The sequence below is a fragment of the Lycium barbarum genome, chromosome 6, assembly GCF_019175385.1.
Source record: "Lycium barbarum isolate Lr01 chromosome 6, ASM1917538v2, whole genome shotgun sequence".
Classification (NCBI taxonomy): Eukaryota; Viridiplantae; Streptophyta; class Magnoliopsida; order Solanales; family Solanaceae; genus Lycium; species Lycium barbarum.
The window spans coordinates 115,956,536-116,026,895 of NC_083342.1; the positions used below are offsets into that span (position 1 = coordinate 115,956,536).

Below are 70,360 nucleotides of genomic sequence, written 5' to 3' on the forward strand. Positions count from 1 at the left end.
AAACTAATTATAAATAAAACACTTAAACCTAAAGATAACAAGTTTCCAAACAAACAAAACTTACTTTGAGGCACTTTACAACTCCTAAAACGACGATCCAAACGTTTACGTATATTTAATGTATTGAGCTTATATTATTGTTCGCAGAAAAAGATATCAGGTTCTGTATAAAATATTGATATTCCAGCATTTTGAAACATGACTAATCGTTGGTCAAAGTATAAAAAATAAAAAAAAACGTAAAATTTCAAAACTTTAAAATTGAAAAAAAATATACATATACAACTCCTATTGCGCACTAAATTAGTGCACAATAGGACTTAACTCTAAATTTGCATTTTGGTCCTATTGCGTACTAATTTAGTGCGCAAAGGTTAGTTTAGTAACTTTTGTTTTATTGGGTTATTTTGATCCCTACAACCACTTTTTGGGTCATTTAAGTTGCGGACTCATGTTAAGAGGTGCAAGACTCAAAGCAAAGCATTTAGAAACAGATGAGCGACATTCTGGAGCTTTTAAAAAGGTAGACCATCGCTGATTTTTACCAAAAATACTATAATTTCATATGCAACCTCGCTAATTAAGGACAAGATGTTTTTAAAAGATACTCCCTCCATTCACTTTTACTTGTCCACTATTCTTTTTATAGATTTTTATTTTTACTTGTCAATTTTCACATATCAAGGTAAGACAATTTTTTTTTTCTTATTTTACCCTTAGCATTTATTACTCATTTCAAATTATTTTCCCAACTCTAATACGATTATACACCATTTAATAAGGGTATCGTGATAAAATATCTATCTTAATCATTATTTCTTAAACAGTGTGAAAAGTCAAAACGTGACAAGTAAAAGTGAACAGAGGGAGTTTGAATGACTTGTTTTAAGTATATCTTCTTTCGAAAAGGGTCAAACCTGAGAGCATAATAAATGTTTGGTAATTGACAGAGTAAAAAGTTACTAAGGACACGTGGCTACAAAAAGTCCTCAAATTTTAGCTGTGTGTGGCTGACAGACCAACAGACAGTTTATAATTCTTCTAATTTGTACCATTCGATCTCAGATGCTAGAATGGCAAAAAAAAAAAAAAAAAAAAACTAGTCTTTAATTGATCTCTGAGGACATGTGGGGTTTCAAAGATGGTCCTTAAAATTCTTGCAAGGTCCAAACTACCCCTTCGTGAGGACAACAAAAACGCTTCTTTTTGGCTGAAAAGTAAAAAATAAACATTTAGAGCTAACTTTTCCAATTAGTATGAACCATATACTTCAACCTCAGTGGCCCAAACCTGACCGAGTCAAAGTAAATTGTATAGTTCATCAATCACTGTGACCAGAATTTCGAAGAAATTCCACATTCTCTTTACTACAACTATATATATCATGGTGTATGAAGAAATTACTCAAAATTCTTTAATACTTTAGAGATAAAATTAGTCTTCAAGCATGGCAGATTTCTTAGTGATTTTGAGGTTATATGTTGTGCTTCATGTGCTTCTTCATGCACATGCCTGTTGGGAAGAAGAAAAAATTGCTCTTTTGAAACTCAAAGATGCATTCAACTACCCAAATGGGACTGATCTTTCTTCTTGGGGTGGCGAAGAAAGAGATTGTTGTAAGTGGGAAAGGGTTGGTTGCAGTGAATTGACGAAGCATGTGATAAAACTTTCACTCAATAATACAAGACAATCTGAGTTGCAGCTCAACAACAATAGTTTCTTCCCGGAATCCTCTTTATTTCATCCCTTTGAGGAGCTGCATGAGTTAAGATTGGATGATAACTACATTGAAGGTGAAATTCCTCTTCCTTCTTCTGATTATTTTGCAAGCGGATTAATAGTAGCTTATATAGATATGAGTATATTCTTATGGTGCAATTAATTAATGTCAAACTAGTGAAGTTTTTCTGTAAATTGAAGACATGGATTCTTCAAGTTTGCTGAAATAAATTGGGATAAAACGCTATTACTCCCGAACTATACCCGAAGTTGCTACGACACACTTATTTTTTCCTGAGTGTTATTACTCACCTAAACTTATTTAAAACGGAATAATTACCCCCCTTAAATGTTGGTGCCTACTCTCATATGGGAGAGTGACATACACTCTCCTTGCCACATGTGTATTTATTTGTTTTAATTTTTTTTTTCAGCTTACGTCTCAAATTTTTTTTTTTAAAAAAAATTGAAACGATTTTCTTTAAACACCCCTCCCCCCTCTTTTTTTTTTTTTTTTAAAAAAACAAAACTAAAAACATGAATTTTTTTAAAATATGGAAAACTCGATTATTTTTTTAAAATGTCTTAAAAAATATTGATTTTCATGATTTCATTTTCTTAGGACATTTTTATTTTTCAATCCGGAAAAATTGTTTTTCTTGTCAAAATGTGAAAAAACTAGATTTTTATAAAATTTTGGAAAAAATGTGGAAAACCCTTTTTTTAAAACTAAATTTGGAAAACTAAATTTATTTTTATATTTTAAGAAAATACATATTTTTTAAGAAAACAATTAAGTAAATCACATCATTCCGGAAAGAAAAAAACGAGAGAAGTAATGAAACCCAATTCTCTGGTTAAGCAACTTAACAAAATAACGTCTTCTTGTCATTCTGTATTTAGGAATATCTTGAAGAAGCTAACAACTAATCTTATTATGCCCTTCTTGGGATCTTATCCATACAAGTCCCACTGACCAAGTGATGTTGCCCAAATCCTCTAAATCAAAGTATACACTCTTGTCACTGGACTACAAGTTCCAAAAAGAAAAGCACACTGATAATTTAAAGCCTCTATACTAAAAGACCAAGATTTATGACTTATCTGACAAAAATAAATTAACATGCAGTAATAATAATAAAAAATGAGTATTGAAATTCTTTATATAAATAAAAAAGTGTGAATCACATTATCATTACAATTGTACTCGATGAATAGCCATCTTTTGAAAACGATCAATGATTGCTTCATTAGGTACACTTTCAAAAACTTCATTCTCTATATAACAATCTAAAAGTAATAATTTATTGGTTGATTTATTTTTATTTGACTTTGTAATTTTGTTTTCTGAAAAAGAAAAAAGAAGAAACCAAACGTGGGTTACTCAGCTATCTTAGAGCCTGTTTGGATGGGCTTATGCTTATAAGCTGCGCTAAAAAAAAATAAGTTGGGGGTAGTCTGACTTTTTTTTTTGGCTTATAAGTTGTTTTCAGCTTATAAGCTGTTTTAGATAAGCTAAGTCAAATGGGCCCAATTATTTTTTTGAGCTTATTTTAAGCACAAAATGACTTTAAGCTGGCCAGCCAAACACTCAAAAAAGCTGAACATTTTTTTGCGCGGATTGCCCTTCTTTTGGGGTGGTCTTTAAATTTTGCCCTTCAAATTTGTGGTCTTTAAATTTTTCCCCTCATATTTGTGGTCTTTAAGTTTTACCCTTTGCTTGAAAAGGTGGGCGAATACATGAAGTTCTGGGTTTGAACCCCCGCTCAGGCATAAAATAAAAAAATAATTTCGCCAGGCAGGACTGGGGGAGCGTATGCCGGATCCAGCATACAATCTTTAAGGAAAAGCTAAAGTTATGCCGGATCCGGCATAACTAAAAGTCTGCCCCATAAGGCAGAATTTTTCCTAAGACATAGTTTAGTTATGCCTTATGGGGCAGAATTTTAGTTAAGGCATAACAAAATTATGCCACATAAGGCAAGAACTTTTCTTAAGGCATAGACTTTGCCTTATAAGGCAAAGTTTAAGTTATGCCTTAAGGAAAAGTTCCGCCTTATGGGCATACTTTTAATTATGTCTTTGGGGCACACTTTTTAGTTAAGGCATAACTAAAAGTTTACCTTGAAAAGTAAATATATATATATATATATATGCTTCAAGGCAAAGTCTGCCAGAGGGGGCAGACTTTTAGTTAAACACAACTAAAAGTCTGCCCCCTCCAGCAGACTTCTAGTTAAACACAACTAAAACTAAAAGTCTGCCCCCTCCGGCAGACTTTTAGTTAAACACAACTAAAAGTCTGCCCCCTCCGGCAGACTTTTAGTTAAACACAACTAAAAGTCTGCCGAAGGGGGCATAGCAAAATTTAAACTTTGTCTTATAAGGCAAACTTACGCCTTATGGGGCATACTTTTAGTTAAGGCATTACTAAAAGTTTACCTTGAAAAGTTAAAAAAAAAATACGTATATATGCTTCAAGGCAAAGTCTGCCCCCTCCGGCAGACTTTTAGTTAAACATGACTAAAAGTCTGTCGGAGGGGGCATAGCGAAATTTAAACTCTGCTTTGGATTTTTTTTTTTAAATTTTTGACTGAGCGGGGGTTCGAACCCGGAACCTATGGGTTTTAGCCGAAGGGCAAAATTTAAAGACCACAAATATGAGGGGCAAAATTTAAATACCACCCCAAAAAAAGGGCAATTCGCAGAATTGCCCAAAGCTGAAAACAGCTTATAAGCAAATCCAAACGGGCTCTTAGTCCGTTTCTGCAGTTTGCTGGAAAAACTAAAGAAGCAAAATTGAATGTTAAAACATTGTCCAGCAGGATCGATCCCGCACACACCTGGACAAAACACTCTTCAGGTGTCCCCTCTTAGCCATTAAACCATGCGGACTTGTACTTGTGTGTTCCAAACACAAATTAATTATCCTCTACTAAAAGATCTAATCAAACATTTTCTTCCTTTTTTAGCTGTAACTTAAGGATAGATCTGCATTCATGAAAGAGCATCCTGCAACTGTTCTAATATCTTGATGCTTTATTAACTTTTTACCTGGAAAAAACAAAACTCAAAATTTTACAGATGATTATGCAATTTCCTTGATTGATTTTATACAGGCTTTAATGGAGTGTTGAGGTTAAAAAAATTACAAATGTTGGATCTGAGTTCCAACTGGCTCACAGAAATTCCATCCCTCCGTGGCATGATGTCTTTGAAGTTTTTGAACTTTAGATCCAATGATCTGGAAAATTGGTCCTCATTCCAAGGTAACGAATCCTTCTCCCTGGGGAAAATTGATAGAGTTGTATCATTACACTTAATGACTTGTTTGTTCACAGAGTTGACAACTTTGAGGGGCCTGGAGATGCTTGACTTGGGTTTTAATTTGATTGCTGGTGAGATGCCTCCATCTCTTGGGGCCATGACATCTTTAAAGAGCTTATCATTTAGTGGCAATCAATTAAATGGCTCTTTCCCGGAGGAAGGTGTGCTCTCATTGCTCTGGATCAGTGTTTTAAAAGGCGAGGGCGTAAGGCGGGGCATTTTACGTTTGCCTCAGTGAGGCGTAAGCCCCGAGGCACGGGGCGTAAGCCCCATGAGGTTTTAATTTTTAGTATTTTATAAAATGATATAATTATAATAAATACTTTTAAATAGGTGAAATAGCGTAAAAAATTGAAGAAAACTATAAATAAGTGATATATATATATATATATATATATATATATATATATATATATATATATATATATATGCTCCACTCCCACAAAAAAACTAATTAGAACAATCTATTATATGCTACTTACAAGTACAAGTGACTGCTCGTTACTTTTTTGAGATAGTAGAAGACAAGATAAATAATTGGAAAAGAATATATATTAGGCATTCTAGCAATAAAAAAAGGTTTGACTTTTAAATTTAATGTTTCAGTTCCTTTTTAAAACATTTGAGTAATTACATGTTGACTTTTGAGAATTTGGACATTATATTAAGGACTTATTTAACAAATTTTGTTTTAGTTTGAAGAAGTTTTCTGGGCTTACGCCCCAACATGCCCCAACAAAAAAAACTCGCCCCAAACGCCCGGGCGTACGCCTCGAATTGCTGGGCGTACGCCTTTGGAGACTTTCGCCCCGACCCATTTTTGGTACTCCCCGCCCCAGGGCTCGCCCCGAAAACGCCTTTTAAAACACTGCTCTGGATACTTAATTTAATTTACATTATCCGTAAATATGAGCTCTTAGATGATTTCCAATGGTTGAATATTTAACCAATGACGGATGTTTCTTTTAAGATTGATATATATACTAGTATCTGGTGTATCCATGCTAATCAATACAAACACATTAAAATTGTATAAATAATATTAGAATATATAGTGTGACTTATATTGAATTTAAAGGAGGAAAATACAAGATCAAAATGGTGAATGGTGAGTCTATTAAACTACTAATATTTATTATTATTGGAGAAAATAATAGTATTGAAAATATGATATCCTTGAAAGATAATATTTCTTACTTATTAAGATTATTAATTGTATTTTTTAAAGTACTTGGACAAAGATTGCAATATATAAACAATTTATAGGGTTTATATACTAAAAGTATCAATTTAAACGCATATTTCTATTTTATTTTTACTTTGCAAAGAAAAAAATAAGGGTTAAAATTAAAGAGATTTTTGATATATTTAGACAAGTACATGACCATAGTATGATATAAGTTTTTGACTAAATTGCCTGACTGAATTATACATCATTTTTCTTTAGTCTTCTTTCTTCTCAACGCATTATAATGCTTGTATTGATTGAGAAGAGTATAGAAAAAAAAATATAAAAACTAAATGTTAAACATGAAGTTTTTGAATTAACGATTTATAGGTTTAACCAAAAAAAGAGTAAAAGTCAAGCCCAGTAAAAAGAAAATTTTAAAACATCAAGTAAATACACAAATAAGGATCTGGAGAAGTAAAACTCTTTTACACCATTAGATAAAACTGACGAACTTTTCATTCTTTCAAAATTTAATCTCAGAGGTGATGATGTTATGAACTTGAAAAGGATAATAAGCAATATAGTTAACTCTTCACACTTTGCAGTGATCTACAAAAAATAATATTTTTTATTAGTAAAAATTATGAATAGTTGGGGTACGATAATTGAGACCTTTAGATGAGCCATGAATATACACAGAAACTTGATAAAATTATGAATTGAAGTCAAGCTCCTAAAGAAAATTACCAATCAATCTTACGACACACGAGCAAAGGAATAAAAAAATTCTAACCACAAATGGGAAAGAAGCAAAGAAAGTACAATCATACATGTGTATCTTGCTTTCTCACAGTGGTATACGAAAGCTATAAAACTTTCTTAAATTTATTTGGTCATAAATGAGAGTATTCAGGGACCATTAGTGAGGAATATGAAAAGAATTATAAATAGGTGCTTTTGTTAACACATGAAACGGTGGGGTAATGAATAAGAAGAGGGACAATTCATATTCAGTGGCTATTAGTTATAGTTTTGCTGCTTGTAAATATTGAATCAATGCTATTATTATATGAAACGTTTTGGAGCAATAGTTATTAGACTTTAATGAAATATAAAATATTGAAAGATTAATCAATAGAAGATTTTTTTTTAGTTAAGGGTAAAAATGTCACTGATCAACTTGTGATGGGCTTTTTTTGTAATTCAACTTTTTGCTTAGTGTCTCCCCACTTTTAGTAGAGTATTATTATGATGATATGATATGCACACACATCATAAGTTGCATTAGTTATTCATTAAAAAAAAATGCATGTGTGGTTAGAGGTGAAAATGGAGAGGTACGAAGAGGGGAAGTAAAACTAAGGGAAACCCATTGCCTTGTTTGTCAATTTCTCCTGGGGCAGGGCGTGTTAAAGTGAATTTGTCAATTGCTTAATAGTCATGCAGTTAGGACTTCTTAAATTTATTTGTCTTCACTCTTAAAATGGAGTGAGATTGGTAAATAAAAAGAGTTATCCTTGCTATCCAAATAGGCTAAGCTATTACTTGTCATGTCTAGAAATTTAATTCCCCCCTCCCTCCCTAACCTAGGTATTTTATGAAAAAAGATTTCGTTGCTCTCATTTTTGTGGTCAATGACCATGCAATTTTTTGCCTTTCAGGTTTATGTAATTTGAAAAACCTCCAAGAGTTGGATATTAGCCGAAACAGCTTCAAAGGATCTATTCCTCCATGTATCAGCAATTTAACATCCCTCCGTCTCCTCAAACTTTCTGAAAATAACCTTTTGGGAACCATTCCTTCTGATCTCCTTAGACTCAATTCCCTCGAATACCTTTCCCTTTCTTTGAACCTTTTTGAAGGGTCCATCTCATTGAGTTTATTTGCTAACAACTCCAATCTTGAGGTTCTTGAACTTGATAGCAACAACGAGTTGCATGTAGACACAGAAAATACATCCTGGAAACCTCTATTTCAGCTGAAAGTCCTACGACTATCAAACTGCAATCTCAATGAGCAAAGTAGATCTATTCCGAGCTTTCTTTTGACCCAGCATGATTTAAGAGTTGTTGACCTCAGTTACAATTCCATGGTTGGAAAGCTTCCCACTTGGTTACTGAAAAACAACACAAGATTGGAGTTCCTTAGTCTTGCACAGAACTCATTCACGAGTCAATTTGTGTTACCTGCTGATTCTAAAGATCTTGATTTGCTTTGGCTTGATGTGTCTAAGAATGATATTCAGGGCCCCTTTCCTGCGTCTATTGGCCAAATATTCCCAAATTTACTGTATTTGAACATGTCTGCAAACTCATTTCAAGGTAATATTCCTAATTCAATTGGAAACATGAGTGAGTTAAGGTCACTGGATCTGTCGAGCAACAATTTCACTGGAGAATTACCTGAACGCTTGGTTATGGGCTGTAACCAATTGTTTACACTGAAGCTTTCACATAATAATCTGCAGGGCCAGTTATTTCCCAAAAAATGGAACCTCACATCGCTCGGGTTGTTGTATTTAGATAATAATCTCTTTTCCGGACAGTTGTTACCTGGATTTGTTACAAGCTCCTACTTGAAAGTGTTGAATCTAAGCGATAACTCGATCTCAGGAAAACTACCTGATTGGATAGGGGACTTTTCTTCCCTTTCGTTCCTTGCTGTGTCCAAGAACTTGTTCAAAGGTCCTATACCCGTGGGCTTTTGCAGACTTGTTAAACTGATAGTATTAGACCTTTCATGGAATAGTCTTTCTGATAAAATACCTCCTTGTTTCAATTTATCATCACTAAGTTATTTAAGCCTTCACAAAAATGAACTGTCAGGACCTTTGCCAGGAGCTCTTTATAGATCATCTTCCCTTGTGACACTGGATATTGGGGATAATAAACTATCAGGGGAAATTCCAAAGTGGATCAACCTACTCCCAAATTTGAGGTTTCTTTTATTAAATAGAAACAATTTTGTAGGTTCCATTCCTTTTCAGCTATGTCAGCTCCATAACATCAGCATACTGGATCTTTCTTTCAATAGCATTTCTGGTTTAATACCTTCATGTTTGAATGATATACCATTTGGTTATAGAAAAGCACATGATCAAACATTTAAAAATATGGTATTTGATTGGGACATTGTTAGATGGGACATTGCTAGATACTTGAAGTACGAATATCAAAGCATACTTGTTATAGCCCAATATGTTACAGATCCAGTTCTCTCATCATATGTGGTAGAAATAGAATTCATCTCAAAGAGTAGGCCTAATTCATACAAAGGAAGCATCTTGGATTTCATGTCGGGGATCGATTTTTCTAGGAATAGATTGACAGGTCCAATTCCTTCTGAACGTGGGTTCCTAAGTGATATTCATACTTTAAATTTATCACATAATCAACTGAATGGATCCATTCCAAGGACATTTTCCAACATGAAGCAGATAGAAAGCTTGGACTTATCCAACAACAAGTTGAGTGGTGGAATTCCCCCGGATTTGGTTCAGTTAAACTTTCTATCAACGTTCTCAGTGGCAAACAACAATTTATCAGGACGTGCACCAGATAGGAAGGCTCAGTTTGCAACATTTGATGCTAGCAGCTATGAAGGCAATCCTTTTCTTTGTGGATTACCTCTCCAGGAAAATTGCGGAAGGAGCACAGGCGCAGTATTAGTTCCGAATCCAGGAGATCCGGGAGAAACTGATGATCTATTCAAAGATTCATTTTTGGATACTTTTGTTCCATCATGCGTTGTGGCATTCCTGGGAGTTTCTGCTTTTATCTACTTCAACTCCACTTGCAGAATGGTTTTTCAGTTTATTGAAGCAAAACTCTTATCTTCCAGATAGATTTGCCTAGTTATTCATCGTACCTGATGAAATAAGTGACCTGAGTGTGTGCAAGATTATAGTAAGAAAAACATACTACCTTTTATGAGATACTTTTGAAATTTCAACAGTATCTTCAGGGGCCTATTTGTTTACTTCTATGGATGCATGTGTGAAAATGTTATAAAGCTACCTTTCAATCTTTCATAATATCTATAATTAAAAGGTGAGAATCTGCATTGTAGAACAATGACAAGCAACAAGAGCTGTAAGTATACTGTTTAATTTTTATACCTTCCTTTTCTAGTTATGATTGTAAGAATCTACATGATTTCCTGTTCAAATTAATCTGCTATCAAGAAAGCAACCTGAATCAACTTTCATGGCATTTAAACGTGTAGATTTTGCTATCATAAACTTGTGTAGTAGTAGGGATTGATCCTTCTGTTCATGAAATGTTTTCTTTTTCGGACCAAGTTCAGCAGAAAAACATTTATTCAGTTGAAGCTATCAGATTCTTGTCATTGGTGTGTCCAAACCAATCTTAGTGCCTGAATCTGAATGTCCTTAAGTAAAGGAGCTAAAGTTAGCTGAATCTTAGTGAAGACAGTTAACATTCCTGGGTAAAAATTAACAAGTAGAGATAATCTGGATATGGCCTGTATTCTTGAAGGATTTGATAAGAGTGTGGGAACATTTTTGGAGGATTAAGCAACATAGCTTCCACCGTATTATCCTGTTTCTTCAGTGCCCATGCATACGTCGTTGAAGTTCTTACAATGGTATGTCCATTGTTTATATCACATTGCTTTTACCTACATCGTTCACAGCGTGCAAAATATTTTTCTTGCGTGGTTTTAGCGTTTCCTCATATTGTGCACAAAACGGGATATTTTTTTGTTATACTTACCAGGTGTGCTTTCTCATAGTGGTGCTTGCAACTGATTTGATTTATATATGCATATGTTAATGAGTGAAGGAATATATGAATTCATTTTTCATCAATATTACAAATTTTGTTTCCAGATGTTTGTCCAGCACTTTGAGTTGCTTTTGAAAGCTTGCCTGCCCCATCACGTCTCTTACCGTCCATACAGTGAGATAACAACTCATGCTTGCTTATCTGTGAGTCTTCGTTCGAATTGATAAATTGCATTTCTAGTTTCTATGATGGATTTTGTTGAATCTTTAACCAGCTTTCATTTTGCAGACTAACATATTTCTCCATTTTTTTGCCTAGTTGTCATTTTTCGTTCTTTATGTTTATCAACTTCTTGTCAAATCCGATATTGTATTTTGTACTTGGGAACAAATAATCTTTCTTCGATGTATAACATGTAGTTTTTGAGGGTGATAATTTTTTGTCTACAAGAACCCACCCAAATTGTTCTCTTGAAAAGCGTTTCCTTGGAAGAGCATACTTAGAAGAACAAATATATTTGTCCAAAATAAGGTATATAGATTTTGTTTCTTCAGTGCCATATAAATCCAGCTGAAGATGTTATAATGGTTCCTAGCTTTTTCCAATATTGCTTTTATCTCACCCACAGCTTGCAGAAACTGTTCTCTTGTGTGGTTTTAGCATTTTCTTAACATTTCACAGGGCGGAATTCTTTGGTTATATTTACCAGTTGATTGTTTGGGAGTGAGGCGTAGTTATTATTTCTGTATTTACCAGTTGATTTGCGACTTATACAAAAGATTGGCTTCTCTAGATGCTAGTAGCATTGACTAATGGACAGTTTGATCTTTCAATAGTAAGGTCAAACTATCCACTGATTTGATTTATGTGTTCATTTTTCATAATGTTGCAAAAATAGTTTCAGATGCTTGTCTAGCATTTTGAGTTGTTTTTGAACGATTTACTGCTCAATCATGTCTCTTATTGTTTATATAAGGAGATAACAACTCATGCTCGTTGTTGTTGTTGTTAGCCATTGGAGCTTCGGCGAACAAGCTTCGGCCACTAACCACGCTGCCGCAAACACACCGAAAATCGTCAGATCTGGCCGGAAACGCCGCCATAAGGGCTGTCGTTGTTGTTATGAAATTTTCGGCAAATCAGGCTGGAACTAGTGGTCGGTGTTGTTGTATTCACGAATACGGCGATTGTATTCATTTTTTTGAGTTTTTTTTGTTAATTTTTTAGATTGTATTCATATTTTTTAGGGTGTATTTGTTATTTTTTGGTGTATCTATGTTTTTATATATTCAGCTTTACTCGATGTATTCATGAATACAGCGAGCCCGTTTATGAATACAGATAGTCATTTCATGAATACAGTGGAAAAAAAATCGTTGTATTCAATACAACGAAAAAAAAATGAATACAGCGAAAAAAAGTAGCTATGCCATTTAAATATTGAAAATGTAGCTATGCTCAATTTTAAACCCCTAAACCTTAGTCATTTATGTAAAATGCCCTTTTCAAATACCAAAATCAAACCAATTGTGTTGAGTTTTAAATTCTATAAACCAAACCAACATATTTTCTCAGATTTTTCGGTTTCTTGGGTTTTTCCCTCGGAAAGGTCTTCATATAAAGCATATACTCCCTCCATCCCAAAAAGATTGTCCTAGTTTAACTTGGCACAAAGTTTAAGAAATAAAGGAAGACTTTTAAAATGTGTGGTCCAAAACAAATCTTAAATATTTGTGTGACTGTAAATCATCTCATAAAGTTAAATTGTTTCCAAATATAGAAAGGTGACAATATTTTTGGGACAGATTAAAGAGGAAAGGAGGACAATCTTTTAGGGACAGAGGGAGTAACTTTTACTTCAAATATATTTTTAAGTCATCGTAAGATACAACTATATAATTAAGGTGTTTTTTAAGAAAATAATACAAAATGTGAGATGAATGATGACATTAATAAAATATTCAACAAAAAAAATAATTAATTCGCATAAAATAAATATTACTAATTAATAAGTCATAATGAAAATGATCATAATCTAAAAGTACGAAATCATGCTAAAATAAGTACGGCTAACAAGTATTAATTAAATGACAAAAATAAAATAAAGTTATGTATTTTCACTAGCTAAACCAATGCAAAAGTAAATAATAAACATTTAACATTATTGTCATTTCTAGTGATAGAATTGAATTACTTTTGTTTTTTTAGTATTAGTTTGGTTTTGATTTAAACTTTATTTGAGTTTCTAACATCTTTGGGATATAAAACTTATTGGATCATTCAAAATTCTAAGTCCAAGGTTGAAATAATATGTTAAAAGACGAAAACTATGAAAAAAATTAAGAAATATTTATAAAGCCCATTACAAATAAATATGTTTAAGTATAAAATATTTTAAAATTTTATATATATGTATTGTGGGGTTGGTTTGATTCGATTTGACTTTTTTTTTTTAGTTAAAACCAAACCAAACCAATTATGATCGGGTTTTTTTGTTCAACACTAAACCAAGTCAAACCAAGCCACTAGTCGAATTTTTTTCCCGATTTGACTAGAATTATCGGTTTGGTGCGAATTATTGATTTTCTGTGTACAACCCTACTCAAAACATCGTGCGGAATCAAACATAATCGTGAAATAACATTAGTGTCCCATGACCGTAGCTAGACCTTCCACAGTATATCATGGAACCTCTAAAGACATAAAAATACGAAGGCACACATAAAAATACGGAGGCATGAGATGTATCTTCGTCATGTGGTGTCAATCAGAAGATGTTATATTGGTATATAATGTAATTATTTTTTATTACCAAATATAATAATTAACGGTGATACAATGTTAAATATTCTTATAGCAAGAACACTTGAGAAAATTTCCTAAAAAGAAAGAACTAAAAGTTGGATCAAGTTGGGCAGGTCAAATATGGACCCATTGTTTTGCCTATCTTAACCCACCTTATCTTAGCCATGTAACCTTTGGACAGGGTTGAGTAATGACTCATCTATTGGTTCAATCAGCCCAAATCGCCCGTTTGCAAACCCCAATTTATATTATAGCAATGTTTCTAGCAACGTATACGCACTTGGATGCTCATTAGTAGCAGATTACTAATACTACTGTTTATATACTAGATCATATTTGGTATACTAATTTTGACAGCAGCAGAGCACCTAAGAATTCCACAAAAGTCTAGTGCATATAATGCAGTAGCATCACAAGGCTTAGCTATATAGTCTGTACGCTCTGTAGCTGGACAAAAATTACTGAATCACATTCTCATTTAAATTCAATCAATTAATAAGAGGATAACCACGCATAAATATAAAGGTAATTGTGTTCCTCATTTCCAAAATAGTACTGCTTATACTGAACCATGCTAGCTCATCTTAACTCTATAGTATGAATGTTTCTTGTCAAAAGAAAAGAAGCTTTACTCAACAAATACAATGAACATCATCACTTGACAAATGAAAACAAGTTGATAGCATGGATCAAAGCTTTTTCCCTTCTGGTATTGGCACCATTTTGGTTGGCAAACTGGTGCATAGCTCTCTTGTATAATTTCTTCTACATGGGAAGTGGTTTAGTGCTTGGAGTACTGCTGGAGAACGTCAAAGTAGGTGGGGAAGGTTTTGCGAGTACAGCCGGGGTCCTTAATGGTGACTGGAACATCTGCACAAGCAGCAAGAGAGAAAGCCATGGCCATTCTGTGATCATCATATGTATCAATTTCCGTTATGTTTAGCTTTTCTGGTGGGGTGATTATGCAGTAGTCTGACCCTTCTACAACTGTTGCACCCAACTGAAATTTCATCCAAAAAGTCAAGAGTAAGAAAAACAAAATAATTGATGGAATGAGATTTAAAGAACTTCAAGATTAAACTATAGTCTGTTTTGGCCAAGCTTGTAGGGGGAAAATAAGTGTTTTTGAGAAGTAGCAGAAGCAATTTTTCAAAAGCTTAAAAAATAGTTTTCTCCCAGAAGCACTTTTGGAACATTGGCCAAAACATTGGCCAAGTACAAAGTACTGCTCTGATATTGGCAAAAGTACTTATCAAATTGATTAACCAAACACAAATTGCTACTCTCCAAAGTACTTTTTCTAAAAGCACTTTTCATAAGCAGATTTTGGAAGGTTGGTCAAACAGACTAGCTTGTTAGCTTTACATGTCTTGAAACCAGCTAAGATGTTTACCTTCCTAAGTTCTGTGCATATAGCAATCATCCGCTCAGTTTCCTTAACTCTCCAGCTGGCAACTAATCAGAGAAAGGAGTATCGAAAATGTTTAGCACAATAAGAAAGGAAGAGAGGAAAACAATATGACAACAATGCTCATCACAAATGAAAATCTGCGACATTTAAATTTAACCCATGCTTTATGACAATTCCAGATTTCACGGAGGCTTTTTATATTTCAACGCAAATAATTCATCAACCTAAATTTAGCAAAATGGTAAACATGATGATGATATTAAAGGATGATTCTACTTATATCAGAAGAAAACAAAAAGATATTAAATGATTTTTTTTTCTTTTGCCCCTCAGCTCCCAATAGGCATTTAACCGTCATTAACACCAAATTTTAAGAGGGAAAAACATATCTATCTAGAAAAAAATTCTATGATGCATGCCATATTGAGTCTTAACTCTTCAAGTGTTTCAAAGAGGTAGCATAATGAAGGAAATCAAACATATATCGAAGTGTCTGCATCAACCCAGAAATGGTGAGGCAGAGAGCCATTACTATTGTAGGATAGAAATAACAGGACAGAAAATTGCAAAAGCTATTCTCCTCAGACCCCCTAAAATACCTAGGGAAACCTTTGCACATTTTATTCAGGTCATCACGGTATGTAGACTCATTATGCAAGGAAATGCTCTCATATTGAAGAATAGTGTCCCAGGTCCCAATCAGCTCAGAATTATATTTTAATCAAAAGAAAGTGCTTTGATTAGATTTGATTTCCCAGGAAACAAGGCTAGCCATACCGTCTCTTATGGTAGTAGGACCATCAGCAAAAAGTGCAACTACAGCAAGAGTCATGGCAACATCTGGCATTTTGTTCATGTTCACGTCAATGGCACGTAAATGCTTCATTCCAGAAGAGTTCCTTGGAGGTCCTTTAACCGTGACACTGTTCTCTGTCCACGTAACTTCTGCCCCCATCTTCTCGAGGACCTCAGCAAACTTAACATCCCCCTTGACAAAGGAAACATAAAGATCCAAAATAAGACCTTTGTTAGAAAATTACCTTATGCAGTCACGTGCAGCTCTTACTTTTTAGTACATATACAGAATTAAGCTGGTGATTAGAAGAAATTTAGGAAGTATTATGGTGCAGTCAGAAATTCCAAGCACAAGATGGAAAAGACTAGAATGTGATTGGCCCCAGGATCTTAATGGCATGAGCAATACCTGTAAACTGCTTGTTCCACAACCTTCAACAGTGACGATTCCACCAGTGACAGCTGCACCCCCCAAAAAATAGCTAGCACTTGAGGCATCTCCTTCAACATATGCTTTCCCAGGAGACCTACGATATTCTCGTAACTGTTAGCTTCATTGATCTGTGGAACCAGATTATCAAAGACATTAATACGGAGTGAAATCGGACTTACTTGTAATTCTGACCTCCTTTTACCAAGAATCTATCCCAGCTACTAGTGTGCTCCACAAAGACACCAAATCGCTCCATCAACTTCAGTGTCATTTCAACATAAGGTACAGAAATCAGTTTGTCAATTATTTCAATCTCCACATCTCCTAGAGCCAACGGAGCAGCCATAAGCAGAGCAGTCAAGTATTGACTGCTGATAGATCCAGAGAGCTTTACCTGATAGTTATGAAGGGAGTATAACTAAGCAAGAACTCAAAAATGGTTATAAGAAGCTGAGTAGTGAACCACAGACAACATATGAATTATGATTCATCAATATGATGTTAAAAGAAGATTACAGAATCAATTTTTTCCCTTTAATTTCGTAGCAGCAGCAAGGAAAGTGGAAGAGATCAAATGGAGGGCACAAGAGACTTTTGGAGGAAACAAACCAAAATAAAGGGGGGCAGCAAGTTACTTGAAAAAGTTTTGAACTCTGCCTTCGCATTTAGGACTTCTCGTTAAGTGGAAAGAGACTAGAGTTGCCTTGTTTGTTATAATACATGCTTGATCCATGAATATATTGACTATAAACTAATCTACTCTATGGCGAGAGGGAAAGATTGCATGCTTGTACATAGACTTAAAGGTTCAGTAGTTCTAAAAAGCTAAGTATGAAAGAAAATGAAGATAATTCAGATGTAAGAGAAAACATATTTGTTAAGACACGAATCAAATTAAAAAAAAGTGTCCCCTCTCTTATAGCTTAAGCTTTTTAGATGAGGTTGACGTATGAGACCAAGGTTGAGGGTCTGGGCTCAATTTTCACCACCGCTCAGTTCCATCTCACTATATCCAACTGATGAGAGGCCTCTTTTGGCTTTATTATTCAGGTTCCAAATGCAGATCTATTTTTGGAACAAGCTAAAGTGGGCCAGTTTCTCCCGAGCTTAAGGTATTTAACTTTTCAAGCAAAGACATCGTTGCATTTACAACACTATTCATCATTGGGAAAATACTATTTCTAGTTTAAGGTAATTGTAGCAACAGGCTACCACTTACTAACATTATACATGTGGACATAATGAAATTAAAATTATCACCTTCCCTCCCGGAAGACCTCCTTTGCTGACTATTCGAACGGGGGGACATTTCGTACCAAGGAAACAATCGACCTCTGCGCCAAGCTGCTTAAGACCATCAACCAAATCGCTAATTGGTCTCTCTCTCATCCTAGGAATTCCATCAAGTACGTACCTGTAAAACACAAATTATTCACAGATAGTTACTGCAAAGTTACATTTCCTAGACCAAAAAAAAGAAACAAGCTCCAATAAAGTACTCAGAAAGATGGCAAGACACGTGACAAACAAAAGTATGAATGCATATCTGAAGCTCTCGGAGCACCATGCCCTAACCACTAAACCTTTGAAAACCCAATTGACATCTAATTAACCACCAGCAACCATTATCTCCCCAAAAAACAGATTAAGCTATTGATTAAACAAATGGAACTGAAAAAAGAGATGACAACAAAAAGGTATAAAGGAGGAATGATTTAAAAACCTTGAATGTCCACCAGCTACGGTAACTGCTGCTGTCAATGGCCGCATTGCTGTTCCTGCATTTCCAAGGAATAGCTGGATTTCTTCCTCAGAGTTTTTGCCGACAGGAAACTGCCCACCACAACCTTCCACAATTGCTCGTTGATTTCCACTGTCATCTTCTACATTAAGTCCAAGTGTTTTCAATGCACCAAGCATGTAATGAATGTCCTCACTACTCAGTAAATTGTCAACAATAGTCCTTCCCTGAAATTCAAGTGCCAGCGACATGTAATGGCAGCACAAGTTTGAAAATAACATATACTATCAAGAATATGAAAATGACACACGATAGTTAAAAACAAAGGAATATGAATATAATTGGCAGCTTATACCAAGAGTTACGAGTTGCTTTCAACCCTTAGCTCCCTTCCCCACACTAATAACATCAGTGTTTTTACCATATACTTAATTTGTATATTTTTGGCAGAGTGTCAGTAACAGTGCTACTTTAACAAACATCTCGGCCAATTAATTAAGTAACAAAAAACACCTTTATCCAAATTTTTACCTAAGCCACCCTAATGCCAAATTGGTAGGGCCAGAAACTCAGAAAGGGAACTGATGAATGCCGAAGAAACGCAACACAATGCCACAAAAGATGAACATTTCGCACATCAACACAATTTCAATTAAAATCAAAACATTAAGAACAAAACAAGATGTGCAAACAAGTTATGTCTTTTAGTACCTTAATATGATTAATATTGCAAGTAGCACTTCCAAAATCAGGTAAATACCAACATGTTAAAGTGGTAAAAATCATATGTAACCTCTTTTATTTTTTATTTTTTTTATTTTTATTTTTTAAATCATATGTGACCTCAATGCAGATGTCATGGTATTAAAATGAGGTAGTATCAAATTACCATTGCAACCCAATATATCAACTTAGTGTGTTTGGTACGACAGATTTCAAGGAACATATTTTCTTCAACAAAAATGTTTATTAGTGTTTGATTACCTTGAAATCAGGAAAAGGCTTTCCTCAAGAAAAATATTTCCACCAAAATGGGGCATTTTCCTTTGTAAATATCCCAACTCTTATCTAACTTGACATGCTTCAATTAATGCTTAGACATTGTGGTCAACTTTTAATAACTCAAAAGATCACCATAAGATTATTCCTTTCTCTATCCTAAACCATATACAATTACCATATGCCACCTACTTTTGTACCCAACCGAACATTAGAAAATGATCAACAAAATAACTTCCTAACATTCTACATGTAATCTTGGAGGTCTATCTCGCTCCTCCGTGTATATTTTTGAATATATATACAGGTAGGGGTCCTGCCAAACCCCCCATCATCATCAGGCTAACGTAGCCAAGATGGACTTCTACCAAAAAGAAACAAGAAAGATCCTAAGATAAACATTTTCCTCATAGAAAAAGCATTCCTAATGTTAAAAACAATGCCAAATGAAAGACAACATACCATGTCCACAGTTGCACATTCAACTAATTATACCAAATAGAAAAAGACCAAATCTTCAAGTCAATTCAGTTCACAACCCATCAAATATCAAACTCAAAGGACAAAAGAAAGAAAAAAGTTGGTTACTTTACCTCAGAAAGGGCAGCAAGAAGGAGAATACGATTAGAAAGGGATTTAGAACCAGGCAACTTAACAGTGCCAGATATGTCTTTAATGGGTTGCAACACAATCTCATCAGGCTTCTGTGCAGTGGCCACTGATGCACAAATCCTAAAAGGTGACCCCTTTACCCTCAAACCTGAATCTTTTTTAGACACCCTTAAAGATTTTGCTGAATTTTGGGTTACTTTCTTTGATCCAAAGAATAAAGAATGTGAAAAAAGATGACCCTTTTGGGCTTTGGGAAGATTGGAATTGAGATTAGGGGTTTGTATCCCTTGTGCCATACTGCTAATCTGTGCCATACTGCTAATCTGTGCCATTTCTCTGAAGTTTTGTTTTTTCACTCCTTTTTTGAGTTCTTGGAGTTGTTGAACACCAAAACTTTGGTTTGTTTTCAAGAAAATGGTTATGGTAGGTCGATTGAAGGGTGATGGGGTTAGGCAATTAAGCATATAAGGAGTCCTACTACTATGTCAGCTTCACCAACCAACTTTGTCACTGAATTTTTTAGAGTCAAGCCATCAAGGGTTGTTGAGGATTACTTTTGAGGGTAGTTGTGTATTTGACTAATGGGCTTAGTTGAGTGCTTTTGCAAAATTGGTCCCTTAATTTTTCATTTTTATTATCAAATTATGATTTTATTTATTAAATTTATATTTTTCTAATATTTAATTATGTTGTACACTTAATATGTTTAAAAATAAATAAATTTTGCATATTCAGATGTTGGAAAAAAACAATTTTAATTATTCTGTTCAGATCCAGAGACAACATCTTAAACATTTAAATATGTATTTAGATTCATACGTCTTACTTTTTATGAAAACAAATGAGGCCTCAGTAGTAGCCCAGTTGATTAGATATTAAAATTTTCGCTTTGTCGATAAAAGTTTGATTACCCTTTCCCATTTTTCCTTCCCCCAAGAATCTACAAATTAAAACCGTAAGGAAAAAGAAAGTGTTTTTAAGTACTAAAAGAATGCTTACATCTTTTACCAAGTGTTTTAATTTCATGTAGTTATTCTGATGCTAGCAAGTAATAATATTTTTAGAAGTATTAGTATGTTTTATGTATCTGCTTAAAAGAAAAGGTTATTTTCGACATAGCAAACTGGTCAATTTATTGTTTTAAAAGTTTGGTTACTCAATGCATAGTAGACCATATTCGATAAGGTAATAAGTTCCTTTTCTGAGCTATACTTGTGTATGTTGTGGTAGGTGGTTTATCTTCTTTTCGTTTTTTTCTAAAAACTCTTGGGGGATTGAAGTTGCTTGGTAAATCTTGTCTTGAGGAGTAGGTGGGAGTCTTTTTGCTTGAAGTCTTGAACCCCACAAATGAGCAAACTATAGTGAAATTACGTTTGTAACATTTATATTTACAATAAGTTCTGTATTATATTAGGGGAGGAGGAGGGGAAACAGGAGGGGGAAACGGAAAGGGAATATTGCGCTATTGATGAAATTTGAACCCTCAACCTTAGCTATGAAAGACAGAGAGCTCACTCCTAGGTCCTACATTTTGACCTTGAAAATCAAATTATTTTTCTCTCCTTTGTGTTATGCTTCAATCTGTGCTTAATACTATTTAGTTCTTCAACCACACGTAAAAAGTAGTAGGTACAAGCAAGAAATTGCCAAAGAAAAGTAGGGTACCCATAAGACAATTGAATTTTTGGCCCGTTTAACAAAATCTTTACAAAAAAGGTTTATGTTGCGGCATAAGTTCAAATTATAATGTGTAGATAAGTTAGCTTTATTTATGAGACAAGGGTTCGGAATATTTCAAGAAGTTACAAACAAAGAATATAGAGTATCGTGTTACCCAATGGATAGGAGCTTCAATTATACTGACTTGTAAACAATTGAGCAACACAGACAACTTTTGTCTACAAGGCGGAACTTGTGATCATAGTGTAGATTCACTGTATTGAAATATCCCTTACTCCTTTCTCATAAGCAAAACTAACTTATACCTACGACTTATGTATGTTAGGTAAAAGAGGTTATTTTTTACAAAATTTTCAAGATCACCGCTAGAGATCATTCTTGCAAATCCCCACGTATAAGTCATTGCGCTTGTTTCGTAGACATAAAAGCAGATACCCTAATTCATCGAATAAATGAAACGCGGAATTGAACTAATCTAGTAAAGTGAATAACTCAGCTTTCATATAAAATTGCTAGGAGAAACACTTCATTTTTTCATAAAACATTTTACTCCTTATAGCTTGTTACTTGTTTGGATGGTTGTTACCTATTGTATGTGTTGTTTGTTTAAGTACAATGCTTGTTTTGATTGTTATTTAAATTTATCGTATTGTATCATTAAATCCATTATTACGTAACGACCAAAAGTCTAATTTTATGCAACAACCGATTTGGTGTGATCATGTCGTTACCTTATTCTTTTTTCTCATTTTGTCTTTAATTACTTTTTTTTATAATCATATTTTATCATTTACCCTGCCTTTCTATAGTAGCTCTACCCCGTACCCTATCTTTTTTTAGATTTATCCTTCAAATTGCTGATCTGTGACGTCATGTAACAACGAAAAGGATACAATCTATCCAAATACTATATTCATCAAAACAATACAATACGATACAATATAACACATACAATATACATTATGAAATAATATGTAATAACCATCCAAATAGAGTTAGTAATTTAGTTGCAACGCCCTTGCACTCATCTAGGGAAAAGAGTACCCTTGCTTTCCTAATTAAGTCACTCGTAACCTCAATTCCTATTTAATTAGATATTTTTACACTTAGAGACATAAAAAATAGTAATAATTTTGTATCCATTTTTGTGTGCCCCTGACTCTTTCATCGATTAACAATTTCCTGATTGATCTTATGACATGTATTCCATTTCAGATAATAAAAAAAATAAAACAGGTAACTAAAAGGAGCTTTAAACATGTTGTATCTACAATTTAAAGTTTGATACTTTTCCATCTAATTTTTTGCGGAGTAACCATTCTCATCGAAACTGAACTTGGACCGACACATGATGCTTCAAAAAGAATAGTAATAACGCACATCCCATCTAGAATAGTGTTAAGCACACGATAAACTATACAGTATGATTAAACTTTGGATAATAAGACCTCATTGCAGGGTTGCTCCTAGTACTATCCCATTTGCATAGGAGTTTTTAAGCTCTATACACCAACTAAAATTGAGATAATAAGCATGCACACGATATTTTTGTGCTTATTATTTTATTTTTTTGGTAACTAAAAGATATATATATATATAATTTGCATAGGAGTTTTTAAGCTCTATACACCAACTAAAATTGAGATAATAAGCATGCACACGATATTTTTGTGCTCTTTTTTTTTTTTTTTTTTTTGGTAACTAAAAGAATATATATATATATATATATATATATATGTATATGTATACTCTCTTTAGGGTAATATTTGATTGTTCATTTTGGACTGTAGATGGAGGTCAATGTACTGAATGTGTGTCGCATTTGATATTATCTTTTATCATCTGATTTATCATTGTCATGAGTTTTTTTTGTTAACTTCTGCGTAACAGCTAGTTATTAATTTTGATACTAACAAAACGTGTTATAGCCAGTGGCGGAGCCAGAATTCTGACCTAGGGGTTCAAAAAATGAAGAAGTAAATACACGAAGAAGTCAAGGGGGTTAAACATCTACTATATACACATGAAAAAATAATTTTAACCTTATATATCTAATGTAATTTTTCGTCGAGGGGGTTCGGATGAACACTCTGGAGCCTACCTAGCTCTGGTTATAGCCTGTTTGAAGAAGCAATGAAAAAAACAAAAAAAAAACCACAACATCTTGATTTGGTTCATTTGGAGGAGTCGGATAACCAAATTTAATCAACTGGAAATGCTATGCATATTCAAGCACGAAGGTCAAAATAAATCAATTGGTTGACCACTTGAACTTTCATCTTGTTGGTGAGGGTTCGATTCCGCACCCTGTAATCCCCTTCTCATTTCCTCTTCCGCTACCCCCAATTTTAATATTAAAAAAAAAAACCGTTAGGACTTGGGAGCATGGCAGAACTTTAGTACTTTTCTCTAAATTGAATGTTTTGTCATCAATATAAGGAAAAGACTGACAAATTTCCACATAACTTTTCACATAGAAATTGTTTTAATCAGAATGTTTATGTTTTTGTGCACGATTAGAGTGCTCAATTGTCATGTTCTTTCTTTTCCTATCAATTTTAACAGTCCCTTCACCCACTTTTACAAGTCAGAGCATATCATGAAGAGAAAAACATTTTTTTTTTCATGTTTCACCCTTAGCATTACTTATTCCCCAAATCAAATTCCATACTTTGAAGGAATCCTAGTTCCATTTTCTTACCAAAGCTGGAGACTTAAATTGCTACTGTAATTTAGAACTTTAAACAAGGTTTGAATTTATTTTGGAGGAACATCAATGATATTCTTACCAAATTTAATTACTTTCCTAAAATCTATCCTTTAACTTTGATTAGATTATTTTAATCTAGACCTCTAAAATTTAAATTCTTCAAGTGTCAGACTATCCAAAAAAAAGATTGGTCACATTCTATTTGCTGTGTATCGAAGAAGAAACTGTTATTTTCTCAAGCTCTTTCATATCAAAAGGGAAGCAAAAGGAAATTATCACATTTATCTTGATCCTTTTCTGCCATTTTGTTCCTTTGATAAGAGTACTGATTTCGATGATTAGCCAAGGACAACCAACATAAGTACTGTTGTATTAACCTTTGCCTTTTTGTCCCTGCATACGACAATATACAGTAAGCAAAGGCCAACTTGCAATTATTACTATTCGCGCTAGAAATAAAAGTGATTACTTCAGTGTAACTGTTTTTTTTTTTTTTTATATCTTTTTTGTTTCTCTTTAATTTTTTTTTCTATATATGTACTAAATTTTATTGTTTTTGTGATCAAGAGGGATGAGGTTGGAGATTGCAAGATTGAAGATGTATCTGTGGTGCAAAGGTTCAAGACTTAGTAGGCGTTGGGCAATGAAAACTAAATATTTTTCACTTCATTTGGAATTTTGGAGTTGGAGTTGCGTTTGATTATAGGTTTTATGAAGAATATTTGATTGTTTGAATGCATTGAAAGTGAAAAAAGTGAAAACAAGGTTTTAGTTATTTTATAAATTCCAAATACAACTTCAAGTTGTATTTGAAAATTTCAGGGGCAAACGATGATTTCCAAATAAAGTGAAATAATTTTCCGAAAAAAAAGTAAAAAATTCTCATGGCCAAACGGGCCCTTAATCGAGCGTTAGTGGAGTTAGATTCTCATAGTGAGGTGGTTAAAGTTAGCATAAGCGCTATAATAAAGTCGGAAGTGTCCCATTTTGTTGATACAGTTAATTAGACGCAATGAATTTTTATAAATGAGACACAAATGAATATAGGCTTGGCGATGAAGAATATAGTACGAAATCCGTTTCATATTAGTTGGCCACTTTTTCCTTTACACGCCCCTTAAGAAATCATAAATAAAAGATTATTTAAGTATTTTACTATCTTACCCTTATCTCTCTCCAATAAATACATTCGAATCAATATTGACTATTTTCAAAAACATTTAATACTAAGGGGAAGATGGGAAATATTTAATTAATTTTATCTTGGTTTTATAAATGAACAAGTAATTTGGGACATATATTTTTAGTAATGTGGCCAAGTAATATGAGACAGAGGGAGTAATTAATATCTTTATTGAAGTTAATTAAACCCTTTAGTTTAATTTCATTGAGGAGGAATAAGTTGGGTGAGATTTAATTAAATAAATTTATGCACGTAAGTAACTAGTACAAGACGAAGTTATAACCATAAACTCCAATCATATTCTAATTGTGAACCTACTAGCTCCTCCGCAAATATATATATATATATATATATATATATATATATATATATATATATATATATATATATATATCATAGACAAACGACTAATGTGCAGCAGCAAAGTTTGGTCTTAGGGTCAGTTTGACAGGGTGTATAAGAATAATACTGTATATGTTTATTAGCAATGCTAAGATTAGTTATACAAGAATTATCCACTATTTGGTTTGGTGTATTTAAGGGCAGTTCTGACTTTAAGTCTTTAACCATACTTATCCACGTATTAATAATCCTTGTATTGTCAATACCATGGTTTGCTATGTATAACTAATACATATATTAAGAGTGTATAATATAACTAATTCATGTATTATTTTCTCTAATACATCCTACCAAACAACCTCTAAATAATGGTTATAATTATTTATTAGTAGTTGAAATGCTATCAACTTTTGTGTCAAATATACCACGTTTAAAAAGACAGCAATAAACCAAAAACGACACATTGGCAATACACAAAGGACTGAAAATAGTTGTTAACGTAAAACAAACGGATTAATCAGTTGTTCATTTACTGAATTTAGGAAATAATTGGAAGTGCTAAAAAGGTTGTTTGGCTTAATTTTGAAAAGGTTATATCTAAATTGGTGTAGTAATAAATGATGAAAGATGTGTAGGGACCAAAAACAAAAAGGATGGAGCAAAAAGGCCCCTTACGAAGGGACTTTGTTGACCCAAGAAATTAATTTACTTGAATTCACTTGACTGTTTTGTTAGCTATATTCCAAACTTGTTGGCCCATACTATACTTCCACTTTCTTTGCCTATAAATCTACACTTCAAATTCCCAGACTCTCATGTTATCCCATGTTTAATTTTAGTATTACATTTTTACTGAAGTAGATAGATACATAGCCATTGCATGTTTCCCACGTAAGAAAAACAAAAAATATTCCCCCTAACCCTATATTATAAGGCTCTGCCTTTTCTATATAAATTTCCTAGTTTTAGTTCTCATTTTCTCTTCGTTCTGCTGCCTTCTTTTGTTTTTCTTGGAACAATGGACCCAAAACAGCAATCTTCTGTCAGAGATGAATCCTCAGTTACAATGACTGAATCCGAGGTGCATTTTCACATATATTTATCTTTTTATGTTTTCCTATGATTTCTTGTTTGTGTTTTTATATAGATTCTGTTGCATATGATTCATTTGTTTAATTCTTCTTCTACTATCCTTGCAATACTTTAAGTAGAACTCTATACATATGTGCGTGAAAAATTAAACAAGTATTGCTAGAATAAGTAGATATACATTTCAAAATTCAGTGTCTTTAACTCAGAATCCACAACGTTTCAACTTTGAATTTGTTGCTAGCAAAAAGAATGCATAGGATACAGATTTCTGCAGATACACCATTATAGTTGATTTGATTGATTTCATCTGAAAAATAAATAAATGAAATAATAAAAACAGCCGAAAGGTTTTGGGTATATGATAGAGCCTGGGAGCTGAATGTTTTGTTGTGAATATGATTGTTTAACATGAACAATTAATGGTAATCATCGTCCATCATTGTACTGTCACTTGTTTATGTGACCAAAAAGGTTACATATATTAATTCATATATATGAGTCTGAAGCCGCCTAATTAATCAATCAGCCAAACGAAGAAAAATAAAATAAGAGGCATGCTTAATTAGCCTCACTAACAAATGAACTTTTAACTTTTTCTTTCTTTCTTTTTTGGAAAAAATAAACAAAAATCTTCTTTGTCTCAATTAATGCGTGCTTTCTTCTCGTGCATCATGCAAATGAAAACTTCAAAAAGATAATGATGGATTCCACCTACCTTATTTTCACTCAATCTCCTGTAATATAATGCTCATGGATAAATTGTTTTCTCTTTCACTCTTCATATCAGTTGTGTATATACTTAAATAAATAAAAGCATGTCTGAACTATAATTATTTTTAAAAGTACTCTTAATTATTTTTAAAAGTATTCTGTGTACATCTAATAAATACAAAATTACAAATACAAGTGAGTACTTATTTTTGCGGGAGAGCACACTGAATGGTGATTTCACCTAATCCTTTCATGCATACGTTTTTTGTGGTAGTACACTCTGTTTTGTTAGCTTCTAATTAGAAACAACTTATCATTTTATTTTATTGGTTTGATATCTTTTCAACTCCTTGTTTTTCAATCTTAAATCCGTGAAGTCCTTTCCAACTTAGGAAGCATATCACCTTATATTCTTTTGCTATTTATACTTCAATGCCACTTTTTCATTCTTTCCATTTCTGTGTCGATATACCCCTCTCTATAACGGCATCCGCATATAACAACAACTCTCTATAACAGCCAAGTTTTTTCGGAACCGAATTTTTATGTTATATTTTACTTCTCTATAACAACATTTCACCTATAACAGCAACAACCAACTTTATAATAGCACGCTCTTTGTAAAATTACCCCCCATATAACAGCTATCTTCTTTTTTTGGTAATATAATAATTAACCATCTTTATAAAAATAGAATATCTATGATTACCAATAATAAGTGTAGAGATTTTGATCAAATATTTGATCCTTTAATACAATATTTATGACAAAAAATATCAGATGAATATATATAGTCATCATTAAAAGATTTTCCTTCGTTATACAAATTGTGATTAAGCTTAGAATTTGACAATTAAAAATGAAAAATTAGATTTTATGCATCTTTTTTGCCTATAACAGCAAAATATTATTTAAATGTCAATGCTGTTATAGGTGTATAACAGCAATTCTCTATAACGGCCAAAACATTTCGGACCCAACGATGCTGTTATAGAGATATATACACACAACATATATATGACATACGAGGTTATTAATTAGGGGTAGGGAAAGCGTATGATTTGGGGCATATGGACTTTGCACCTATATGTGCAAGGTTTTGGCTGTACACTTGTAAGATAAATATGATTACTTCACCATTAATAAGAGATTTCGAATTCAAATTACGGGAATGAAAAACAATATGGCAGAGAAAACTTGTTCTTTTAATAGGCCTACGTAGACGGGAATTAAGATTCATTGGTCCAGTTACAAATGATGAATGATTATACAAAAATACTATATACTTCTAAGATTAGCTGAATATAATACAAGATTAGCTTTTTTCTCATTCAAAATGGATTATCCAATGCAATATATCTAGTTGCTGTTAAGATTTGCATTTTGATTCCGCTCATAACAAAATTTTCTTTTCAAAAAAGAAACTAATTGCTAATAGCCACCTTAGCATTATGTACTTTCTCAACTTTTATTTAATATTCATGATTATCTCAATTTTATTGTGTCTAGTTGTCTACAATATCCAAATCAGACATAATCCTTAAAAAGTTATCCCTCTTTTTGACTCAAACTTTTCAAAAACTGTTTTACTAGAATCTGAACCAATGAGAAGGCAGAATTATCCCCTTTATGGTCCATTCAATATTAAATTATTCATATCTAAGTAAGTCAAAGTTAATTCAAGTACCAAAAGAAAACCTACTACAACATTTGTTTTTCTTTTTATTGTTTTTACATTTTTTTTTCTTTTTATTGTTTTTTTTTTTTTTGGTGGGGTTGGGGAGAAAAGAAAGGAAGCATGCTTATATATAATGTGAAACCGCATCATATTTGATGTTAGGATATAATATTTGAAATCCAATATCTTCTTTATGGATGGCCAACAGGAAGGGAAAAAGAGACTTTTGGACTGTTGTACAAAAGATGGATCAACAGACAGGCATGGGAAACCAGCAATCAAGGCAAAAACTGGTGGCTGGAAAACTGGAGCTCTTTTATTAGGTCTACTAATTATACTCTCATTGGCATACTCCCCCTGCCACAACATTTTCCATTTAAGCACTTATTTCATATGTTCCAATTATATTTCCAATATTCAGGAAACAAAGAATAAAAGTAATAAACTTATTTATATGAAGGATAAAGGAAGAGATTAAGTAACTAATGACAAGTATCACTGCACGGTCAACTAGCTGCGACTCTTTTAATTAGTTGTTTCTTAGTTGGTGAGGCTATTTAGATTAATTTCAGTTTGAATAGCTTAAATTAGATCAAGCTAGCCATTTGAAGAGAGTGGTTTGACCCATAAAAATAAGGAAACAATCTTATTAGACCGTTGATATTAAAACAAAAATATGTTCCATTCAAGAAAAAAAATTGAACCACGTGCATGGCTATCGTCTTAGAAGAGCTTAAGTTATATACACCGGCAATATAAAGAATTTTACGGTCCCTATAATGTTGACATTCATACCAGATTATTTACTCTATTTTGAGGTTATCAACTCTTATTTGTCACAAACAATTACTATACGTTAATGCATGTAACTTATGACTGTCAGTGCAAAACACTTTCGGGTAGGGTAGAGAACGGACTCACCTTGGATTCAAAACATACATCTAGGAAAAGAACGAAAATGAGGAGTTGATGTATGGCGATGTCACAACATACAACAGAAGTAAGAAGCAGGAAAACAAGGACAAACTCATGATTTTCCAAGTTTTAGGACCTCCTAGTTATAACATAAACTTACAAATTGCATAATCGATAAGCTGAAAGTCACTGAATTATAGTAACTCTTAATGATAATGTGTTAGCTTTCTGTTCTTTGATTATGCAGTCAGTGAAGGATTGGCTGCAGTTGCATTTACTGGAGTGGAAGTGAACATGGTTCTTTTCTCAAAGACCGTCCTAAGGCAGTCAAATGCTGAAGCAGCAACCATGTTCAGCAAATGGATGGGAACTCTTTATATTTTCTCTTTACTTGGAGCTTTCCTAAGTGATTCCTATCTTGGAAGATACCTCACTTCCGTTGTCTTTCTAGCTGTTATGAATGTTGTAAGTTAGCTTTGTCCATAAACCCCTCTGGCCCCACAATCCATTTTTGGATAGAATTGACGTTTCTGAACAGTGACGATTCATGTAGCCGACCCTCAACTTGTTTTTTGCAGGGTTTGGTGGTATTGTCTCTTTTAACTCAAGCATTTATGCTTGAACCTGAAGGCTGCGGCAAGTTAGGAGAGCTATGTAAACCTCAATCACAAGTCGAGGTTACGATGTTCTATTTATCGATATACTTGCTAGCTCTTGGGAGTGGCTCTATAGAACCAGCACTAGCAACATTAGGAGCTGATCAATTTGATGAAGAGGATCCAGAAGAAAGTCGTTCCAAGACGAAATTCTTTAGTTATTTCTACGTTGCTCTAAACCTTGGATCATTGATTGCAGAGACACTTCTGGTTTATATGGAAAACATGGGAAGATGGGTTCATGCCTTCTGGATTTCTACAGCTTGTGGCTTTGTTGCTTTGCTCTCAATCATCAGCGGTGCCCCTAGATACCGCCATATTAGACCTAGTTCCAACCCCATCTCCAGGTTCTCTCAGGTAATTATCGCGTCTATCAGGAAAACAAAGCTTACAGTTCCTGCAAATGGAGAGGGATTATATGAAGCTCATGGAAGAAATGAAAAAGACAGCACCAGAAGAATCTCACATACAGATGACTTCCAGTAAGCTTGGCATTCCCTTTTTTGTTCTCCATACTTTGATTAATTTTATCAACTCAAACATATGACCATTCTTGTGACTTGTATGAATAGGTTTCTTGACCGAGCTGCAGTTGTAACCCCATCAGACATGCTGATACTACCTGATAAAAGTGAAACACCTAACCGATGGAGGCTCTGTACTGTGACACAAGTTGAAGAAGTCAAATGTGTGCTCAGGCTACTACCAATATGGTTCTGCACAATTTTGGCTTCCATTGTCTTTGTGCAAGTGCTTTCTCTCTTTGTTGAGCAAGGATCTGCAATGAACACAAGCACGATGATCTCGGGCTTTCACATTCCACCAGCTAGCATGACAGCATTTGACATCATAAGCACATCCACCTTCATCATTTGCTATGAGAAGATCTTGATTCCTCTGTATGTGAAACTAACCAAGAGTAAGCCAAAGCTCCCGAGCGAGCTACAAAGAATAGGGATTGGATTGGTCATTTCAACAGTAGCTATGGTGATTGCAGGCTTGGTTGAGCAACACAGGCTGAGGTTTGCTAATGAAGGAGGGGAAGAGACAAGTTCTTTGAGTATTTTCTGGCAAACTCCACAATATGTGCTTGTAGGAGTAGGGGAAGCATTCATCTATGTCGCTCAGTGGGAATTCTTTGCATCACAAATTCCCGATAGTCTGAAGACCATGGGGCTTGGCTTGTCCATGTCTTCCTCAGCATTAGGTAGCTACTTGTGCAGCATCATACTAAGTGTGGTAATGAAGATCACAACAAGGCATGGAAAGCCAGGTTGGGTACCTGCAAATTTAAACGACGGGCACTTGGATAGATTCTTCTTCCTTTCAGCTGCTTTGACTGCACTAGATCTTGTACTATTCGTAATGTGCGCTAAGAGGTATAAGTCTATAGCACTAGAAAAACGAGAGGTAGGACAGGATATGGAGCCCACAGCTTGAACTAATGAAAATAGTAACAACTCCACAACAATTGTTTAGGAAGTGAACACAAAAAATCAAGTGGACATTGTGGAGACTCGAGGAAAGAGGAAATTAAATAGAAAGCATGCTTTACTGAATTTTTTATGTTTTATGACAATCTTGGTATTGACAAAAACTTCCTTGCAATCTTGATTTTGCTTATAATGCTTCATGGATCATATTGATGAGAGCGAACAGGCATCTTTTCATGCTTTGGCAGAGTTCAGTCTCCCACTCAAAACCTCATAGTAACAAGACTTGAAATCTTTCAAACATTGGAACAGACACTAATTCCACTGACTTCCCCTTGCAGGTCTTTAGCAATAGATTTGTATCATGGTCATACCTATATCAAGTTAATGACTTTCATAAAGCTACTGGAGTTTTCCTTCATAATGTTTGGTTGTAATTACATAGTTAATTGAAGAGTAGCAAATTTAGACAATATTCAGACTAAGCTATAACACATATTACTGTAGGTCAACCAGTTAAATAACTCGCCTCAAAAGGAAATGTTTTAAAAGGCAAAAGTGGGACTATGTAGGGGCAATGCAGCCTCTAAACGTTCCGAGATGACCATGGAGCTCAGTGTCTCATGGATTAACATCTCGATAATACAGTTTCCCCATGCAACTTTATGACACCAGTTATCCGCCCTGCAGCCTCAAGAATGCCTTGTGCACACTTTTGCTGTTTTGCATCTTGAATTCTTCGGGCCTGTATGACCCCAAATATTTTCTTTTTAAAGTTCTCTATAAGTAATTGAAAATACTAAACCTATTTTTGTTCTAAAGTTATTAATTTTTATGATGTGCATACAATATTATTGCCTAGATAGTTAAATCAATTTCTGAACAACTATTGTTTTGAATTATTACAATGTTTAATGCATGTTTTAAATATTTTAATCTTTTTTCTCGATTTCTATTTTTTGAAGTATCAATATTAGAGTCACGGGTTTACACCCATGCTCCGGGGAAAATGTCTTGCCCCATAGGAAAAGCTTTGTCCTGCGGCCGTGCTTTTAAAACACTACTAGTTTCTTGCCACGTGCGTTGCACGTGTATGTCGAATCATGTATGTAATACATAACTTTGTAAAATAGTATTATTACTGTTTGAGTAAATAATTATACCTGAAAGAAAAAGTACAAATCATCTTAACCTATGAAGATGAACAATCAATGTTTAAGATACATGTGATTATTTTAAGTGTATCTCACCTTAAAATTTCTTAATAGAGAATATTCCCAGTATCTGTTCCTTTCATCAGTTTCGATTGCTCTGTCATGACCAAAATTCTTGTTATTCGCGTTTATATTCCTACTGAAAGTGTAACAAAAAGTTGGTGCTTCATCTATTGTCATTGCAAAACATAAAGAAACAAGAAATTGTCTTTAAACAAATTTGAACAGATATCCTTCGTTACAAACAAACACCAAACTTTGCAAATAGATAATCAATTTATATTATAACGAATAGTAACTCCATTACGAATAAAACCTATCCATATACGGAATGTTTTTTTTATTTCTCACCCGGTGTCCGATACTCGCTTTGGAGACTGATTAAATCCCGATTCGCGCTAAGAGTCCCGCATTTGGGTGGGGGGGGGGGGGGATAAATCGCTTCCTAATCAAGGAAACTTGAATCCGAGACCTCTGATTAAGGATGAAGAAGTAACTTATAACCCCACCACAACCCTTGTTGGCCATATACAGAATATTGAAAAAGGATCAAAGTTTGTTTAAAAGAAATTTGCTTAACATCTCATGAAAAACTGATCCACCACCCATATGCACACACAAAACTAATAAATATTTTACTAATTTTAATTATTTTCAATTTTTTTGTCTATTCAATAATTATCTCATAATTAAGTAATCTCTTTTATCAACAAATAATTGGCAAAACATAGTTTAATGAAATAACAAAATCACTTTTAAAATTAAACATACCGATCAACTAAAATTAAATCCCCAATTCGGTATATAAACCATTTAAACATATCTTGGATAGAAATTAACTCAGTAGTATTCTCGAGTTTGCATGCTTCATTTTCTATTATTGCCTCCTTAGTATTAAAAATTTTCCAAAGTCTATATCTACATAATTATAACTCTTAACTTCAAAAGAATTCTGTTGCAAGATTATTTGGTTGAAAAACTATTGTAAAGATGCATACACAATTGATGAAGAACACCATATAAAGATGTTATCGGAGTATAATTAGCGCAAGGTCATATATTTATTTTAGATGATATTTAGAATTGCTTTTATATCCTTTAATAATATAAAGAACTTCATTCCAAATATTGTATGCCACAGGGTAGCGGCCAGCAAACTGCCCCCCCCCCCCCCCCCACCGCGCATTTTTTCATTAAAATTGAAGAGATGCGTTACATTTATATCCAAAGGTTGAAGAATTTCCCTTAATTTTGCTGCCACAACTTTCGCAAATAGAACCATCTTTGCTTTTTATAGTTTTTAACCAGAAAAATAATTACATGGCTTATATATATGTGTGTCCGAATTTCGCATTCCGTGGGTCCATTAGAATAGCACCTAAATTGTTCAAATGTTATATTGCTTAGCATTGTCAAATACAACGAAAAAGAAGCATTAACAACCAAAAGGAAAAAAGACTGCATAATACATAGATAGACATTTTCACTTGGTCTCAACTGATAACTAAGTATTTCAACTTTCAGAATGCACATTTAGACCTCAACTCGTCCTCATTGTGTCTCATGGACTCGAAACTGACATGACCAATAAATTTTAGAGGTGTCTAGATGATCATTTTGTAAGTTGGAGGGTTCAACTGACATAGTGAATATGAGTTGAGCTGTCTAGATGTGCATTTTCAAAGTTAGAGTGTTTAATTGTCAGTTGAGGTCAAATAAAGATGTTTATCTAGTGTGTTACGCCAAAAAAGACATAAAAGTGCTTTTATGGCACATTACCTATAGGTTCTTAACCACCTTTGTCTACCTCATTACCTGTTATTAATTTCTCAACTTCTTCATCGACCATTCCCCTGCATCAAACGCAAACTCGATCTAAGTCTGGTATTTCTAAGCCAAAGAAACAATTTTCTTTGAGTGCTAATATCCATGAACAAGAACCTTCAAGCTTTTCTCAAGCTGTGAAAAATCCAAAGTGGCATCGAGCAATGGCAGATGAATTTAATGCTCTTTTGGAAAATAAAACTTTGCTCCTTGTTTCTTTTATCCCTAACATGAACTTAGTCGGTTGTAAATGGGTATATCGCATAAAATGTAATTCAGATGGGTCTATCGATACAAGGCACTTCTTCTAGCACAAGTTTTTCATCAGAAACCTGGTATCGATTATCATGAGACATGTAGCCCTGTTATTCGTGCAACAATTGTGAGAATTGTTCTTTCCCTTGCTATCTCTTTATCTTGAAAAATTCGTCAGTTGGATGTTAAAAATGCATTTTTGCATGGGGTCCTTACTGAGGAAGTCTACATGAAGCAGCCTTCGGGTTTTATTCATCCCGACTATCCTACTCGATGTTTGCAAGCTAACCAAAGCCATCTATGGCTTGAAACAAGCTCCTCAAACTTGGTTTCATCGCTTCAGTGCATTTCTTATTTCTCATGGGTTTATTTGCCGCAAATCTGATAGTTCGCATTTTGTTGCTTATTAGAATAGAAAATCTAATTTTTTTCTGTTCAATTTCTATGTGGCTTAGAATTGTCAAATACAATGAAAACTCAGTGACAACAAAAAAGAAGGAAAAAAGTTAAAGATGTGACATAATTATCTATTGAATCCAATAAAATACATATAAATTGAAGAACTATATAATTAGATCACACAATGTACTACAATCTTGGTCCAAGCCTGTTGAAACTTCATGAAAATATTTGCACTCGGTGATGATAATATGAAAAAAATCTTTCAAACTGTTTGAACCCATTGGCTTTACATCTATTGTATTTCCGACATCGTTATTCTTTGGAACATAACAAATTGTATTCATGTCGTGCTCAATCTGAACAGTTAAGTTTAGTTTTGTGAATCAATCGATCGGAATTTGCAAATACTAAAATTTATTACTCCGTATTTGAAATACTGGTAAAATATTGAAAAACATATTTCAGAAGTATTTCCAAATAATGATTTTCACTCACAAAATTATACCAATCATGTGAAATTTATTGTGTCATAAGTAAGTGCATGCAAATCCAAATACATTTTTACATCTTCAATATAAAGATACTCTTTTCTTCCACCTTCAATCAAATATTGGCCTAACGTTTGCTAATACATTATTAGATTTAAAAATTAATAGGGTTAAAAATAACTTAGGGAGTTTTTTATGCCATAAACTCCCTCCATCCCAATTTTATATGAAAGTTGATCAGTTTAGGGAGTCAAACAACCCTTTCTTTGACTATAATTTTCTTCAACTCTTTTCATATACTGTGAATTATTAATTATGCAGATTTATAGTACTTTTTATATAGTTTCTAAATATGTAAATTTTATTATAAAATACTCGAAGAATCTATGTTTAAAATTGAGGCAAATAAAAAATTATTTGACTCCCCAAACTGATCAACCATTCATGTAAATTGGGACGGGGGAGTAATGTTTAATGTTTTGTAGAATAAAAAACACCCAATGTTACAAAAAAAAAAAAAAAAAAAAAAAAAAAAAAAAAAAAAAAAAAAAAAAAAACACTCTAATAAACATAGAAGAGTAGATGACATATTGTATAGCAATATGTTACCATAGCTAATTAGAAGGGAAATGGGCATCTTTGCTCTTAAAGGTAATTTTTTAGTCATTATTGGATAAATCATTGTTACTTGTGATATACAGAAGCACGACATGAAAGAAAACTTGGCCAAATTATTCATCTTTTCTTCTTTAAGTAGATGAAGTTACGTTGATGAGTCCCAAAAATCAAATAAGATTAATTGTTGCTTTTCTCTTGGTATCCTACAGACTTGAATTTGTGGGAATTCATTCTCCAATAATTGTGCTAAGTAGTTTGAAGAGAACAGACACCACCTTAATTTGAATTGACACCAGGAAGTAAATGGAAAAAAATTGAACCAAAGGGTTGGGAGTTGTGACTATTGAGTAGGCGTCAGTTTTTTAAATTTAGAAATAGAATACTTAGTTTAATAGAAGGGTATTTAAGCTATTTGACTTTTAAGTTCAACGTTTCATGCTTTAAATATAGTATAGATATAGATAGATACAGGATTAACAACATCCATACATAACAAAGATTGCACTAATTACCAGATATAAGTGTCACAGTTACCTCATAAGGAACTCCGCGAAGATAACTTTATTTTGAGAGGTAAGTTTACAGATAATACCAATAAATGACATGAAATAATCCCCATTGCCCAATTCAATCTTGCAATAGGAAACTGAGAATCTACCAGGCCTACCTAATACTTCCATTTCAAGTTCTAATCTGCTTTTAGTGCTACAATAAGGTGAACAAACACTTTCTTTGGTGCTTATCTTCTGTCAAACTTCCCAGTAAAGATGAGAATAAATCTAGCCGTCTCTATAGGACGCATAGTACTGCTTCCTTCATAAATTTAGAATAACTTGTGCAGTCACTTGGATATCTTGGCAGTAAGTTCTCTTACCAGCTTGGCAGCAACCATTGCCGTCATACCATCAACAGTATCACGCTGTGGGTTGAACTCAACAACATCAGCACCAACAACATCAGCTTGAAGGTTATGCAGTATGTTTAGAACATCACGGAAAGAGAGACCGCCTGGCTCTATATGAGATACTCCAGGAGCAAATGCTGGATCCATACAGTCAAGATCCACAGAGATATACACGCCCTTCACACCTTCACCAAGTTTCTGAATTTACAAGAATAATATTAACCAATTAAGATTATCAATGAAGCAAATAAATAATGAAAAGTCCAGCGTATAGACAACGGAAGACTAGCAGTTTCTACATTTGGTAACTACCCGCAAAAACTGAAATCGAAGGGGATAGCTTATAGTAGGATATACAAAGGCCGAGAGAGAAATATTATAGAGCCCGTTTGGATTGGCTTATAAGTTGGCTTATAAGCTGTTTTCAGCTTTTTTGAGTGTTTGGCTGGCCAGCTTAAAGTCATTTTATGCTTAAAATAAGCTCAAAAAAATAATTGAACCCATTTGACTTAGTTTATCTAAAGCAGCTTATAAGCTGAAAACAGCTTATAAGCCAAAAAAAATAAGTTGGACTACCCCAACTTATTTTTTTCAGCTTATAAGCTGCAAACAGCTTTAAGCTGTAAGCCAATCCAAACGGGCTCATAGTATGCATCTGGAATAGACATATTCAGAACACATTTGCAAGTTGTAATTTGGACAGAAAAAACAAGAGCGAAAGTGAAAGGAAAGAGATGGTAAAGAAAGACAGACCAGATTCTCCAAAAATTGGCGGTCTCGGGAAAATGTTCGCATTTCATATTGTTCCACGCCGAACCTTTTTCCTTGTTCGCGACCTTCTTTATTAATTGACCTGATTCCGACCTACAAACAAGATCAAGTGTTCTGGTAAACAATTTCTATTGTTTATACTCATGGGATTAAGCTCCTTGTAAACCCAAAGAGTACATCTTTAAACAGCTTATCCTATCGCAATAAGAAATAGTATACAGAATTACACATGCTTAGTTGGTCTATAAAGAGAACTTATATTACTTGCAGAAGCCGTCGAGCATAACCACCCTCCATTATTCGGGCAAAGCTTGATGCATGTGAATATTTGTTTCCTTCAAAGGCATGATAAATGTCAGGATGAGCATCAAGGTGAAGGATATCAATAGGTCCTCCAAGCTTTTCAGACACGGCTCTTACAACAGGATAGGATATGGAGTGATCACCCCCTAGCACCAAGGGGCGCAATGGATTCTGAAAAGAGTCAAAACGGGGAATTAAAATAAGCAAATAAATATGTAAAAGGAAAAAACATTAGAAACTGAAGCATACAGACCTTGCCTAAAAAGAGACTACTTTCAGTAGATCACCAAAGTATAAGAAACGTTTCGATTCAAAAGCAAGGGGAAGTCATCCGACAAAAGTGAGTATTGATGCTTCATTGAATAACAGCTGAGCAGAAATGATTTCTTTCATTCAACTGAAGATCTTTTTTCGTTTGTTCTCAATGAGATAAAAATTGACAGGACGACTGTAGCAGCACAGAGAAGGCACAATAGTTTGATGCATAAACATATTGGTATGAGTAAACTGTCTCAAGCAGGTCTTTCCAACTTCAGATATCATATTATGGATAAAAGCTCCATGAGAACAGCATATGGGGCCATGAAGAGAACTCTCTTTTTCCTTTTTTTAACTTTTCATAGATATATGGATGAAGGCGAGAAAACTAATTTTACATTGGTAACTCCGAACAATATAGTAAAGAGTTACAATTAAAGCCATAATTTCAGAATGGCGCAGGTAGGAATTAGGACGTTAAAAAAAACTGTTTTTACTAGTTTTGGGCGGGGAGGGGGAGGGGGGTGTTGGAAGTCTTATATATTGTTATAAAAATGATTTTCATAAATTCCCTAATTTAATGGGTGCAGGAGCCTCTCCTGCCATCCTAGCAAAGGCCTACTGTATTAGTATTCTTCCCCTGCAGAAAGGGCACAAATACTTCCCCAGAAGTTATTACATAAACGATGGATTACCTCCTCCATAACTAGCTTGACAGATTCACTTATGATACTCATCAAGCTATCATCATCTACGCCTGCATCTCGTAACTCTTGAACTGGCACATCACCAACATCAGTTAAGACGCGTGGATCATTTAGTTCTTTTCCTGCACAATAGAAATTACTTGTTTAAATAAAGTACAAACTTCCAATAGCATTGAGCTAAAGGAATGTCAATACATGACTCTATGATGAAGAATGTGGATAATAACAATCAAGAGGTTTAGCAAATTAGACTGAATGCCTGCCTATGCAATTAATTAGACTGCATCTCTTTGCTCTCTCCATAAAGTATAACCAAAATCTCAACCAGAACAGAATGATATTGAATAGAATGAATATAAAGCTTAACCCACTGTTTACTGAATATTTGATTGTGATTGGTAATCCCCAAAACAAATTATAGTCTTTTGAAACTCATCTTATACAAATTAAATAATGTGAAAAATAATCGTTTTAACAGGTAGATAACTTTGACTTACCTTCCTCAGTTGTGGAGTTTGTACTGCCACACCAGATAGCCTCTCGTATACGAGGAGGGGCAAATGCTGGCCCCTGGAGAAATGAAGAGTTATGTCCCAGAGGAACTCCAAGAAGAGACGTCGAGGCTACAGCACCTCCAAGAGCACGAACAAGCTCTCCCTATAAAAAGTAACTTGAAAAGATCGGCAAGGGAATAAATCACTCATTCACGTATCAATGGTCTTATAGGAAACAATTCAGTACAGCAAACCAGTAGGGTCAACCCGAATGAGAAACAAGAACCCTTAAAAAGTAAGCGCTAATATCTTGTCAGATAATAAAACTGAAGTAGCTGCTTGTCTTCTTTCTCTCCCTTCTCCCCTGACAAACCTAAGTTCTATCTATCCTTAATCATGATGAAGAAATAGACCATTACGTATTAGGATACAACTGCCACTTTCCCATTTCATATGTGTGACTAAATTAAGTTACAACGCAGGGACACAGATCAGACAGTAAGGGAACACTGTGTTTTTTAAATGGTAAACAACCTATATCACCTACAATAAAAGGAAACAATACAAAATCTTGAAAATATCTGCTGCTGATATAATGTTTAGTCATGCTTGTCAATTCCAATCATATATAAAACTTTCTTCTAATATGATTATCAAATCATCATATGTAAACTAATTTGCATGAGAATTAGCACTGCTGAATTTATACACACCCGCAACATTAAGGACCACCAAGATAAATCTGAAAGACAGCTTTCCACCAGTGTTCTTAGGCTGTTAAGACCTTTTACACAAAAGGTTCTATTCATAATATTACATCAACAATTCGCTAACTGTAGTAATAAAAAAAAAGAACTAAGTTATACTAATGCGAAGCATCTTACATTACATTCTTTCAAGCCATACATACCTTAAGTTTTGCTCTTTCACGAATAAGTGTAAGAGATGCCTCTATAACACGATTCTGTCCTTTTTCCACCAATTCTTTTGGAACATTTGATGCATGCAGTTTCTGCATATAGTTGATTCCCATCCTCCCAGCACTCTTCATATTTGTTAATTCTGATTATCCTACAAATTCCAGTCCGTAAAAAAAACCAAAAATGCAGAAACCCAAAGCTGCAAAGTAGATAAGAGTAAAGCGACCCAAAGAGGAACTAACTAGGCATGAGACTACACAACAAATGAACCAGATATAAAAAGTTATCTACCATGTTTATGAGCAAACATCAACCACCAAATTTTGCTGTCTTCTCCTATTGATATCCCAAAAAGAAGAGAGGACGCTCAAAAAAGACATTTTCTTTTACATCCTCCACAAGTCTGTTAAGATTTCAAGCAAACTATGGTGAAATTTACAGGAACTAAGTATCTGCTTTTTCAAGAACACCTCTTCAGTAGTTGCTGGTAAAATAGTTTGTCGTCAACAAAATTGTGAACATACAGAAAGGTCTATATTGTTGAGTCATGCCACCAGATAGTGGAAAAACAATAGGGAAGAAACAGAAACTAAGAAGATTAGTTATATGCCTAAACAAAAAAAAAAAAAAAAACTTTTTATTCAGATCCCCCATAAGTAGGAATTTTCTCAAGTCAAGCCAAACCCATGTTGATATACCCATATAATTTCCAGTTCTTAGCTATTCTTTGGTTAATCAACAAAAAAGAAAGCAACTTTCTTTCAATTCCATATTATTTATTCCAAACTTATGGTTCACAAAAAGAGCCAAACTTACTTTCTCTGCAACAAAACAGAGCGCGAAGATAAAAAATTCAAGAACAAAAGTTTAAATCTTGAAGGGTCATAAATTAGGTATCAAGAGAAACAAAGCAAGAAAATGATACCTTCAAGAAAGAGTGATGAAAAAGGAAAAGGTAATGGTTGAGTCTAAAAACGAGTTGAGGCAAGGAAGAGAAGAGCTAAGAATAAAGTCATCTACTTTATTATGTACAAGTGGGATTTGGTGTTTGCAGCGAATGGAGTGTGAAAATAGAGAACTACTAAGGGAACAAGATTAGAGCAAATTACACGTAATCACTGACTGCTAAACCCAATCCATCCCTGATCCCTCTGGTGAAATGGATATATATCCAACCAACAGCCAAAAAGTCTTTGAATTTGATTTGCTAATATAGTTATTAGTAATAAATAAAGAATTACTGTATTAGTTTAATTTGATAATCAAATAAATCATAAAGAACAAAAAAGTAAATGATAAAATAATTTTGACTAACTTTTAAAAATGTATTTTTTTTTATCATATTGCAGGACACAAATTACAATTATTTATTTTTCATATAACTTTTAAATATTTAAATGTTGATTTTAATAAACTAAATCTTGATAAAAAGAAAAGTAGACATAAATTGGGACGGAGAAAGTAAAAGATATGGACGGAGTGGGTTTGTAACTCTTTACAAACTTGTTTTTTAGTTTATACATTTTTTATAAAAAGAAATTTTATTTTTACACGTAATTTTTTTATATATATATAAGAGCTCTGAAAGAATTATTTTCTTACATACAATTTTTAAGTGATCGAGATCATTACCTTAAAAGGTTTCAGGTTGAGATGGTGAACGGAAATGAGTTCAGTTACCCAAATTAGGCAACTGACGACATCAACCACATTTTGGCTCATTTCCCCTTGCATATCACGCACTTCTATGTGCCATTAACAGTCACGGAAGTGCGCAATTGGGCGGCTGACACCATCTCATTGGCCAACTACACCGAACTCTAACGGTAAGGCCAGGGTGTGACTAGTAGGCGTTTGATCATACTTTGAATTTAACTTCCTATCATAATTTCAAATCTCAAGTTTTTCGAAAAGTCACGATTTGAAATCTTGAATTTCAAATCATGATTTTAATTTTTTTAAAACATAAAACTTGACCTATAAATATATATTTTATAAAAAAAAAATTATAAGTTGATAAATATATTTTTTAAATATAAAACTTGACTCAAAGTAACAATGTTGGTTAGTCTTCTCGGTCATCTGATCGGAAATGCATTCTCGACTAAAGAGATTATATGTATCATGTGCGAGAATTATATTAAAGGGTATTAACCCTTACAAAGGCGCTATAGATGTTTTCACTTTTACACATGCATATATACATTGGTATATAGACCCACGGGTGGAGATAGATTATATCTTGTGGGTCCGGCCAAACTTAGATTTCGTTCAAATTTTATACTATTTGTTTAAGAAATCTATTAAGAACATATAGATTATTAATTTATCAATAAATTAAAGATTTACAATTCAAAGATCATAAACTTCAACTCCTACATATGAATCCACATGACCCAACTAAAAAATAGAGATATATACTAAAAACTGCATCAGGTCGAAACACAAAATTAGGAATGAACTCAAACTAGAATATATTTGACCGGGGGCGGATCTACAGTAGCGGAACCCACACCTATCATTGCAGGTCCCATAATTATGTTGAAAAATATATGAAGACTATAAGATTTTGCAGATTAGAACTCACAACTAAAAGTGTGGTTGGTTTGATGGCAAGGAAGGGACCTGTTGAGTGGTCTTCCTCGAGCAGACGTGGAGTCAAAACTCGATGGACTATTTTTTAAAATTCAATTCGCTTCTCAATTCTAACACGCAAAAGGCAGAAAACTACTACTTCACATTTTTTGCTCTTTTTTTTTTTTTTGGTTAAAAAAAAAAAAAAAAGACATGACAAAGTCAACTAGAAAAGAAATCACCTAATAAAATATTACATTTACCCAAATTTCAATATTTCAAATCAAATTTGAAACAAAAAAAAAAGTGAGAAACAAGAAAAACTTAGAGTTAAAAAATTATTGAGAACCCACAAGCTTAAAATTCTAGATCTGCCTCTGTATTTGTCCTTCGAATTGTGCTCCATCTTGTATATGGCCTCACTAAATTAAGGTCAAAAACCTAAGGATTCGATCTGAAGTAATTGCACTTTTTTCCCTTAAAATGGACCGGTCTTTACTTTTTGGCCTTCAAATGGGCTAGTCTTTAATTTCTATCTTTTAAAATTGAATTTATGCCTAATGGGATATAACTTTTTTATGTACGTGGGCACAATTTATAGGTATTAAAATTCGTAACTTATCGCCCGTAGGCATAAGTTTGATTGCTAAAGGGAGAAAAATTAAAAGACCAGTCCATTTGAAGGACAAAACTTAAACACCAACGGAAAATAGGGACAGAAGTGCAAATGACCCATTCGATATGGCTCTGGTCAAACTCTAGCGGGCAATTCGCATAATGTCCTTATTTTGGGGTGGTCTTTAATTTTTGGCCATTAAATTGGTAGTCTTTAATTTTGTCCTTCTTTAAAACCCCTTGATTTCATGTTCGAACCTCTACTCAATCAAAAAATTTTAAAAAAATATTGCAAGGTAAAAGTTTGAATTCGTGAGGCAGACAGGCAGAATTTTGTTACCTTCAGACAGAGTTTGCAGTTGAACTCTACCTGATCAGGCAGAGTTTGACTCAAACTCTGCTTGATCAGGTAGAATTTTGAGGCAAACTCTACCTTAAGGCACGCCTAAATTCTATCATACGACAGAGTTTTTCCTTAAAGTCTTACTTCGGCCCGAACGGGCCTAACTTTGCTATAAAACTTTATCTTTAACGAAATTACTTTTTTAGTGAGCCGAGATTCAAAATCCAAAACCTCACGATATTAGACGAAAAGGCCAAAAATTAAAGACCAGTGCATTTGAATGGCACTTCGCACAAGAAAAAGAACTCTAGCCCTGATATTACATCTGGGCTATTTGTAGCCCCTGAAACTCTAGGCCCGACCCTATTTGTTGCAGTTCGGAGCAAGTCATGCTAATATGGATCCAGGAAACTAGAAAATTGGAACATTCCAAATTCTTCTCCAGAACATATACTCCCTGCCTAAAATATGGTTGACAGTTATGGAAACAAAAATATAACAACAGAAGAAATATGCCTCTTCTTCATCACAGAATTCCTCTTCCCTTCCACCGTCAACCTCTTCTCTTCTCTCCCAACACCACCACCACCAGAAGACTAATCCCAATCCACTCCATGTCCACTTCATCATCACAAACAACTCCTCACCAATTAGACCATCACGATCAACAACAAGAAGATGAAGAAAAACAAGCTTCATTATCTCAAGTCTTGAAATACCACCAAGAAACCAAACACTCTTTCACAAACTACTCTCGAGGTCCACGTGGTCTTGATTGGGCAAATCAACCCAACCCTTTTCGCCGTTACATATCTTCTCCACTAATCCCTTTATTACACCCTCCATTTTCTCAAGAATCATCTCCACTTTACTCCTCAATTTTCAAGACTCTTCCTTTTCCAAAACCCATTTCACAACTCACAATTTCTCAGCTTTTCTATGATTCTTTAGCCTTATCAGCTTGGAAATCTACTGGTTTTTCAACTTGGTCACTTCGTGTAAACCCTAGTAGTGGTAATCTTCATCCAACTGAAGCTTATATTATTTGTCCACCTGTTGAAACACTGTCAGATAAAGGTTTTGTAGCTCATTATGCACCAAAAGAACATTCTTTGGAGATTAGAGCTCAATTCCAATCTAGTTTTTTCACAAGATTCTTCCCTGAGAACTCTTTCCTTATTGGGTTATCATCTATATTTTGGAGGGAATCTTGGAAATATGGTGAAAGGGCATTTAGGTATTGTAATCATGATGTTGGTCATGCTATTGCTGCTGTTACAATAGCAGCAGCAGGTCTTGGATGGGATGTCAAAGTTCTTGATGGATTAGGTTATGAGGATTTAGAGAAGTTAACAGGTCTTGGAATTTTTCCTAAGTTTGAAATTCCGTCTCGACCGATAAAAGGGAAAATGCCAGAGATTGAATTTGAACATCCAGATTGTGTTCTTCTGGTTTTTCCTAGTGGAGTGAGTGAGTTTGAAATGGATTATAAGGAGTTGAGTTGTGCTCTTTCGGAGTTTTCGGGTTTGGATTGGAAGGGAAAGCCTAATCAGCTTAGTAAAGAACACATTTGTTGGGATATTATATATAGAACAGCTGAAGCATCGAAAAAGCCATTAACAATGTTTAATGGATCAGTAGTTGATCCATTTCAGAGTAGCGGAACATTTAGTGAAAGCTGTTATAAGGATTTCAGTTTAAGGGAAGTGATTAGAAAGAGGAGGAGCGCAGTGGATATGGATGGTTCTACCGAAATGGCCAAAGAAACATTTTATCAGATATTGTTGCATTGTATGCCTTCTGGTTCACGCGATGGAGAGAAACATGTTAGACAACTGGCATTGCCATTTAGGTCACTTGCTTGGGATAGTGAAGTCCATGCTGCTATGTTTGTTCATAGAGTTGTTGGCTTGCCAAAAGGGTTATATTTTTTGGTTAGAAATGAGAACCATTTGGAGGATCTTAAGAAAGATACTAGAGCTCAGTTCAAATGGGTGAAACCAGATGGTTGTCCTGATGATCTTCCTCTGTATGAGCTAGCCAGGGGCGACTGCAAGGAGCTTTCAAAACGATTATCATGCCATCAGGTACTTATTTTCAGTTCTTTAATATGATCATATTAGTAAGGATTTCTTGATAAGTCATGTTACAACAACAACATACCCAGTGAAGTCCCACAAGTGGGATCTGGGGAGGGTAGGGTGTGCCCTGACCTTACCCCTACCTTAGTAGAGAGGCTGTTTCCGATTGATAAGTCATGTTAGTTGGGATTAAAAAAAAATTAAATGCTGGAATGAAACAGGACCAAATGGATCCAAACAGATATTGAGTTTTCACATAGCAGAACCCATTTAGTTTGGGGTTGAAGTTTAATTGTTGTTGTTCTTTGATATTAGTATATGATCATCCTTGCGGATAACTTATGTGATTCAGCACGTATTTTGTGATGAGATTCTCAGGACCAAAAGATATAGTACTGTAACATTTTTTGCTTCATATCCAAACTTTCATTCCCCCCTTCTCTAATATCTCGTTATTATGTGCTTTTGCACAACACAGATTAACATTATAGTTATGGTTCCTATTATGAGGGTGTTTGGACTGGCTTTTAAAAATAGCTTATAAGCTAAAAGCCATAAGTTGGGAATACTCAACTTTTGGCTTTTAGCTTATTTTTGTACTTTTTTTGACTAAAAGTAAGTGCTTAAAACCCCGCAAGGGTGGCTCAGTTGGTTGAACATGGGGCTTCCATAATGGAGGTTTCAGGTTCGAAACCCCCGGCCTACGATAGCAGGAGATTTTCCTTCTGGGTCGAGCTCGTCGTACGGGGCTTGCCTAGTGCGAGTTATCTCTCCTGTGTGGTTTGCGGGCTATTGCACAGGAGCGGGATTTACCCTGTGCGCACCCAAAGGTTAGCGGTTACAGGTTCCCTTGTCATCAAAAAGTAAGTAAGTGCTTAAAAGCACTTTTTATGTTTCCCAAACACCACAAAAAGTAGAAAAAAGAGCTTAAAAGCCAAAACCCTTATAATAAGTCAATCCAAACATCCTCTATATTGACATTGTGGCCGAAACTTTTCGAAAAAAATTGTCATTGTAAAAACATATAAAATTTATAACTAGCTGTTACCATTGTAAAAGGAATCTTGATTGAGTAACCGAAAAATCTTACTTCTTTTTTTTCCCCTCTCCGTCATACGAGGTGCTTCTATTCTGTAGAAATATGAGTATACATTTGGATGAAATGTTTCCATTCTTCAACTAGAGATCAGTACGTGTCTCCCAGTGAAATAAAGCATAAGACTAGTGTAAAGCAAACTTTTTGTCCAACTTAATATATCTTTATGGCAAATGGAGATGATCCTTTCTTGTTTTCTCTCTTTCAATTTTGCCATATTATGTAGAATTCTGATGCTAGCTGGACTCTACAACCAGATCAAGCTCATTTGTTGCTTGTGGTGCTTCAAGTGACCCCTTTTTGATGGATATTTATTATACAGGACATTGCTGGTGATGGCTGCTTCAGCTTGGGTATGATTGCACATTTTGAGCCCACTTTGCGCAACAAGGGTTCCTGGATGTACCCACGGTTATTTTGGGAGACAGGAGTTCTCGGCCAAGTTTTGTATCTTGAATCGCATGCAGTTGGCATCTCTGCTACTGGAATTGGCTGTTTCTTTGACGATCCTGGTATATCTCTACCCTCTCTTTTTATCTTTACCTTGTAGTAGGAGTACAGGACATGGAATTGCACTTGCCTTGATTAGTCTCGTTCCTTGTGCAATCTTTTCTAGGAATAATTTCATGAAGCTGGAGTCAGTAGCATCCTGTTAGAATTGTATGTTATGTTCAAGATGCATAAAAGGATATTCTGATCTGGTTCCAGATAATTGCCCTTTCCTAGTCTTAAAGAACAAAAGACATCCCGAAAAATGTAAAAGGGAAAGTGAAAAGGGAAAAAGGAAAGAGGACATTGAGAAAGTCCCATAGTAATATGAACTTGGTATCCAAACAAAAAAGGGGTAACATGAACTTGGTAACAAGCAACATCCTAATTCTGCATGCCATATCCTTTCAGTTCTGATTGAATCCAGCTATTAGCTTGAATAACGATACGCCAATCAATCACTCCCCATCACCAACAGCACCCCTTCAAACCACGACTCTCCAAATAAGAAGAACAAGGGGAAAAAATAAAATATCGAAAATAGATAGGCACCCGGAAAAGGAACAAAATCCTTATACAACGGACTATGTGGTAACAATAAGTGGTTCATCTGAGTATGATTATACTGTAGTCCAAAAGTGTGTAGCAGCTCTCTGCTGAAAGGAAAGAGTAGGTCATTGTCACTTGAAGCAAGGGTATAGCCGACACTCTCCTTTCTAAAATAGCTAGATGTAAGACGTCGGCCAGAAAGAAATTCAGAATTGCAGACCAGTTAGTGCTTGAAGGTAGAGCAATTAGAGGCTGCAAGGTTTATCAGTGTAAGGCTTCATTGCATATCCTATTTTCTGATGCTGGTAATTCAGGCATTAGTCTATCATAATTGGATGTTGGGCTTTGCTTATTAGTTTTAGAAAAAAAGGGTTAGCTTATTGTAATTCTTGCTGTAATTTTCCCTTCTTCCTTTTATATATATATAAATAAATAAAAAACACCTTCTGTATAAATCACCTTGTGTTTCCATAAGAATATGTTACATAGAAAACCTAACGTATGTGCTACTTCCGAAGTATAAAAAATCTTAGTAATTATATTAGCAAAATGTGAACCCGAACATATGCATTATCATCATTTTTGATCTTTGCCATTTCCCCTTTTAATCTTCCCCATTCTTTTCCCAGATAATTAGTAGATGATGTCATGTTTTGGCTTGATAACTGTATTCGACTAGATTAATTGGATGTTGTATTGCAACTAATCTGCTGCCTTTTGCTTGACCGTTGCCAGTACATGAAGTTCTTGGGCTGAAAGGATCAAATTATCAGAGCCTCTATCATTTTACAGTTGGAGGTCCTGTTGTTGACAAGCGGATAATGAGTCTGCCAGCATACCCAGGCCCAAGCGTTGATGCATGATCTGAAGAGTAGCGAGGGTACAAGCTATTACGCTGAATTTCACATAACTTGTGTTGCAAGAAGGTTCACTGCTCATATTTCTTCAGAAGAAAAGGGAGAACATAAAAATTCCTCAAACTTAAAGGTAGAAGAAAATGTATGTCAGGACATGTTACAATATATAGTTAGGAAGCACAGTTGAATTGCTGTACATAATGTTATCAAGTTATGCTTATGCCAATCCCGTCATTCTACAGAACCAACATTTTTCCTCTACTCTCTCTCAAGCATGGCAGCATCTCCTCTGATATATGTGGACTTCATGCGGCTGGTTAAATTCTGTTTCTTTTGTTCTCTTGGTTCTCGTATTTTTTGAACTTTTCGAGCATCAATGAGTATAAGATGTGGCATTTTCAAAAGAAATACTTGAATGGTTCATTAGCATTGATGTTTCATTATTTCTCGTGGCGGTGGTGGTTGTTGGTGTTGCTATCATGACTGGCATTTTAAACAAATTGTCTAAGAAAAGTCTGTCTCACAACCCAAGGGTGTGGCAGGCATTCTGAACAAATTGTCTAAGAAGAGTTTGTCTCAACACCCTTGATGTGGTCTACCGGCCAATAAAGTGGGCAAAAGTAGAAAATTTGAGGTTTAAATGTTAATACTGGGTTATTCTTTCCAGTGGTTTATGCTTTTTGTAGGTGTAGTTACTCATTCATTCTCTATACGGGTGGAAAGTAGCGGCATATTATTGTATATATATGTGAGTGGGTTCCAAACGACACTGATAAAAGTAAGAGTTGAAATGTTTGAAAAGCAAGAATGAGTATTTCACAATGTCTTGCTGTCAGCCTTGATTAAAATGATACAGAGCCAAAGGTATGGTTTTGTAGCAAAGCTACTCCACTTTCTGGTCACATCAGTTTTCAATGTGAAGTCAATCGTATAAGGTCAGCCATTCAAGTCAATCTAATAATGATCTATAACCTATAACTGTACAACAATAACATATCTAATGTAATTTCACAAAGTGGGTCTGGAAAGAGTAGGATGTAGCATATGTTATCCCTGCCTTTGTGGGGGTAAAGAAATTGTTTCCGAAAGACTCTCGACTCAAAGAAATGAAAAGAGAAGAAAATAAGAGAAAAGAAAATGAAAAGAACAGAAAAAGGACTCGAATCAAATAATAAAAGTGTAGCAGCAAAATAACAAGATACAATGCAAATGTTCATTAGATGCTAATGCATATTGAAGAGTAAGAAACTACGTGATTACTAAATAATATTCTCAATAACAAGAGGCAAAATAAACGCAACAACAAATAGTAATACACATCGAAGAATAAGATACTACGCGATAACTAAATACTATTTGTACCCTAATTCTCGACCTCCATATCTTTCTATCTAAGCTCATGTCCTCAGTCAGCTGAAGTTGTGTCGTGTCTTATCTAATCACTTCCCCCAGTTCTTCTTAGGGGTGGGCGTTCGGTTTTTCGATTCGGTTTTATCAAACTTCGGTTTGGCTATTTCGGGTTTGGTTTTTTGAAGGTGGACATCGAACACCGAACCAAACTAGTTCGGTTCGGTTCTTTCGGTTTCGGTTTTTTAAAGTTCTGTTCGGTTCGGTTTCGGTTTTTTCAATTCTGTTTTTTTGATATAATATTAGAAGCGATTCCATTGACACTAATTCATATTCTCAAAAGCAATAAAACATAAAACTGATAAATTGAAATCAAAATCAAACAAACAGGATACATAAGAACAGAAAACTATAATCATGATATAGGATTACTAGGTGTTATATACATACCGTAAGAATAATTAAGAAAACACATAAAGGACATACATTAATCCTAAAGACATATTCTAATTACCTTTCTTTGTTAAGGATATTTGATTTTCTCAATTGAAGTGGAAAATTAGGGATACAAATGCAAAAGAGGACTTATTACAATTGGTTTTTTTTTGCTTTAAACTTAATGGGTCTGGACTATTTTAATTATTTTTTGGGTAATGTATTAAATTTCGGTGTGCGTTCGGTTTTTTGGTTCGGTTTTATCAAACTTCGGTTCGGCTATTTCGGTTTTTTTACGGTGGACACCAAACACCGAACCAAACTAGTTCGGTTCGGTTCGGTTTGCTGAAGTTTCGGTTCGGTTTTTTGGTTTTCGGTATTTATGCCCAGCCCTAGTACTTCTTCTTCGCCCTATATTTACCTCTCCTAACTCCTGCTACCGCTAACCTCTCGCACCTTCTTACTGGCGCGTCCTCACACATCCTCTTCACATTGTCCGCCACTGATGTCACTCTCACCTTGTTATGTATAACTTCATCCCTAGTCATATCTCTCCGGGTATGCCCACACATTCATCTAAACATCTTCATCTCCGCTATCTTCATCTTATGAACTTGCACGTTCTTGACTGGCCAACACTCCACCCTAATGTTGGTCTAACTAACACTTTGTAAAACCTACCTTTAAGCGTAGGTAACACATTCTTATCGCGCAATACCTGGAGGCGAGCCTCTATTCCACCCACCTCGTTTCAATACGATGTTGATACATGCTTAGACATTAATATCCTTTTTTTGAAAAGAGCTCTTGCACCCAAGATATGACTTAGTGGTAGGTTGAGAGTCAAAATGCCTCAGGTTTAAATCCCAATGATGATAAAAACACCAGGTGATTTCTTCCGATCTGTCATAAAAGCACCTATTATTGGCGGATGGTGACAAATATTTATGAAATTAATTGAAGTGCGCACAAGCTAACACGAACAACACGGTTATTAAAAATAAATAAATTAAAGCTCTTAATCTACGTACCATAGGATTAAACCCTGTGTGGGAATAAGGGAAATAATATATTGGACAATATATAAAAGGGGTCGTTTGGTTTAAGGACTCATTAGTCCCGGGATTATAATCCCGGGACTAATTTATCCCATTTATTGAGATTATTTTATACCATCTACTCAGTATAAGTGGGTTAAGAAGGTATAAGCTGGGTTATCCCAGCATTAATTTTTATATCATGTTTGGTACAAGGTATAAATTTATCCCAACATTAATTTATACCTTATACCAAACATAGTATAAAAATTAATGGTGTATAACCCACCTTATACCTTAAACCAAACTACCCCAAAGGGTATATAGTAATTGGGCAAATCGAAATATTATCTGTCATAGAAATTCCCCAGAAAGGGAAGTATATATTTTATTTTATTACTACAGTAATAGCAAGTGGGGTGACAATCAAATTAATTATAGAAAGCACCAAACCCAACAGGCGTGCAAGAGCACCGAAAGCATAAAAAAAAAACAGACAAAGCAAAGAGAGATGATGCTTCCCAATGTTTGAGATATTGTCGGAAAACTCATAACTTTAAACTCTGCTCTTCACTTCCGGTTAACGGATCTCTGATCAGGTACTCCCTTTTTCTCATTTTAACAATCTTTCTTACCTCTTTTGGGTTTTTACATAACTTGTTTTCTTGACACTACATTTCCTAGGGTTAATACCATCACTTTGAAAGAAAAAAAAAAAGAAGCAATCTTTTTTGTTTACCTAGTAACTTTTTAAGGGGTTTGCCTTATTCTCTGATTGTTTTAATGGGATTTTATTGTTATTTGTAACTGACACATCCTTAACATATCCATGTCCCATCTTCAAGAACTAGATGAAGAAAGCGGTTACTATGATTTTTGAGCTTCTAATGACAAATGGGCTAAATGGTGTTTTTTGTTTTGTGAAAAGAATTGTGTCAGTTAGATGTTTATATTTGTTAATCTTGCAGAGTAAACAAGATTGCTTTGTTATGTTTGATATGTTTTCTGTTTTTTGCAGTATTAAGGTTATTATGTATGTTGGACACCTTCAGGCGTTGATGTGTAGTTTTCTTAGGTATGTTATTCAGATTATCTCTATCTTTTTTCTAATTTTTGTTATCATACTTAGAAGACTGTGTCCCTGTTTACTTAATTTTCGCGGTAGCACCGCTCATAGAGACGTTTTTATGTGCAATTTCCTTGCTTTCTTGGAACCAATAGTATGAGTAGTGCCTCTTTGAGGTTCTTGATCTACCTGAGTTTGTCCGGGTAGTTTTATTGCAAATTCGTGCTGATTTGGAGTTTATTTTGGAGCCTTGTAGCTGTTCAACATAGGATCTCTTTTAGTTTTCAAGGATACCTTTCAGTGGCAAGCTGATTCCTTTCTGCCATATGTGCTTTCTCTTAATTACATCTTTGTATTATCTACTCTAGGCTACCAATTTATGATCTTTGTGGTCCAAGTTAAGTGTCAACGCTTTTGGTCTAATGGTGGCCAATGTGTTAAGAGTCAATTTTGAGAAACCGCTTCCTTTTGAGAGAGATCTTTATAGCAAGTTAGAAAATTTAGGAGACTTCGATAAAATTTAGGAAATTTTGATGCTTTGATGAAGCACTGGTGTTTTGTGATGGTAGAATGTGAAAATGTACCGCCAATTCTGGATATGGAAAATTAATTTAAGACTTGTGTGAAAAGGGTGAGATGTCCTCGATGAAACTCAGGAAAGCCATGCGACAAGAAGGCCTTTTTAAATCATCAACATTTCATGAGAAGTGAAAGCAGGTTCTTTTCCGATTTAGAGTGAAAGAACAACAACAACAACATACCCAGTGAATCCCACAACGTGGGCTCTGGGGAGAGTAGAGTGTACGCAAACCTTACCCCCACCTTAGGTAGGGAGGCTGTTTCCGGAAGACCCTCGGCTCAAGAAAAAGCATAAGAAAGGTCAGATACGGACAAACAAATCAAAGCAATTATGGAAATGAAAACAATGAAAGTAAAAGTAAATAAGCCATTATAAACCAACAGATACTCGCAGAAATCAAGAGACAAGAAACTATAGAGCAACATAACTACTCGTAAGAAAGGATAAACGCGACTACCTACTAGCCTTCTACCCTAATATGAGTCCTCCATACCCTCCTATCTAAGGTCATGTCCTCGGTAAGCAGGAAATGCGCCATGTCCTTTCTAATCACTTCCCCCAATACTTCTTCGGCCTATTTCTAGCTCTTCTGAAACCGTCGTTGGCCAACCTCTCGCACCTCCGCACGGGGGCATTTGCATCTCTCCGCATCACATGCCCAAACCATCTCAGCCTCGCTTCCCGCATCTTGTCTTCCACTGAGGCTATTCCAACCTTGTCTCGAATGACTTCATTCCTAATCCTATCGCTCCTAGTGTGCCCACACATCCATCACAACATTCTCATTTCCGCCACTTTCATCTTCTGAACATGAGATTTCTTGACTGGCCAATACTCCGCCCCATACAACATAGTTGATCTAACCACCACTTTGCAGAACTTGCCTTTAATGTGAAAGAACACGACTTTAATTATATGCAACAAAAATGCAACTTGAATCCTAAGCAAGATGATTACTTATCCTAAAAAAAGATACTTACCAAGATGATTATAAACATCATAGTACCTCAATAAAAACTGAATCAATATGCATTACCTCAATAAAAACTGAATCAATATGCATAGGCAAGTTGTAGTTTTTTTTTTTCTTTTTAACTTACCAATTTTAGCTCAATTGGAGATACTTTGGTAGGATCATTTTCACCGTGATATGAAGAGAAAAAAGTCCTAAGATTAAACACCACTGCTAATGGTAAGTTAAACTAGGATTAAACAACACTGCGGAGTTCTATTTTTGGACATGTTTGAGGACAGCCTTATGGCTAAAATAAGCCAGGGATAAAAGGGTAATAAATTGAAATTTGGGATTCACCCATTGGCTAGTACTTGTACTGCCTCTTGCTGATTTTGAGAGGAGGGCATGGGTTGGAATTTCCCCCAAGCCCTAATCCTTGAGACCCTATAAAATATCTCTTTCTCTACCAAATCTGGGCAGCGGCCGTGAGATTCAAAAGTTGCTAAAAAGATACCAAAGTGTTTAAGCTCTTCTTTCTGCTGTGTTCAATAGCTGTTGAGGGAAAGCAAAGTTCTTCATTGCTGTTTGCTTTCTGCATATTAGGTAACCTCAAAAACCTTGCAGTGTTAATTTCCTAGCATCAAAGATGGGTTAAATGATTCGCTTTATTTTGATGAAGTTAAATGATTAGCTTTATTGGTGGGTATTGAATGCTATTTCTTTGGTTGAATGTTGCATTCCAATGATGATATTTTATTAAGTTCCTATTCTGTCTTGTTCAAGTCTTTGCCTATGATTCTGTGATTTTTTCTCCTTTTTAGTCTCTTTATCTTGTGCCATTGACAAGAATCAGTTAGTTTGTTTGTGTTGCATCGTGTGCATTTGAGCTGTCACACCCCTTTTTTCACTCCTGTTTAAACGAAAGGTGTTAAAGAGTTTCCATTTGAAGTGACGTTTTGAGAGGGGATTATTTATTCATTGTTGCCATTTGGAATTGAGTTTTGGTGTTCCCAGTAACCTTTTATTTGAATCCCTAATCAAAAGGAAGGTTTTTGATTCCTAAGTTATGGTCTGCAAAAACAAAGGACCGTGTAAGGAATTCTATTGAACGGGGGAAGGTAGAAGGTGTTAATGATAAGCTATTAACACCAAATCCACAACTCAATCACATGCGCAAATTAGGTGTTCACAATTACATTAAACCTAATTAAACTAAATACTATCTGAGATAATTAATTAATTAAATTGACGCTAAAATGCGCAAATAAGGAAAGAAATTTTTTTTTTCTTTGGTATTTTGTGAATGAGAGATGCAATTAATAAATGCACCAAAATTGGGAAATCTATTAAAATAAACTAAAATTCATCTAAATATTGTCAACTTTAGGAGAAATTAAAATGGTGCAAAATTAAGTGTTCACAGTGTCAACTCCGATGGGATAAAATTATGGAGAAGAATTATGAAATAAAAGGAGTTGACTTTGGTGTTGGTTGTGGAAGGAGCATATGATTTTGCTAGAACATGTGATATAATGGACTAATACAGAAAAATGAATAACCATGGCTGTATACTTTGGTGATTAGTAAAGTAGCTAGTGTGTCCATGTACTCAAGGAGTCCTGTGCAGGGTATCATTTGTTTATAAGCTGTCGAACGGCCACTCAAGTTGGCATGGAAGGGGCTGGAAAAATTCCATAAGGAATTTATGACTATCTAGTAGAGGGGGACGTGTGTGTGTTTGGGGGGGATATTTGGAGAGGAAAGGGATTCATAGCTTTCTCCCTGGATTCCTTCTATAGAGAACTTGTTGGAACAGCGTAAAGGAAGGTTTGTTCAAGCGTGGAATAAGGTCATGTTCTTCACTTGGAATCCATGTTGCATATAGGTAGGTGGTTAGATATTTTTGAGGTATAAGGAATACTTGTAATTGCGGCCTCTACTGCTAAGACCATCTTGGTGTATGTTAATGGTTTCTTGATCTATCCCCCCTGCCTCACGAAAAACACACATGGAAACTTGGTATACTGTATACAATTGGAGATGCAATACAGATCACGGTGAGTTGGTCCAGTTTACATAAGGAGCAATGAAACATGCCATATACCATTCCATTGTAGGTCTACGTCAGAATTGTGGCTGGGTATTGATTTTGGTTAATATTTCATGGATAGTGCCGGCCACATGGGACAAGTGGTGGAGGCATGGAAGTACTGAAGATCGGCAATGACAGGAGTACAGCTTGCTGGAACAGCACTGTCGTGTCTCTTTGAACTAACCTGGAAGGAGAAGAATAAAAAATGTTTCAGACTGTAAATTGTATGTAAATGTCTAAGGAAGTTAATTTGCTTCATTTGTCTTTTGGGGTAAAGAGAGAATTCTAAGGTAGTTGGGCCAATGGGATACGTGGCGGTTGTTTGGCATGGGGGGCGGGGCAGGGGGGGGGGAGTGGATATGACGCTACCATTTTATCTTGAGCTCACTTAAATACCAGTTGCTTTTCAAAGTTTTCTGCACTCCAAACAGTTATGCCTGAGAAGATGTCATCTGTTTTTTCTTTTTTTGGGTCGTTTTGCATGTGTTGCCTTTTGTTGGTTTGGAGAATTCTAGTGTAGAATACCTTACCTGGTCAACCCCACCCCCTTCCACCAATAAAGAAAAGAGTGTTCAAGTGAAGAAACTTTTCTTAATTGGTTACAAAAGGTGTTTATATGGAGGCTCAGAGGAGGTGGTATAGAACTATTGAACTGTTGATTTAACTTTTTCCTTGCTGAATGGAGGATTGATGGAGAATGACTTGTGAGTTATGGCTTTACAATTGATAGGGTATGTTGTTTATACTCGGGTGCGGATCTAGAGGTCGGATTCTTTATCATTTAAGTTTTAGGATTCAGGGTTATGGATCCGAGTGCTGATACCCAAAAATCAAACTAAATACCCAATCAATCTATACTTCTTGTTTATAGATGCAGTCAAAGCACCCAAAGTAAGTTGACAAAATCTGGTGTGGATCCCACACTCACAACCACATCATTTTGAAGGGTCGGGGGAAAAAAAAGAAGAAAGATAGGGGATCCCTGTAGTTTTGCTTTGTTTGACACTGGTGAACTGCTGCTCAGATCTGGATGTGTTAGGAACATTTGCATCTCTTTATGAGTATCTCATGGTAAAATTCTCTGAATGGATGCTGATGGTGCCAGGTTTTTTTTTTGCTAAGGTGTCACCAAGCTTTTTATTTTCTTGCTGTTTGGTTGCTTACCCAAGTGTACTCTGCTGCTAGTTGCTAAGGATTTTTGTTTTTAACTTTGGTTGATTTTTCTGGACGCTGCAACTGTTAGATGTTGGAAATTTATTTGCCTGTTTGTGATTGGTTCATGATGCATATGTGATGGAGTTTGGGTTTTACAGGTTAATTACCACACTTTTCTAGGGGTCGGGCTTTAAACTAATCTAATCTCATTACAAGTAGCTATGCAACCCAGTGGTGCAAGAGATACACAACTCCGTGAGAGCAATAGCCAGAAGGTCCATCCGCAACCAATGGAGGAAGCCGCAAACCAAAATCCTGAAGCAGTTGAGGCTATGGTATCTAGGATTTTTACAAATATCTCCTCTCTGAAGTCTGCCTACATTCAACTCCAATCTGCTCATACTCCTTATGACCCTGACAAAATCCAAGCTGCTGATAAACTAGTAATTTCGGAGCTGAAGAATCTCTCTGAACTTAAGCACTTCTACAGGGAGCACAATCCCAAACCTGTTTGTGTTTCACCTCAAGACTCTCGCTTGGCTGCGGAGATCCAAGAACAGCAGAGTTTGTTGAAAACATATGAAGTTATGGTGAAGAAGTTTCAATCTGAGATTCAGAATAAAGATTCTGAGATTCATCAGCTGCAGCAGCAGATACAAGAGGCCAATCAGAAGCGTGTCAAATTGGAGAAAAACCTTAAGCTCAGGGGCTTGTCAGCAAAAGAATCAGAGAATGCAGTTGACGAGAACGGGCATTTCTCCATGGACCTAACTCCTGAGCTTTTCAGGTCAGCAGTGGAAGCTGCTTATAAGGCCATTCACGACTTTTCTAAGCCATTGATCAACATGATGAAAGCTGCTGGTTGGGATCTTGATGCTGCAGCAAGCTCCATTGACCCAGATATAGTTTATGCAAAGAGAGCTCACAAGAAATATGCGTTTGAATCACATATCTGCCAAAGAATGTTCTCTGGATTTCAGAATGAATTCTTCTCTGTGAAACATGAGAATTCAGCTGTTACCGAGGATAGTTTTTACCACCAGTATCTTGCATTACGGGAAATGGATCCACTGGATGTTGTAGGCCAAAGTCCAGATTCCCTTTTTGGGAACTTTTGCCGAAGCAAATACTTAGCGGTGGTTCATGCAAAGATGGAGGCTGCATTTTTCGGGAACTTGGATCAACGAAACTATGTTATGGGTGGTGGACACCCAAGAACAGCTTTCTATCAGGCTTTTCTGAAACTAGCCAAGTCAATTTGGCTTTTGCAAAGGTTGGCATATTCATTTGATCCTCCAGTTAAGGTTTTTCAAGTCAAGAAGGGAAGTTGTTTCTCAGAGGTTCATATGGAAAGCGTGCTGAAAAATTTCATTGTAGATGATAACGAGGAGAAGCCTAAGGTTGGTCTGATGGTTATGCCTGGTTTCTATATCAGGGGCAGTGTGATCCAGAGCCAAGTTTACCTAACTGGTGTGAAGGTTACCGAATGATATTATGTATATCGTGTTTTTTGCTTTTATCATGCCTTATGTTCTAGCAAGTGTGCTTGTTGTTACATGCTGGTCAGTCTGATGTAAAATGTGTCTTCAGTAATGACTAGATGTCTCCGTATGGTCAGGCAAAGAATTGAAGTTGGAGAACTTTCTGTTCATGAACATAATTTTAGTTCTTGATTTTGGGACAATAGATGTCTTGATTCCCGACTATAAGTTTTCTCATGAAATTGATTTTGCTTCCAATACTGATGGATAGTATTGTATATCGCATATTTTTGCTGTTATATATACATGATAACGCCAATGCACTTTTGTCTCTGTAAATTTTTATGATATGGAAATGGATCTTAGTAGCCATAACAGCTCTGTTTAATTTCATCTCATAACATGTATTTCCAGATCTTGGCAATAAAAATTTAAGGTTACAGGCGGTTTGGTTTAGCCAGATAAACTAAACACGACAGAAATATTCAACTGTCGTCTTGGAATAGAACTTACTCTCTAGATTTATTGTTCGTATCTTTTTAAAAATATTTTTCATGTTTAATAGGTCAAAATGTTTTAGAAAGCATTTCCCCGGCTAGGAAAGTAAGTTTTTTAAAAATGCTTTCCTAGTGGGAGTAGGGAGAACAAGTTTCACAAATGTGTCTCCTCTCCACCCTCCAATGCCCCCCTCCTTGACCACCCAATCCGCACGTCATCTCACTCACGTAGTGTTTTCTTAAATTAATTATAAATTCTTAGGATAATATTTTCTTGCTTACTTATTATTACTAAAATGTTTAGTTGGTCGAACGATCCCTATTTATTTCTTATATTTGGCAGGTTTCTGAGTAAAGAGGAGGGCCAAAAAGAAAAAGAAGCAAGAAAGTTATGTTGTGAAACAGTGAAAGCCATCGAAATGAGGTGATGGGGTTGACTAGTTTTCTTTGAATATGTCCTAGATTCCGTGTGCATGGACCGTGAAGTTAGCTGCTCCAAGTTTTTGAGAACATGATATTACGTACATACATTATTAATTTAACTCTCTTCTGAATTTTTGGACGGTTTAATCACCTTCCTTCAATTCGACCTAAACTGATGTCGTGTCTCACTTCAATCTTTTGATTTGTTCTACAAAATTCTCAAACATAAATTAACGAAAGAGTATAGTGTTTTTGCGGAAATGATAACATTAATTTGAAAAGAAGCTATCAACTTAACAAGTTCAAGTTTTGATGCCTATTGTTTCAAGACAACTTTTATAAGTCCGTTTTAGCAACAAATTTCCTTCAACCTATGTAAAGGAGGTAAAGCACAACATCTTTATCCTTACATGTACATTTTTTATTTGAGCAAGTTGTTGCTTTTTTGTACTTATTAAGAATAAAAATTGGCTGGAAGGATTCTCAAATGGTAAGCTCCAGCTACAGTGTGAGCCTTTCAGATGTGTATTTGATCTTCAAAATGAAAGTGACAATCTGAATTATGAGATCTCAGATCTCTACATTATACTCTAATATTATTTAAGATTTATAAAATAATACAATGGAATAAATAATTTAGCTTGATACAAGCATGATGTTGGTCAGCAGTTTACTCTTATATTAATTTATTTAATTTGTCTGAGACAAGTTGCGGTATTCATGGATGAGGAAGCGTACTCTGCACAAGCTAATCAAACCGTTGGCATCACTGAGATAACCAAGATAACCAATTTGTCTTGGTTTATGGAATTTATCCCATTGTTTGAGTTTATTTTTAAAAATCATTCTAATATCAAGGCGAGTTGTCATTTGGTAGAAATTTACGTGCTTACACCAAATTTTAAGTGGAGAAACTACAACAGTAAAAAAATCTTTTCTCAAGCAAACCTTTCTTCTTCTTTTTTGTTTGTTTCAATCTTTTAACATTATTGTTATTATAGACAAAATAAGCAACCGTTAAGTAAATCAAAAGAAAATAAATCAATTCCTTTGACAAGAATTAATTGCAAACTCTGCACCCAGTTCTTTGAAGGTTCTTGCACGTGTAGAATCATTAAATTAAAGGAAACGAAGTCAACTCTTACGTATGTGACAAACCCTTTAATTGATTTCTATATAAACCCCAACTGCCTAGCAACCTTTTCATAAATCGACATTGCTCAATAACCCATACTCTCTTCACATTTCCACACCAAGAATCAAGACAATTGTCAAAGTGTTACTCTTTTCATACACCTATAGCTTTTGCTTCCTTCTATTTCCCAAATATAATGGAGAAAATTACCCTTTCTCTAATTTTGTTTCTCTTCAATGTCTCTATCTTCACATTTGTTGGAGGAGTGGAGGGCACTAGTGCTAGTCATTCACAACCTCGTGTTAACAAATTTGTGGAGGCACAATGCAGGCGCACTCATTATCCAAAGTTGTGCATGACTTCTTTGTCAAATTATGTCACTCCCGCATCTGAACCCCAAGAGCTAGCTCAAGCAGCATTGAAAGTGAGCTTAGTAAAAGCTATCTACACGAAAGCTTACGTGAACAAGGTTTGTAAACAACTCGAACAAACCAAGTCTAAGGATTATCAAGTGGTGAAAGATTGTTTAGATCAAATCTCAGATGGCGTTTCCTTGCTTTTCAACTCCGTGGAAGAGCTTCACCATTTGAATTTAGACAAGGAAAGTGATATGTTATGGCATAGGAGTAATGTTCAAACTTGGCTTAGCACAGTTTTGACTGATGCTTTCACTTGCATGGATGGGATCTCTGGCCACAAATTGGGTGGTTATAGAGTAAAGGCTACAATTAAAGCTAAGGTTCTAAATGTTGCACAAGTCACTAGCAATGCTTTAGCTTTGTTTAATGGATACGCTATTAGGCACAAGGCTTCCCATCACTCCAACTCTGGCAAAATTAACAAGCCCTAGAATTCAGAAGCTCTGCATTTGATTTTTAATCTTTCTATTATTTTTGTTATGTATGTCAAAGCATATGTAACTTCAGTTCTCTCTCCGTATAATAGATTTTGATACTCTTTATTTCTTGTTTTCTTTTCCTTGTATTACTACATTTGAAACACGTTTCAGTACATCTAGTTCGATATTGCCATAAGAAATTAAAATCTAGACAAGGGATAATGATCTAATTAAAGCAAAATAAGATACAATTGGTTAATAAGCAATAAAGAGTAAAAGAAACTCGAGTTTATCTGTAAATTATTATGTAAAATGTTGCTTAGTCGAGTTAATTTGGACTAAAAAGTAGATCATATAGACGTGTCCACTATACGGGCCAGAGTGTTGGGCAGTCAAGAACTTTCACGTCCAAAAGATGAAAGTTGCGGAAATGAGAATGTTGCGATGGATGTGTGGGCACACCAGGCAAGATAGGATTAGGAATGAAGATATTCGGGATAAGGTGGGAGTGGCATCAGTGGAGGACAAGATACGGGAAGCGAGGCTGAGATGGTTTGGGCACGTGAGGAGGAGAGACACTATGCCCCAGTGCGGAGGTGTGAAAGGTTAGCTATGGATGGTTTCAGAAGATGTAGAGATAGGCCGAAGAAGTATTGGAGAGAGGTGCTTAAATAGGACATGGCGCAGTTCTAGCTTACCGTGGACATGACCTTAGATAGGAGGTTATGGAGGACTCAGATTAGGGTAGAAGGCTAGTAGGTAGTCGCAGTTTTGATCTATAGTCTATTGTCCTTTGATTCTTGCTACTATATTTTGTTTCTCGTACTTCGATTATCTTATTTATCTGTGGTAGCTATTGCTTCTTTTTTTCAGACGGCTCTATCATGACTTTTTCGCTTTCTTTAGTTTCATTTTCATTTTGCTTTGAACTGCTTGTGCTTATCTGACCTTTTCTCGACGTGTTTTCTCTTGAGCCGAGAGTCTTTCGGAAACAGCCTCCAAGATAGGGGTAAGGTTTGCATATACTTTATCCTCCCCAGACCCCCACATTGTGGGATTTCACTGGTATGTTGTTGTTGTATATACGTGTCCAACTCAAACAAAAAATTCATTTACTAGTTGGTTCTTCTATATATATATAGTCTTATTTAATTAGGAAATTAAACTAATAAAAGTTCTTTTGTTTATCATGACTATATATCAGACAAACCAAACTAGACATTTTATTTTTTATTTTTTATGCTTTGATAATTCTTCTTATGGTAAATTCGTGCTACATATGCAATGTAGATCAAGCCCAAAGCTTTTAGATGGATTATGCCTAAACTGGCAAGAGTATATATACTCAACCAACCTGCCTAAACCTCATTGAGCGAGCTATATTTTCATGGGTAAAATTTGACACCCTTCATATAGTGTCATCATCAGGTCTACATGAACTCCATTAATTTGGCATCATCAGGTCTACATGAACTCCATTAATTTGGCATCATCAGGTCTACATGAACTCCATTAATTTGGATTTGGTGGTTCTTCAAACTAAATTACAAAGGAAAAAAGGGAAATGACATAAATGTATAACCTTTTACACTCAATTGTATCTGCTTAGCCAAGAAGTTCGTTTTGTCACTAGCCCAGAAAAACATAGACAAGTAGCCAAAAGTTGTACACTAATTTAAACTTTAGTATATGAGGGTCTGAACTCTGATCCCGTGATCCGTCTCGTTTAATACCTAGATGGACCCTTAAACTTGGCATGTTTTGTAAGATAGGCATATAAACTTATAAGGTGACCAGATAGACACTTAAACTTACTCAAAGTGTATTTTTCAAGTTTTTCAGTTGTTTTGAAAACAAAAACTATATTTTTCAAACACTCACAATTTTCATGGCCAAACAAGCCCTAAATATATCACAAAATATTTTTTTTAAAATGCAAAAATAAGGCAAACGCATATACATGAGACTATAAATGTGCACTTAAACCAATAAATACTCGCTAATCGCAATTTTGCAGCTTTCAATTAACTCGGATTGTTTTTTTACACTTGAATAATTAAAAAACAATAACTTTAACCAATAAAAATCCTTAAAAAAAGAAATTTCAAATTAAGAAATTTCTAAGTTCAGTATTTCAAGTGTAAAAGAAATTTCAAATTAAGAAAACTATAAAGCCGAGAAGAAAATCCTTAAAAAAAAGATTTTTTTTAATTTGAAATTTCTTTTTTTAAGGATTTTTATTGGTTAAAATTATTGTTTTTTAATTATTCAAGTGTAAAAAAAAACCGAGTTAATTGAAAGCTGCAAAATTGCGATTAGCGAGTATTTATTGGTTTAAGTGCATATTTATAGTCTCATGTATATGCGTTTGCCTTATTTTTGCATTTTAAAAAAAATATTTTGTGATATATTTAGGGCTTGTTTGGCCATGAAAATTGTGAGTGTTTGAAAAATATAGTTTTTGTTTTCAAAACAACTGAAAAACTTGAAAAATATACTTTGAGTAAGTTTAAGTGTCTATCTGGTCACCTTATAAGTTTATATGTCTATCTTACAAAACATGTCAAGTTTAAGGGTCCATCTGGGTATTAAGCCTACTTCAATTTATCAGTCATGTGGGTCTGAAGTTTACTTTTTTGAAAATAAGAAGCATTAATGTTAAGGATGTTAAAGAAGTTTGGTGACATAAATTATTTAATCTTTAGCATTAATGCTTTTTTATTTATATTTATGTCAGATTTCTAATAACTTTTTCATCGAAGTGAGTTACAAGTAAGTAAAGTTATTATTAATCTCCATCAAAAGGTTCAGGAGAGGAATTTTTTTTTGGCAAAATAAAAGCAGTAGAAAGAAAAAAGGCCAAATAGTTTAATTAAACTTTTTAAAAATTTGCAACTTATGACTTCAGCACACGGGTTAAAAGTTGATTTATTGTATTGCTCGCAAGCTGTTAGATCCAAGGCACAAAATTATTTATCTTATTTTTCAGCACAAATATAATGAATATACAAAGATATACATGGAATATACACAAAATGTACACGAGGAGGAGGAGAAGAAGAAAAAGTAGTACTGTTTTTAGGTAGTGATACTGGCAGAGGCTGATTTAGAATTTCAATAATATGGGTAAACCACTAAAATAGAAAACAAAAAATGTATTTAGTGGGAATTGATACCTTTCCTTTGATAAAATACTAAATAACTTAACATTCAACCAAATTCAATATTAAGCCTTTTTAAAGCATGGGTGCCAACGAATAATGTTTGTTCAATCGTAAGAAATATATATATAAACTACCTAGTTTGGCGGAGAAACCATGGGCTCACATGCACCACAAATTGGGCTATAAATCTGGATACTGGTGGAGAAAGTTTGTTGGCCACCAGGTAATAGATTTTTTTTTTTAAATGTGTAAAGTGGGCTAAACCGGCTTAAAAAGGAATCCGGCTATTTTATGTCACTAGACGGCCTATACCCGTGCTGTGCACGGGCCCAACACTTCGGATTATAGTATATCTATATATACGTAGTTGTGTTTAGATAGTGATAATATATATATATATATATACTATGTTCAAAATACGATTAATATAACATTGTAGTTTGTGCTCGGAATCTAAAACTTTATTTTATTCGTGTTTGCTACGAAAATTTATTAATACTTTTTAAAAGAGAAGACTTGTTTAAAAGAAAACTATTTTCCTCTCTTTGAGATAAAATAATAGTAATATTTAAGCATCAGTTGATACTTTCAATTTTAATTCAATTAATTTAAAAGTGTAAAATACTTATTATTTTTTATCAAATTTTGATTTGGATAATTCTAATTCAAATTATTAAATTAATTTTACATGTTTAAAACGAAACAAAGTAGAAATTAATTTTCTATTTAAACGAAGAAATACTATTTTTTAAGTTTTGGTAAATATTCTCGGTTTAACTCATTTTACTTGTCATGTTGTCTTTTGCATGGTTTTTTAAGGAAACGTGAATTAGAATTATAATTTGATTAATTAACCTTATTCATTATTTGATCTTCATTTGATATTAATCTCTTTTCACATTTGTTAGAGTAAGAATAAAAATAAAAAAGTAATTAAATTGTATCTTATTTTTTAAATATATATATTTTAAGTATATTTATTTTAGTAAACATAACAAATAAATGACATGGCGGAATGGGGTCCATATTTTTTGCTGTGCAATAATTTCATTTGCTTTCACTAATGGGTTAATATACATGTGGCAATGAATCCACTATTATTGACTTGATGAGGATACTTTGGGAATTATATGAATATTGTTTGATTTTTTAATATATGGGGTGCACGTTTTTTTTTTTTGACGTTGCCTTTTTTTTTTTTAATATGAGGTCCACTCTTTTTTTCATGAGTTTGGAGAGAGTGGGGTCCACTCTTTTTTTTTCATGCGTTTGGAGAGGGTGGGGTTCACCTTTTTTTTTTTTTTTTTTTTTTTTTAAGAGTGACTGTCGACAAAGCATGGGTAAACCGATGCTTCTATATAGTAGAAAAATAGAAATATAATAAAGTATTTCTATCTACTTTTTAGAAGAGTTGGTAATATAAAGTATAAAATGTCATTTTTTTGCCCTTAAATAAAAAAGTGGGTGGGACCTCAAAGGATTTTTTTACCCTTAAATAAAAAAGTAGGACCGAACACGGACGACGATCTTGCCTCTATAAACTGGCTATTCTATATAGTAGTAATAGTAAAGTAATACATATAATTTTTTTATCAAATTTTGATTTGGATAATTCTAATTCAAATTATTATATTAATTTTACATGTTTAAAATGAAACAAAGTAGAAATTTGATTTTCTATTTAAATGAAGAACTTCTATTTTTTAATTTTTAGTAAATATTTTTTGTTTAACTCATTTTACTTGTCATGTTATTTTTTATACGGTTTTTTAAGGAAACGTCAATTAGAATTATAATTTCACTAATTTACCTTATTAATTATTTGATCTCCATTTAATATTATTTTTTGTTTTATGACATTAATCTCTTTTCACATTTATTAGAGTAAGGAAAAAATGAAAAAGTAATTAAATTCTATCTTATTTTAATATATAAGTATTTTAAGTATGTTGCTGTACAATAATTTCATTTACTCTCACTAATGGGTTGATACGCCTGTGACAATGAGTCCATCATTATTGATTTAATTGTTTGATTTTCTAAGCATTTTTTTTAACATTGTTTATTTTTTTAATATGGGATTCACTTTTTTTTTTTTAATATTGCTTGATTTTGTTAATATGGGGTCCACTTTTTTTTCCCGTGAGTTTGGATGTGGTGGGTTCCACTTTTTTATTTTTTTTATTTTTAATACTGGTTGGTGTTTAATATGGGGCCCACAATTCCTTTTTAACATTGTTTGTTTTTTTAATATGGGATTCACTTTTTTTTTTAATATTGCTTGATTTTGTTAATATGGGGTCCATTTTTTTTTGTTTGTTACATTGTTTGTTTTTTTAATTTGGGATTCACTTTTTTTTTTTAATATTGCTTGATTTTGTTAATATGGGGTCCACTTTTTTTTCCCGTGAGTTTGGATGTGGTGGGTTCCACTTTTTTTCTTCCTTTTTTTTAATACTGGTTGGTGTTTAAAATGGGGCCCACAATTTTTTTTTAATATTAGTTGTTGTTTAATATATATGAGATCCACAATTTTTTTTACGGACGACGCAAAAGGAGCCCAACCGGCTCTTCTATATAGTTAGAATATATAAATATTTTAAGTATGTTGTTGTACAATAATTTCATTTGCTCCCACTAATAGATTGATACGCATGTGGCAATGAATCCATCATTATTGATTTAATGAGATACTTTGGAAATTACATAAATATTGTTTGATTTTTTAATATGAGCTGCACTTTTTTTTTGACATTGTTTTTTTTTTAAATATGGGATTTTTTTAATATTGCTTGATTTAGTTGGGGCCCACACATTTTTTAATATTGGTCGATGTTTAGGTGGGGCCCACACTTTTTTTTTATTTTTATTTTTAATATTGGTTGATGTTTAGGTGGGGTCCACAATTTTTTTTAACATTGTTTGTTACCTTGTTTGTTTTTTTTAATATGGAATTCATTTTTTTTTTTAATATTTCTTGATTTTGTTAATATGGGGTCTACTTTTTTTTCCCGTGAGTTTGGATGTGGTGGGTTCCACTTTTTTTCTTCCTTTTTTTTTTTAATACTGGTTGGTGTTTACAATGGGGCTCACAATTTTTTTTTTAATATTAGTTGTTGTTTAATAAATATAGGGCCCACAATTTTTTTTATTTTAGTTGTTGTTTAATATATACGAGGCCCATAATTTTTTTAAAATTTTATTTTAGTTGTTGTTTAATATATATGAGGCCCATAATTTTTTTAAAATTTTATTTTAGTTGTTGTTTAATATATATGAGGCCCATAATTTTTTTTATGGGGCCCCACAACGGACGACGCAAAAGGAGCCCAACCGGCTCTTCTATATAGTTAGAATATATAAGTATTTTAAGTATGTTGTTGTACAATAATTTCATTCGCTTCCACTAATGGATTGATACGCATGTGGCAATGAATCCATCATTATTGATTTAATGAGATACTTTGGAAATTACATAAATATTGTTTGATTTTTTAATATGAGCTGCACTTTTTTTTTGACATTGTTTTTTTTTTAAATATGAGATTTTTTAATATTGCTTGATTTAGTTGGGGCCCACACTTTTTTTAATATTGGTTGATGTTTAGGTGGGGCCCACACATTTTTTTTAATATTGTTTGTTTTTTTAATATGGGATTCACTTTTTTTTAATATTGCTTGATTTTGTTAATATGGGGTCCACTTTTTTTTCCAGTGAGTTTGGATGTGGTGGGTTCCACTTTTTTTTTTTTTTTTTTTTTCAATACTGGTTGGTGTTTAAAATGGGGCTCACAATTTTTTTTTTTTAATATTAGTTGTTGTTTAATAAATATAGGGCCCACATTTTTTTTTATTTTAGTTGTTGTTTAATATATATGAGGCCCATAATTTTTTTAAAATTTTATTTTAGTTGTTGTTTAATATATATGAGGCCCATAATTTTTTTATGGGGCCCCACAACGGACGACGCAAAAGGAGCCCAACCGGCTCTTCTATATAGTTAGAATATATAAGTATTTTAAGCATGTTGTTGTACAGTAATTTCATTCGCTTCCACTAATGGATTGATACGCATGTGACAATGAATCCATCATTATTGATTTAATGAGATACTTTGGAAATTACATAAATATTGTTTGATTTTTTAATATGAGCTGCACTTTTTTTTTTACATTGTTTTTTTTTTAAATATGGGATTTTTTTAATATTGCTTGATTTAGTTGGGGCCCACACTT

General features: G+C 34.3%; 7 protein-coding genes across 13 annotated transcripts; 5 read left to right on the top strand and 2 right to left on the bottom strand.

Moving 5' to 3' along the window:
* Positions 1 to 1,053: 1,053 nt before the first annotated feature.
* LOC132645719 (receptor-like protein 15) lies at positions 1,054 to 12,309 on the top strand. Of its 3 annotated transcripts, XM_060362876.1 has the most exons (5): positions 1,054 to 1,793; positions 4,839 to 4,988; positions 5,061 to 5,207; positions 7,879 to 11,165; positions 11,975 to 12,309. In XM_060362876.1, exons 1-4 carry the CDS (start codon positions 1,448 to 1,450, stop codon positions 10,059 to 10,061), a joined length of 2,826 nt encoding a protein of 941 aa, XP_060218859.1. In that variant the 5' UTR covers positions 1,054 to 1,447; the 3' UTR covers positions 10,062 to 11,165; positions 11,975 to 12,309. The 3 variants fall into 3 exon arrangements, with proteins under 3 accessions (XP_060218859.1, XP_060218857.1, XP_060218858.1); XM_060362874.1 differs by having other exon boundaries at positions 1,057 to 1,793; positions 4,839 to 5,207; XM_060362875.1 differs by having other exon boundaries at positions 1,057 to 1,793; positions 4,839 to 5,207; positions 7,879 to 12,309.
* A 1,916-nt stretch (positions 12,310 to 14,225) lies between these two features.
* LOC132645720 (3-phosphoshikimate 1-carboxyvinyltransferase 1, chloroplastic) lies at positions 14,226 to 20,306 on the bottom strand. Its single transcript, XM_060362877.1, has 8 exons — positions 19,740 to 20,306; positions 18,130 to 18,374; positions 17,667 to 17,820; positions 16,586 to 16,800; positions 16,383 to 16,500; positions 15,956 to 16,166; positions 15,161 to 15,222; positions 14,226 to 14,767 (listed from the first exon to the last, which is right to left on the bottom strand). The coding sequence occupies exons 1-8, from the start codon at positions 20,220 to 20,222 to the stop codon at positions 14,549 to 14,551; spliced, it is 1,707 nt and encodes a 568-aa protein (XP_060218860.1). The 5' UTR covers positions 20,223 to 20,306; the 3' UTR covers positions 14,226 to 14,548.
* A 6,169-nt stretch (positions 20,307 to 26,475) lies between these two features.
* On the top strand, positions 26,476 to 32,398 carry LOC132600035 (protein NRT1/ PTR FAMILY 7.3-like). The gene is made up of 5 exons (XM_060313169.1): positions 26,476 to 26,754; positions 29,363 to 29,477; positions 30,317 to 30,534; positions 30,648 to 31,207; positions 31,298 to 32,398. Exons 1-5 carry the CDS (start codon positions 26,692 to 26,694, stop codon positions 32,163 to 32,165), a joined length of 1,824 nt encoding a protein of 607 aa, XP_060169152.1. The 5' UTR covers positions 26,476 to 26,691; the 3' UTR covers positions 32,166 to 32,398.
* Positions 32,399 to 37,494: 5,096 nt separating this feature from the next.
* On the bottom strand, positions 37,495 to 42,419 carry LOC132645721 (arginase 1, mitochondrial). 4 transcript variants are annotated; one of them, XM_060362881.1, is made up of 7 exons: positions 42,242 to 42,419; positions 41,307 to 41,458; positions 40,400 to 40,559; positions 39,891 to 40,024; positions 38,899 to 39,108; positions 38,617 to 38,727; positions 37,495 to 38,061 (listed from the first exon to the last, which is right to left on the bottom strand). In XM_060362881.1, the coding sequence occupies exons 2-7, from the start codon at positions 41,445 to 41,447 to the stop codon at positions 37,801 to 37,803; spliced, it is 1,017 nt and encodes a 338-aa protein (XP_060218864.1). In that variant the 5' UTR covers positions 41,448 to 41,458; positions 42,242 to 42,419; the 3' UTR covers positions 37,495 to 37,800. The 4 variants fall into 4 exon arrangements, with proteins under 4 accessions (XP_060218864.1, XP_060218861.1, XP_060218862.1 ...); XM_060362878.1 differs by having other exon boundaries at positions 41,307 to 41,467; XM_060362879.1 differs by having other exon boundaries at positions 41,307 to 41,467; positions 42,133 to 42,419.
* Positions 42,420 to 45,283: 2,864 nt separating this feature from the next.
* Positions 45,284 to 50,328, top strand: LOC132645723 (uncharacterized). Its single transcript, XM_060362882.1, has 3 exons — positions 45,284 to 46,935; positions 48,348 to 48,537; positions 49,799 to 50,328. Exons 1-3 carry the CDS (start codon positions 45,361 to 45,363, stop codon positions 49,924 to 49,926), a joined length of 1,893 nt encoding a protein of 630 aa, XP_060218865.1. The 5' UTR covers positions 45,284 to 45,360; the 3' UTR covers positions 49,927 to 50,328.
* A 2,837-nt stretch (positions 50,329 to 53,165) lies between these two features.
* LOC132645724 (protein GRAVITROPIC IN THE LIGHT 1) lies at positions 53,166 to 60,328 on the top strand. Of its 2 annotated transcripts, none has more exons than XM_060362885.1 (3): positions 53,166 to 53,338; positions 53,758 to 53,814; positions 58,807 to 60,328. In XM_060362885.1, exon 3 carries the CDS (start codon positions 58,809 to 58,811, stop codon positions 60,075 to 60,077), a length of 1,269 nt encoding a protein of 422 aa, XP_060218868.1. In that variant the 5' UTR covers positions 53,166 to 53,338; positions 53,758 to 53,814; positions 58,807 to 58,808; the 3' UTR covers positions 60,078 to 60,328. The 2 variants fall into 2 exon arrangements, with proteins under 2 accessions (XP_060218868.1, XP_060218867.1); XM_060362884.1 differs by having other exon boundaries at positions 53,167 to 53,338; positions 58,746 to 60,328.
* Positions 60,329 to 62,215: 1,887 nt separating this feature from the next.
* Positions 62,216 to 63,191, top strand: LOC132600036 (21 kDa protein-like). The gene has a single exon (XM_060313170.1). It carries the CDS (start codon positions 62,320 to 62,322, stop codon positions 62,971 to 62,973), a length of 654 nt encoding a protein of 217 aa, XP_060169153.1. The 5' UTR covers positions 62,216 to 62,319; the 3' UTR covers positions 62,974 to 63,191.
* Positions 63,192 to 70,360: the final 7,169 nt, after the last annotated feature.

What these genes read in the sequence shown, in the direction of transcription:
- LOC132645719 (XM_060362875.1), top strand. Translation starts at nt 1,448, where the DNA reads ATGGCAGATTTCTTAGTGATTTTGAGGTTATATGTTGTGCTTCATGTG. An exon ending in GGATGATAACTACATTGAAG is followed by an intron (nt 1,794 to 4,838) that starts GTGAAATTCCTC and finishes GATTTTATACAG; the next exon opens with GCTTTAATGGAGTGTTGAGG. An exon ending in TGGCTCTTTCCCGGAGGAAG is followed by an intron (nt 5,208 to 7,878) that starts GTGTGCTCTCAT and finishes TTTGCCTTTCAG; the next exon opens with GTTTATGTAATTTGAAAAAC.
- LOC132600036 (XM_060313170.1), top strand. Translation starts at nt 62,320, where the DNA reads ATGGAGAAAATTACCCTTTCTCTAATTTTGTTTCTCTTCAATGTCTCT.
- LOC132600035 (XM_060313169.1), top strand. Translation starts at nt 26,692, where the DNA reads ATGGACCCAAAACAGCAATCTTCTGTCAGAGATGAATCCTCAGTTACA. An exon ending in TTACAATGACTGAATCCGAG is followed by an intron (nt 26,755 to 29,362) that starts GTGCATTTTCAC and finishes GATGGCCAACAG; the next exon opens with GAAGGGAAAAAGAGACTTTT. An exon ending in TCACATACAGATGACTTCCA is followed by an intron (nt 31,208 to 31,297) that starts GTAAGCTTGGCA and finishes TTGTATGAATAG; the next exon opens with GTTTCTTGACCGAGCTGCAG.
- LOC132645724 (XM_060362885.1), top strand. Translation starts at nt 58,809, where the DNA reads ATGCAACCCAGTGGTGCAAGAGATACACAACTCCGTGAGAGCAATAGC.
- LOC132645720 (XM_060362877.1), bottom strand. Translation starts at nt 20,222, where the DNA reads ATGCTTAATTGCCTAACCCCATCACCCTTCAATCGACCTACCATAACC. An exon ending in GAGGTCTTCCGGGAGGGAAG is followed by an intron (nt 16,801 to 17,666) that starts GTGATAATTTTA and finishes CATAACTATCAG; the next exon opens with GTAAAGCTCTCTGGATCTAT. An exon ending in GTGGAACAAGCAGTTTACAG is followed by an intron (nt 16,167 to 16,382) that starts GTATTGCTCATG and finishes TCCTTTGTCAAG; the next exon opens with GGGGATGTTAAGTTTGCTGA.
- LOC132645723 (XM_060362882.1), top strand. Translation starts at nt 45,361, where the DNA reads ATGCCTCTTCTTCATCACAGAATTCCTCTTCCCTTCCACCGTCAACCT. An exon ending in AACGATTATCATGCCATCAG is followed by an intron (nt 46,936 to 48,347) that starts GTACTTATTTTC and finishes TTTATTATACAG; the next exon opens with GACATTGCTGGTGATGGCTG. An exon ending in CTGTTTCTTTGACGATCCTG is followed by an intron (nt 48,538 to 49,798) that starts GTATATCTCTAC and finishes GACCGTTGCCAG; the next exon opens with TACATGAAGTTCTTGGGCTG.
- LOC132645721 (XM_060362881.1), bottom strand. Translation starts at nt 41,447, where the DNA reads ATGAAGAGTGCTGGGAGGATGGGAATCAACTATATGCAGAAACTGCAT. An exon ending in GTGAAAGAGCAAAACTTAAG is followed by an intron (nt 40,560 to 41,306) that starts GTATGTATGGCT and finishes TACTTTTTATAG; the next exon opens with GGAGAGCTTGTTCGTGCTCT. An exon ending in TCAAGCTAGTTATGGAGGAG is followed by an intron (nt 39,109 to 39,890) that starts GTAATCCATCGT and finishes GACTCTTTTCAG; the next exon opens with AATCCATTGCGCCCCTTGGT.